The sequence below is a fragment of the Castanea sativa genome, chromosome 8 (genome assembly GCF_040712315.1).
Source record: "Castanea sativa cultivar Marrone di Chiusa Pesio chromosome 8, ASM4071231v1".
Lineage (NCBI taxonomy): Eukaryota > Viridiplantae > Streptophyta > Magnoliopsida > Fagales > Fagaceae > Castanea > Castanea sativa.
This window is the reverse complement of record NC_134020.1, coordinates 1,801,793-1,873,881: the sequence shown is the minus strand read 5'-3', so window position 1 is coordinate 1,873,881 and position 72,089 is coordinate 1,801,793. Positions and strand designations below refer to the sequence as shown.

Sequence of the window (72,089 nt, the reverse complement as noted above, 5' to 3'; positions counted from 1 at the left end):
TGGGAAGGATCATATCTTATCACCTTGGTAGCTGGTATAGGTGCATACTTCCTAGAAGATCTAGAAGAAAATTTTGTACCATGCTCCTGGAATATAAATAACCTATGAATGTATTATTATAAATGAAAGGCAACTCTGCCATGTTTTTATTTGTGATGTTATGTGTCATCTTGATTACTTATTTAAGTATTAAACAAAACCTGGTCATGCCTGGCTTCTCGAACCACATACCTTGGGTAAATTAATACTCTTCATTACTTGTTTGAATATTAAACAGAACCTCGGTTATGTCCGGCTCCTCGAACCACATACCTTGGGTAAATTAATATTTTTGGCTACTTGTCTGAATATTAAACAAAACCTTGGCCATGCCTGGCTCCTCGGACTACATACCTTGAGTAAATTAATATTCTTGATTACTTGTTTAAATATTAAATAGAACCTCGGTCATGCCTGGCTCCTCGGATCACATACCTTGGGTAAATTAATATTTTTGGCTACTTGTCTGAATATTAAATAGAACCTTAGTCATGCTTGGCTCTTCGGACCACATACCTTGGGTAAATTAATATTCTTGTTTACTTGTTTAAGTATTAAATAGAACCTCAGTAATGCCTGGCTCCTCGAACCACATACCTTGGGTAAATTAATACTCTTCATTACTTGTTTGAATATTAAACAGAACCTTGGTCATGTCAGGATCCTTGGACCACATACCTTGGGTAAGTTAATATTCTTGGCTACTTGTTTAAGTATTAAACAGAACCTTGATCATGCCTAGCTCCTCGGACCACATACCTTGGATAAATTAATATTCTTTATTATTTGTGTAAGTGTTAAACAGAACCTTGGTTATGTCTAGTTCCTTGGACCACATGCCTTGGGTAAATTAGCATTGCTAAGCATCTAACTAAGTCTTAAGCAGAACCATGGCCATTTCTGGTTCCTCATACCACATGCCTTGAGTAAATTAATATTTCTTTGATTATGAGAATACTAAACAAAACCTTGGCCATGTTAGGCTCCTTAAATCACATGCCTTGGGTAAATTAGTAACCAGCCTAGCTATGGTGAATAACCAAGACTCTCATTGTAATTGAAGGAAAAATTCTAGTTTTGCATCTCATGCAAAACCCACAGCGGAAGCGACGAACTAGGATCTATTTCATTCATGATTGATAACGTGCACTAAATAAATTTCAGAATTTAAGAACAAGATAGCGTACCTTGGTGTGGAGAAATTCAAAAAAAAGATTAGAAGCACTTGGGAACACTTTTAATCTTCACTCCAATTCCACTTTAGGCCCAAGATGTGTGGTCTCTCAATCAGTTTTTCAAAGGGAGAATGAAAGTGTGTCTCACACTCTCTCACACCGTTTCTTTTTCTTTTTTAATCTCATCTTATAAAAAATTTTGTATGTTTCTCTCTTTATAACTAACTGATTATCTAATTGGGCTGGCCTATTGGGCCTTTCCAATTGGGCTTTAGTGTGTGGCTTGGAGTGGGACCAAAAGGGACCAATAAGACACTAGCTCCAATGGGCCTTGGGCTTTTCCGTCAACTCTTGACAAGTCCAAAGTTACCATTAATTATATTTAATACCACTATATAAATATAATTGCACTCTAGGCCTTATTAATAAATTATATCCCAAGACTTTATTAAACACGTAACCCCTTCATAAAATATTCGTAGTAACACAAAGTCATAAACGTAGACTGCCACTTTGTAAATTACTACATCTTATCCTTGAGTACCTGGTTTAATTCTTTAAAGTTATTCATTATATATTTATGAAATCTAATTTCATAAATATATACTTTAGCAATTTCTTACTAAAGTGGTTAGGCCTAACTCTTTGAATAACTGAACCCATTAAACTTATCTCAAGGGAATATTTTATATCTCCATCAAGAGACTATGAATTCCATCTTGAGAATATATGTTCCATCAACACTAAATGTGGCTGCCCAACATACTGAGGTTTTGACCGTAACTTTAGATCTCACTCCTGATATATCAAAGCAACCTACACTTCATGATCAGGTCCATTATTCTCTCAGGATTAAGAGTTCATGCAAATAGAAGTTGTGAGATTTATTATTCATTTGACAGTCGTTAGAAAAATAATAAATCTCACAGCGGTCCTTTTCAATATATTTTAACTCTTAAAACATATCAACATATCAACTAGAAGTTTCCACTTCCATGATCAAGACAAATCATCTTAGTTGACACGTTATAGTCTTCGCAAATGAAATGCCCAATTTCATCACCGACTACGAACTATATATTCTGAGTTTACAAAGAACTTGTGATTTACATCTTCTGTGACTTTTCACATAAATCACATACAATGCATCTCATGGACTATATGATAATGTTCAATATTCATGTTACCATTATTTTAGATAATAATAAAATAACTTTATCAATCACAATATTAAGTCATACATCATGTCATACATAATGTCATACATAATATCATACATAGCATCATACAATAGGATTTAAGGGCACTAATCCTAACAGTAATAACTTAATTGAAAGGACACTCTTGAGCATCACTTAAAGCATTTGCAAGTATATCCATCATTTGTTCGTGAGCTAATTGTCACCTACAACTCCATAGATCTACTATTAAATGCAAGGTTATGTGGAGCCTTGAATGGATAGATGCTTCACCATTGTTTAAAGTTAAAGGAGAATCCAACAACGTACAAGATCCTTTGAGTTAACTATACTTAAGGTATGTATTGAAGTTTAATTACACTTTGTTGAACATCATGGGTTGGGAGAAATTAGCCCAAGGTGTTGCCATTTGCATAGGATGTAATAGCTAGACCCCTACTTGCTTAAGTAGCTGTTAAAATTAAGAGTGTAAAAACATTTCAAATCAGATTATGTTTAGACCATTTAAGCATTGAATAGAAGAGACATCATATGTAACTTTGCACAAACACAGTTAAGTATGAAAGAGTGTAATGTTTTTCATTAAAGTTCAATCTTGAAAAAGGCAAAGTAGATACATCTTAAGGAAGATAAACAACAAACTAAGTAGAAAGAAAAATACATTAAAAAAAGGGGAAACCCTAAGCTAGGTTTGGGCTGGAGGTGAAGGATCTTCTTTGCTAGCTAGCTAGGAAACAGAAGGATCAGTAGCCTTGCCCGAGGTAGCATACTTCTCTTGGGCTACAACTTGAGGCTTGACCGGCTCGGACTCCTTTGCCTTAGGAGCAACTCCCTTGCCTTGGTAAGCCTCTGAGCCTTTGGTCTTTGGCAGAGTTTCAGCTTCTTTGCCTTTGCCCTTATCCTCTAGCCAAGTTATGCCTTGGGCAGTCTTCTTGCCCTTGGCCACCTCTGTCCTTTGGCCTAGGTCACTAGCCTTGCCAGGCCCTTTGGAGGTCTTAGGGGGGGAAGAGGGGCTTAGGTGCTGGGAGGTTGCGCTAGTGCTGTTGTAGCAGGGGCAGCATCCGTCTCAAGGCTTGAGGCTGCTTTAGGAGCTTCTCAGAGGTCTTGTGGATAGTACACATTTTCAACCCTCCTCCACTCCGAGGTAGCAGGAACTCCAGCCAAGTTCAACGCCTCGGTCCATACCTCGAGGCAGTAGTCCCTGCAGACCCCAACCAACTCATTAGTCAGCCGAGCCTCAATCTCCTACACTCCAAGGTCATAGAATTTCTACCCTGAAGCATCTGCAGCCGCTTGAACCGCCTGAACCACCCGAGCAGCCTCCTTAGCCTTCCCCAGCTCTACCTTCAGATCCATAACATGCTGGTTGGCTGTGGCCAGCTCTATCTTCGCATAGTGGAGCTTTTTATGCTACTCCTCGGCTTGGGCCTAAGCATTCTTGAGGCTAGCCTCAGCACTTTTCCTTCCCCTATCCTCAGAAGCCAACTTCTGGGTAAGCTCCTTATTCTTCTGCTCGGTGGTGGCCAAAGACTTACTAGTCTCTGCCCGAAGATTGTCCAGGAGCCTAGCCTTAGACTAGGCAACTTTCACCCACTCTTTAGTCATGAAAACCTCCTGGATTGCCTGCACAAAAATGACAAAGGAATACCCCATCAGATAAGAAAAAGATACCCTATCATGAAGTTAGTAAGGTGCATCGAAAAACTTACCACGGCTAAGGACAAAAATAGATCCTGTTGCTTCACGTTTTTTAGAGCAGCCATATCCTTCAAACAAAAGGGGCTGCTCTAGTGCGTTGGCAAGATAATAGGCGTTCCCTCTCTGGAAGTCCTTAATGGTGGAGTTCCATGGTATAATGGCCTCGTCCAGCTCTAGCCAAGGATTCCACGCCGGGTTCGGAGGACGCATCTCAGCCACATGCTCAGCCTCCTTACTCTCGGCCAAGGAAGCCATATGCCTGTCCTTGGCTGTCTTGGGCATCTTCAGAGGAACCCCTTCAGTGGTAGGGACCAACTCCCCCTCCTTAATTACCACTTTGTCCTTCTTTCTCTTCTTCAGATTGATAGGCGCGAATGGGGAAACTAGAGGAAGAGGAAGAGAAGGAAGGGGAGGAGGAAGTTGGGAGCCCAAGGCATCCTTAGACGCTAGCCCCTTGGACTTGCCCGTGAGGACTTCGTAGAGCCTTGACCTTCTCTTCCTTTCCAATGACATTTCTTCTTCTTCCAAGCTACTGGTTATACGTGCAAGAAAAATTTTGGTAGAACAAACACCTGAAGATCTATAAAGCTCGTCTTCCAAATCCAAGACCTCAATCACGGGCTCCCCCTACTCCTCCCTCTCTTCCTTGAGCCGAAATTGGTCTATCTCCTCCTCGAGTGACAGGCGCGAATAAGTTGTTTCTTCTCTCGAAAACCTTCTTCACAGGGGGAACAATGGGAGGGTAACTCGACCTACATGGTACCTTCTCGGGCTAGGAATCCGGGCAATGAAATGTCAATCTAAGCCAGTTGACGATCACACGCTCTGATCACATTGCCCACATGCTGAAACTTGTTGAACAAGGGCTTGAAATCAAGGATGAGATGGACAGCTCTTAGTTGGCTATCCTTGCTCATAAACACCTTGGATCTTAGCACCCTGTTGAGATTTGGTATGTTGACAAAGTTAAGGTTGGGGGCCACGAATATTTTATCTGCAAAAATAGCCAAAAGGCAAAATCACAGTTAGAAAGGCGAATCATCAGTCAAAAAGAAACAAACTACTAAAGAAATGAAGAAAGAAGCAAACTACAAACTAATTCCCATGTTAAAGGACCAAAACCTTGGGTACCCTACCTGGCGCTCCCTCTTGGGTTGGGTAGTGAAGACCATCATGCCATTCACTCGAGACAATCAAAAAGTCATCTTTCATGCCCTTGTTTGATTTGGGGAGACACGAGATAAGCCTAAATTTGAAAGACCTAAACTTAAGATGGTAGCTAGAGTCTACAAGCAGATGGCACTCATACATCCAAACAATGTCATGCTAGGTGAGGCCTAACTCCATTTGCTCGTTAAGAGCGTCTTTTCTACCTATGACCCTAAACAGGTTGGGCCTACATTGATGATGGTAGATCCTATGGGCAATCAAATAGTCCCTGGTCACCGTACCCATGGGAAGCCTCATTCCCCCTTCTATGAAGGCGATCATGGGAATAACGACCTCCCCCTCTCTTTTGAAGGTATGCCACTCACCCAGAGGGCAATACCACAAAAAGACACCCCGGGGGATATGATAAAGGGCCCTAAACCCCTCTATACTTGCGGGGGTATCTACCAAGTGAACAAACCTACTCATTTAAACAAGCTAAGGTGAAGGGAAAGAAGTTTTTTGAAGAAAAAAAATTGAAAACAGAAGGCTGACGAGATTGGTCAAGGAGAAAAGAACTTAAGAGAATGGTTGGGATAAACAGGGAACTTACGAAAATAATGACTGAAGTCACCTCAAAAGCTTCTTGATAGTTTGAAGATTTGGAAAATGGGAGAAATGAGTCCCCCAAGCACCTTATATAGGAAGTATAATTGAGTGGGAGTTACCCCACCCAAATTTCGAGGAAAAATACTAGCTGTAGGATCTCCATCTCACCATAGGACGTGGGGGACAAGGCGCTGCATGGAGCATTTAATGAGATGTTGCAGACTCCAAAGCGTTAGGAACGGTTACAAAAAATTGGAGGCGACGTTCTCATGTTGGAAAATCAAAGAAGCGTGTGGAGTTAATCTCAGGATCAAAACCCCACTTTTCTCCTCGGACAAAGAGGGAAAAAATGGAGTTTTTAGGGACTATTGTGGGATACAAAAATTTAATAATGTAATAGTGGCACATGTCATATCCGATGCCGAAGAGGCCGATGCAGTTCCAAGAAGATCATACCCTCAGATGGCAAGGCCAAGGAGGTGAGCCATGGCCACCTTGAGGGCACATTGCCAGAGGAGGTCGCACTATCAAGAAAGAGCTTTAAAGAGGGGGTTGTCCTGGTGTGTTTGAAAGGATGGTAGATGCTACCATATTTATTTCACCCCACCAAACTCTCTGGCCGCATTTATGTGGAGAAGACCCCTGAACAGTGCTATTTTGGTTGCCGCAACTTACAGAAGATTTAAGAAGGCATCTGATGGGACAAGCACTTGAGTAGTGGCTTATATGATCAACAAATGGAGGGCCAAGATCAACTAAAAGGGGCTACATAATGTAAGAAATCCTCCAGGAGAAGGGAGAGGTTCATCAAAAGACTCTGTTCAGAGAATACTGTAGCAACAAGAACTGAAATTGTAACCAAGTTTAGAAAAGATATATACAAGAGCTATTTTCCTCGAACTTTGCCAAGGAAAAGTTATTTTGCATAAAACTTGTTTATCTTAGTTTTTCTTGTCATCTGGATCCACCAATAGTCGTTGTCCAACTTATTAAAGCCTAGTTTCCAACCCACTCTCTACAAATTCATTGTGTTAGGCTCGTTGGGCCTTACTCCCATTAACTTTTGGGCTTAGGATCCAACTCACGCCCTTACAGTATGCATTCTTTCTTCATTATTATTTTTTTCATTTTTTTAAGCTATTTTTCTTTAACTTCAAAAAAATTAATAAAAACTTCTCACATACATTTTAACCCAATTCATAATATTAAACTTTTGTACTCATTTATTCTCTTCTATAATAACTGGTTCAGGTTTTAGTTACATACTCACACTTTCATCTCTCAAAGTGATAGAGAAAATAAGCAGGTTAATTCTTTGTTCTTTTTCTAAATTTATATCTTAATTTATAAGTTGTCTTAAATTATTAATTTTAAATTACAAATAATTTTGATTATATTCTTTATATTGAATGTAAATTGTTGTTTATAGGTTTTTTTTGTGTTATATTCTTCGGAAAAAAAAATATAATAAAATAGTTTATATAAATTTGGAAACAAAGCTAAATAGATAAGCCTAAGAAGTGTTTACTAATAATAGCTTTATAAGTAAAATTTTATTAAAATGATTTAAAGAAAAATTGAATAGAGAGATAATTTATTAACTTGATTTGAACTCTACTAAATTTTTTTTAAGGGTTGGCTTAAAAAAATTTCAAAGTAATTTTCTAATTATTAATTACTATGCGCTAACTTCTAATTACCAAAACCCACTATTGAAATACTAATTTGTATGAGATACAATTTCCAAAGATTAATATCTTAACTATTATATATTAACGCTGACCTTATTATTATTATTATTTTTTTTATATAAAAGAAGGGTTTTCTCCCCCCTATAAAACAAAGGGATTATAACAAGAATTAGCCAGATAAGGGTAAGACTACACCGCCTCTTTTTCACAATAAATGTTAAATTCAGATCATTTTTTATGCATATACTCGCGCTACACGAAGAAATTATAACAATTAGCTAGACAGGGGTAAGGCTATACCACCTCTTTTCTGCAATAAATATTAAATTCAGATCATATTTCATGCATATACACACATATGTAGCGTGCCACGCACATGACTTAAAATTTAAGTTTAAACTTAAACTTAGTAGGGTGAAACTCACTCAAGTTTCAGTGCCTTCTTCCACGCTTTCAAGGACAAAAATTAAATTCTCATGTTAGTCTCTCTTTACTTCAAATTTTTAAATGTTTAATAATTTAGATTGTTCTTCATTATTGAATTGAGGTTTCACTTAAACATGATCTCAATTATTGTTTTGGATAGTTTTTAACTATTAAATTCAAGGGTTTTCCATTTAAATATATGTGATTAATTGAGCCTTAAAGTTCAATGTATTATTGAAAATCATTATGTATATGTATGTATGCATATATATATATATATGTATGTATGTATTTTATGATACCTTAGTTTCACACAACTTGCATTCATTATGTAATTTAAAAGTAAAAATATTCATTTATTTTTATTATTTATTTTAAGTAAATTAAAAAAAAATTATTTACATATAAATTTCAATTAAGCCGTGCATTGCACGGGCATAATGCTAGTTGTAAGGGCGCGATTTGAGTCCTAAGCCCAAAAGGTAAGAGGATTAAGCCCCAAAAAGCCCAACACAATGAATTTGTAGAGAATGAGCTAAAAACTAGGCTTTAATAAATTTAACAAGGCTTACAATGGACTAAAGCTAATAATGAAGCAAAGAAAAACAAGCTTTATGTAAAGCTTTCATTCCCCGGCAACGTCCGAGGAGAACAATTCTTGGATATATTTCTGTTAGACTTGATTACAGTTTCTGTTCTTGCTGCTACAGTGTTTTTTCTATTGACTCTTCGATTTGCCCCTCTAAAGGGCTTCTTTCTTTCTTATATTATCCTATTTCTTTCATCTCCACCCTCCACGTGTAAGTCGAGTTGCTGGCTTTCATCCTTGTCCCATCAGTACCTTCTTGAAGTCTCTAAGAGTAGCTGTAAGGCTGAATATCACTGTTCAGGTATCACCTCCACATTAATGCGGCTAGAGAGTTAGTTGCAGAGCATTCAATGCGGTGGTAGCAGCTTTCTTTTAGATATTTCTTAGCTTCCCTTTGTCCTATGATTTCCTGATGTTTATCCTTATTAATAGAATCCTCCAGAGAGTTGCTCTTGATGGCAGACCACACCTTCTGACATTTGCTTTGATTAGCTTAAGAGGCATTCCTCCTCAGACTACCTTCCTGGATTCTTATAATCATAACCTTTTCGTAACCCACTGATTCTTACCCCTTCACTAGCGTCTACTTGTCCTCGGACTACTAAGCAACCTCGGACAAGGCCCACGACCCAATACACATTTCTGGGCCTTTTATCATTACAATAGCCCCTCGAAATTCTCTTCTTTTGCTCCTCGGATAAAAAGGTATTTCAATATTACGATATTAATTCTTCTCTTCCCTTACATCATTTCTGTCTGTGTAGGCATCTTTTCAACTGCCTAGAAGCACGCTATAGACATTTTGGCATCCGGGACGCGCCTGCAATTAATTTCTGTGGCTCCATTTTCCCCACGTTCTATAGTATGATGGAGATCCAACGGCTGGGGATTTTATTGGAACTTGAGCGGGAATTTTCCCACTTGCTTTCCTCTTTCATATATATATATTGTTCAAAAGCTTCATCTACCTCACTTTTTGCACTCTCAAAAATCAAGTGCTAGTCCAAAGAGCCTTTATTCTCTCCCGTAAGTTGTCTTTAGCAATTTTTTCTTTCTTTCTCCTCTTCGATCCATTCTTTCTTTCTTTTTATTTAGATATCCCTCTTCCTCGGCCTATCTAATTTCACCTCGTCTCCTTAGTTTCCTTTAACTTTCTTTTCATATGGGGAGATTCACTTACCTAGTAAACATCCCAGAGGGTATAGAGAGCTTGAAGGCTCAATACCGAATCCCATTAGGGGTTTCTATTAGGTATTGCGAACAGGGGGAGTGGCACACCAAGAGGTATGAGGAAGAAGTAGTAATCCTAATGATTACCTTTATAGAAGGAGGGATGAGAATCCCCATGGGTAGAGTCACTAAGGATTACTTGATAGCTCATAGGCTTTCCCCTACCCAGAGTGCCCTTAATATGTTTAGGATTCTAGGTAGTGTCGAAGGCCTTAATGAGAAGATGGGCTTGAACCTCACCCACTAGGATGTCAATTGGATTTACAACCTTGACCATTTAAAAGGGAAGGGGTACTACCTAAAGACTAGGGTTCCTGAGGTCAGGCTCATTTTGTGCCTCCCTGAGTCCAACAAAGGCATGAACAAGGATTTTCTAATTGTCTCAGGGGAGTGGCACAATGGCCTTCACTGTCCGACGAGAGATAGGATACCAGGTGGGGTTCTTAGGTCTAGGTTTATTGCATTCATAATTGAATTTTTTTTTATGTTGTTTTTCTGATAGTGTTTTTTATTTACAAATAAGTATGCTACTGTTCCGAACCTAAACCTTCTCAACCAATCAGACTTGGACAAAATATTCAAGGCCGAGGTCTTTGTTTACAAGGATAGACAACTAAAAGCAACTCATCTCACCCTCAGTTACAATCCGCTATAGTCTAGCTTTCAGGTGCCCAAGCGCATGATTAAAGGCAAAGACAAGTGTCTGCCCCTAATCAACGTTGCAGTCTCGGACTTCCTTAATCTAGGCCTTGCTCTAGAAGGTGTTCAATAGATAAAACTGAAGGAAAAATTCTGGTTTTGCATCTCATGCAAAACCCACAGCGGAAGCGACGAACAAGGATCTATTTCATTCATGATTAATAACATGCACTATGTAAATTTCAGAATTTAAGAACAAGATGGCGTACCTTGGTGTGGGGAAATTCAAAACAAAGATTAGAAGCACTTGGGAACACTTTTAATCTTCACTCCAATTCCACTTTACGCCCAAGATGTGTGGTCTCTCAATCAGTTTTTCAAAGGGAGAATGAAAGTGTGTCTCACACTCTCTCACACACCGTTTCTTTTTCTTTTCTAATCTCTTCTAATAAAAATTATGTATGTTTCTTCCTTTATAACTAACTGATTATCTAATTGGGTTGGCCTATTGGGCCTTTCCAATTGGGCTTTAGTGTGTGGCTTGGAGTGGGACCAATAAGACACTAGCTCCAATGGGCCTTGGGCTTTTCCGTCAACTCTTGACAAGTCCAAACTTACCATTAATTATATTTAATACCACTATATAAATATAATTGCACTCTAGGCCTTATTAATAAATTATATCCCAAGACTTTATTATACACGTAGCCCCTTCATAAAATATTCGTAGTAACACAAAGTCATAAATGTAGACTGCCACTTTGTAAATTACTACATCTTATCCTTGACTACCCGGTTTAATTCTTTAAAGTTATTCATTATATATTTATGAAATCCAATTTCATAAATATATACTTTAGTAATTTCTTACTAAAGTGGTTAGGCCTAACTCTCTGAATAACTGAAACCATTAAACTTATCTCAAGGAAATATTTTATATCTCTATCAAGAGACTATGAATTCCATCTTGAGAATATATGTTCTATCAACACTAAATGTGGCTGCCCAACATACTGAGGTTTTGGACCGTCACTTCGCATCTCACTCACGATATATCAAAGCAACCTACACTTCATGATCGAGTCCATTATTCTCTCAAGATTAAGAGTTCATGCAAATAGAAGTCGTGAGATTTATTATTCATTTGACGGTCGTTAGAAGAATAATAAATCCGACAGCATGTCCGATTCAATATGTTTCAACTCTTAAAACATATCAACTAGAAGTTTCCACTTCCATGATTAAGACAAATCATCTTAGTTGACATGTTATAGTCTTCGCAGATGAAATGCCCAATTTCATCACCGACTACGAACTATAAATTCTGAGTTTACAAAGAACTTGTGATTTACATCTTCTGTGACTTTTCACATAAATCACATACAATGCATCTCATGGACTATATGATAATGTCCCATATTCATGTTACCACTATTTTAGATAATAATAAAACAACTTTATCAATCACAATATTAAGTCATACATCATGTCATACATAATGTCATACATAATATCATACATAGCATCATACAATAGGATTTAAGGGCACTAATCCTAACAATCTCCCACTTGCCCTAAAGACTATTGTGCATTAATCTAACTCCCATTCCCTCCAAATGTGACTCGAAAGTCCTTTGAGGTAAGGCTTTGGTAAAAGGATCTGCTAGATTATTTGCACTTTCAATCTTTGCTACCACAACTTCTCCACGAGCAACAATGTCTCGAATGATGTGGTACTTCCTCTCAATGTGCTTTCCTTTCTTGTGATTTCTTGGATCTTTGGATTGTGCAATCGCTCCACTATTGTCGCAAAACAATGTGATGGGAACTTGCTCCATTCTCACTACACCAAGATCGTAAAGGAATTTCTTGAGCCAACAACGGCCTCTCCTTGCTTCACAAGCGGCAACGTACTCGACTTCCATGGTGGAGTCCGCAATACAAGATTGCTTGACACTCCTCCAACTTATGGCTCCACCTCCCAAGGTGAAAACACATCCCGAAGTGGATTTTCCGAAATCTAGACCGGACCGAAAGTCCGAATCGTATAGACAATGGGAATCAAATCCTCACTATGGTAAACAAGCATATAATCTCTCGTTCTCCTAAGTTATTTGAGAATATGCTTTACAAACTTTGCCAATGTTTTGGTCCCGGATTTGATTGATATCGGTACGACCATGCCAACCGAATAACAAATATCTGGTCTAGTACAAAGCATGGCATACATGAGACTTCCCACTGCAGAAGCATAAGGAACTTGTCTCATCATATTTTCTTCCTCTTGAGTCTTAGGCCTTTGGTCATCAGACGGAGGAACTCCATGTCTAAAAGGAAGCAATCATTTCTTGGAGTTTTGCATGCTAAACCGTTCTAGAACCTTATCTATATATCCAGTTTGTGATAAGCCTAACATCTTATTCTTGCGATCTCGCCAAAGCTTGATCCCTAGAATAAAGTTAGCCTCACCCAAGTCCTTCATATCAAATTGGCTTGACAACCAAACTTTAACCGATGACATTACCCCTACATCATTCCCAATGAGTAGAATATCATCAACATAAAGCACTAGGAACATTACTACTTTGTCTCGATGTCTTTTGTACACACATGGTTCATCAAGATTTTGTTCAAAACCAAATGACTTGATTGCTTGATCAAATCTGATGTTCCATGACCTAGATGCTTGTTTAAGTCCATAAATGGACCTATTCAACTTGCATACCATATGCTCTTGGTTCTTTGCTATGAAACCTTCTGGTTGCAACATGTGTATTTCTTCTTCAAGATTGCCATTAAGAAATGTAGTCTTGACATCCATTTGCCAAATCTCATAATCATAATGAGCAGCAATGGATAAGAGAATTCTGATAGATTTAAGCATGGCTACTGGCGAAAAAGTTTCATCATAATCAATACCTTCTTTTTGTGTATACCCTTTCGCCACTAGTCTTGCTTTAAAGGTTTCAACCTTTCCATCTATCCCTCTCTTTCTCTTGTAAACCCATTTGCAACCAACAGGTTTAATGTCGTTAGGCGCCTTTACAAGATCCCATACATGATTAGAATCCATAGAATCCAAAGAATCCAATTCAGATTTCATAGCTTGGACCCAATGATGTGCATCTATATCATTCATTGCTTCATCATAAGTGTAAGGATCCGATTCAGCCTCTTCTGAGATAGCCTCATAAGTTTCTCCCAAACCTATGAATCTTATAGGAGGCCGAACAATTCTCCCACTACGACGAGGCACCTGTGTACTAGACATCTCATGAGTAGTATCTTGTGATGTATCTAATAAAGTCACATCATCTCTAATTTCATCCATTGGTTGTTCAACTACAGGTTCATTCATTTCAGCCAAGACAACTCTACTTCTAGGAGTAAAATTATTCATATAGTCATTTTCCAAGAATTTGACATTTGTGCTAACAAACACTTTATTATCCTTATGACTATAGAATAAACCTCCAACTGTTCCTTTTGGATACCCTACAAAAAATACCACTTCGTTTTAGATCGTAACTTGTCGACTTTCCTTTCAACACATGTGCCTTGGACAACCCCAAATGTGGAGATGTCTCATACTAGGCTTACGCCCATTCCACAACTCTACGGGTGTTTTAGGAATAGACTTCGAAGGTACTAAATTCAGAAGATACATTGCAAAGATTTAAGGCATATCCCCAAAAAGAAATTGGTAGAGTCGAATAACTCAACATGGACCTAACCATATCTAAAAGAGTCTTATTCCTTCTTTCTACTACACCATTTTGTTGTGGAGTTCCAAGTGTGCACCAACTGGATATAATCCCATTTTCATCAAGTAATCCTTAAAATCACCAAGAAGGTATTCGCCACCTCGATCAGTATCGAATGGCCTTTATGTGTTTACCCAATTGATTTTCAACTTCAGCCCTAAACTCTTTGAACTTTTCAAAGGCTTCGACTTCCGTTTCATTAGGTACACATAACCAAATCTAGAGTAGTCATCGCAAAAAGTAATGAAATACTCATAGCCACCTCTTGCTTGGATTGACATAGGACCACATACATCTGAATGTACTAGTTCTAGCAAATCTTGGGTTCTTCTACCCTTTGCATTAAAAGGTTGTTTGGTCATCTTACCTTCCAAACAAGATTCGCAAGCTGGAAAACCATCAAAATCCATGGGCCGTAAAGTCCATCTTTGATGAGTCTTTGAATCCTACTTGAATTAATATGACCTAAATGCAAGTGCCATAGATATGCATCACTAGTAGAAGGAAACTTTCTCTTTAATGATTTCACATGAGAGTTACTATCTAATTCAGAATTGTATAATTCATGCTTATCGTGAGTTAAAATATAAAGACCATCTACAATATTGCTCGAACGGATAAACACTTTATCCTTCTTTATTACAACATTGTCTTTCAGATAACACAATATCCATGTTTACCTAAGTAAGTTGCAGAAATTAAATTCCTACGAACATTAGGTACATACAAACAAATCTTCTAATATAAAAACTCTAGACTTAAAACACAAATTAAACACTCCAACTACTTCAACCTAATCTTGCTCCCATCAATCAAAGTAAGAAATAGTTCTCCTTCATTCAACTTTCTCCGGTCTCCGGAACCCCTGCAAAGAATTGCGAGATATGATTAGTACAACCCCTGAATCCACACACCAGAATCTGTTGGATTCGTACCAAACATATTTCAAGAAGAAATGAACTTTTCATACCTTTATTCTTGGCAGCCTTGAATGTTGGACAATTCCTCTTCCAATGTCCTTTCTCACCACAATGGAAACACTTTCCTTTGGTTTTCTTTCCTTTGTTGGCAACCCCTAAGGCAATTTGTTTACTATCTTTCTTAGTGAAGTCCTTCTTCTTCTTCTTCTTCTTACCCTTGCCTTTCGACTTAGGTTGAGAAGTAGAAGCTTCACCCACATTGGCTTCAACACTAGAAGTACCAAGGATGCCTTCCGCCGCCACTAACTCATTCATTAATTCAGACAAAGAATAAATCTTTTTGTTCATATTATAATTGAGTCTGAATTCCTTGAATGATTCTAGTAGTGACTAGAGTATCATATCCACTTGGGATTCTCCATCAATGTCGGCACCTAAAACTTCTAATGTGTTCAGATTAGCAATCATCCTAAGACAATGCTCCCTCACAGAACTTCCTGCAGCCATTTTGGTATTATAAATTTGTCTCATGGTTTCTTGCCTTGCAGAACGGCCTTGCTCACCAAACATCTCCTTTAGACTATGCATTATGTCCGAAGCAAGTTCTACATCCTACATTTGATGCTGTAGAACATTTGAGATAGATGCTAGGATGTAGCACTTGGCCATCTCATTAGATTTCTGCCAACGATCATATCGCTGTTTTTTCTCAAGAGGAGCATCTAATGAAGGAAAGTTAGGACATGGTTGAGTAAGCACATATTTGTGCTCTTCAGCAGTAAGAACAATGTCCAAATTTCTTTTCCAATCAACATAGTTGGATCCAAATTTCGGTTGTTTTGGTTAAGAATAGAAACAAGTGGGCTAAATGATGCCATGACAAAATCTGAAAATAATAAACATGAATATAATAAGTAAATTGAACATTATCAATTTAGCATAAAAGCATATAATATGGAACCTTAATAAAACCATAAAATAATATATGCAACGACAACCCAATCTCATATTCAATATCCCTCAAAGATAGAGTGAACATAAAATACTATGATTGATTGAGAACTATTCTCATTATTAGTGCTATCATGATAACTCTTATCAAACACTAATAATATGCCGTTTGATATTTAACCTCTAAGTAATAATAGTAAGAACTCAGCATAGAGGATACTAAAATACTTAGTCTAGTGTATACCATTTTCTAGAATCATGTGTAACCACATCTCATCCCTTTAACAGGCTTATTTTGTAGTACCATGATAAAACACCCTCCGCATGGAATGCAAAGCTCGAAGCTAAGACAAGGTGTTTATCAAACCACTATAAACCAAGAAATTCAATCTTGTAGGACCATGAAATAAATACTCTCCGCATGGAATGCTAAGCTCGAGGCAAAGACAAAGTATATATTTCACACTACTATGAACCAACAATGGAGGCCGTGAGATCCAACCCTTGAATCTCTCTCCCACTAGATATTTTAAAATAAAGATTTTTAAGATTAAGTACCATAATAATGCTAGACACGTTGAAAAAATAATCCTAATCTAATTAGGAATAAATTTCATTAAACTAGCATTAACGTATATAAATATATATATATATATATATATATATATATATATATAACATAATAAAAACCCTTATTACATATAAAAATTCATATTATATTATATATAATATAATATACCAATTAATATATGTAATATATATTTAATTACATTATATTATATATATATATATATATATAACGTAATAAAAAACTCATATATTATAAAACAATATTATATTATATATATAATATAATATAATATATAATATATGATTATTATATTATATTATATATATACAACAATGGTACTATTAGATGGTGGAATCCTACATACACGGATCCCATATTTCACCATGGCATAAAAGACAAAAGATGCAAGCCATGCATTTATTGCCAAAAGACAAACTCATGTACAAGGCAAAACTAACATGTGAATTCAAAAGCCATGCATACAAGAAAGTGATATCTGACAACAATTACACCATTCGGTCTAATGTAAATGACAAGGATTCAAAAGAATCCTTATATTACTTCCTTAAAGATCATTAATGTAACCGTGGGCCATGAAATAGAAACAAAAATGTCAAACCCGAAACAGTACCATTACAACCAATTACATTCAATAACCGCCCCATTTCAATAACTACCCATTCGAATGAAGCATATATTGAATGTAATATGTAATAATCATATTGAAGGAACCAATTGAAGGACCATGCAATCCAAGTACTGTACGGATATATATCTATATATCCACCAAGTCAAGGCAATCCATCAATGCAATCTACAAACTATGATGACCAAGGATATATATATATATATCTACATATCGGCCGAGTCATATATATAGGGAAGTTAAGATACAATGCTTTATGTAGATGGCCATAAACATCTAGTTTTTCTTGCATGGTTCCAACAAAGAAACAATTCCTTTTTCAAATTCTAAAATTCAACCACACACTATACAATCATGATATGAAAACCTGGCTCTGATACCAATTGAAGGAAATTCTGGTTTTGCATCTCATGCAAAACCCACAGCGGAAGCGACGAACAAGGATCTATTTCATTCATGATTGATAACATGCACTATGTAAATTTCAGAATTTAAGAACAAGATGGCGTACCTTGGTGTGGGAAAATTCAAAACAAAGATTAAAAGCACTTGGGAACACTTTTAATCTTCACTCCAATTCCACTTTACGCCCAAGATGTGTGGTCTCTCAATCAGTTTTTTAAAGGGAGAATGAAAGTGTGTCTCACACTCTCTCACACACCGTTTCTTTTTCTTTTCTAATCTCTTCTAATAAAAATTCTGTATGTTTCTCCCTTTATAACTAACTGATTATCTAATTGGGTTGGCCTATTGGGCCTTTTCAATTGGGGTTTAGTGTGTGGCTTGGAGTGGGACCAAAAGGGACCAATAAGACACTAGCTCCAATGGGCCTTGGGCTTTTCCGTCAACTCTTGACAAGTCCAAAGTTACCATTAATTATATTTAATACCACTATATAAATGTAATTGCACTCTAGGCCTTATTAATAAATTATATCCCAAGACTTTATTATACACGTAACCCCTTCATAAAATATTCGTAGTAACACAAAGTCATAAATGTAGACTGCCACTTTGTAAATTACTACATTTTATCCTTGAGTACCCGGTTTAATTCTTTAAAGTTATTCATTATATATTTATGAAATCCAATTTCATAAATATATACTTTAGTAATTTCTTACTAAAGTGGTTAGGCCTAACTCTCTGAATAACTGAAACCATTAAACTTATCTCAAGGGAATATTTTATATCTCTATCAAGAAACTATGAATTCCATCTTGAGAATATATGTTCCATCAACACTAAATGTGGCTGCCCAACATACTGAGGTTTTGACCGTCACTTTAGATCTCACTCCTGATATATCAAAGCAACCTACACTTCATGATCAGGTCTATTATTCTCTCAGGATTAAGAGTTCATGCAAATAGAAGTCGTGAGATTTATTATTCATTTGACAGTCGTTAGAAGAATAATAAATCTGACAGCGGTCCAGTTCAATATGTTTCAACTCTTAAAAGATATCAACTAGAAGTTTCCACTTCCATGATTAAGACAAATCATCTTAGTTGACATGTTATAGTCTTCGCAGATGAAATGCCCAATTTCATCACCGACTACGAACTATAAATTCTGAGTTTACAAAGAACTTGTGATTTACATCTTCTGTGACTTTTCACATAAATCACATACAATGCATCTCATGGACTATATGATAATGTCCCATATTCATGTTACCACTATTTTAGATAATAATAAAACAACTTTATCAATCACAATATTAAGTCATACATCATGTCATACATAATGTCATACATAATATCATACATAGCATCATACAATAGGATTTAAGGGCACTAATCCTAACAAGAACTACCTTTCTGTTTCACAGCCGAAGAGGAAGCAACTCCCTCCTAACCAACAATCAAGGAAGATGAGGAAGTAGTAGAAGTTTCGGATTCTGAAGACGATTTCAAGGTCTTCAACCAACCCCAGTCCCTAGAAGCTCCAACTGAGGACTTTAGCAGCCTTCCTCCAACGCAAGTAAGCCAAACCCAAGAAGACCCCATTATTCCAAACACCATGGTGCTCTAGCGTAAGACTAGATCAAGCCTTCAGGACTTGATGGAGTCCCAAGTAGGAGGCAATGCACCAGAGAAGGACACCCACGCCAAGCCTCCCACCTCTCCGTCTACTCAATCTCTCCGACCTAACCCTACTGACCTCAGAAGGAAGAGGGATTAGAAAGGCAAGAAGGTGGTGGAAAGAGGAAAAGGCTCTTCCTCCAAAGAGGCCAAGCCCTAAAAGGAAGCTAAATAGGTAAGGGTAACGAAGGCCATGGTGGACAAGAGAAGTGATTCTTAAGTCAGGGTCCCAGCCTGGACTCCTGCCATAATATTGGATGAAGCTCCCTGTTAGGATTAGTGCCCTTAAATCCTATTGTATGATGCTATGTATGACATTATGTAAGACATGATGTATGACTTAATATTGTGATTGATAAAGTTATTTTATTATTATCTAAAATAATGGTAACATGAATATGGGACATTATCATATAGTCCATGAGATGCATTGTATGTGATTTATGTGAAAAGTCACAGAAGATGTAAATCACAAGTTCTTTGTAAACTCAGAATTTATAGTTCGTAGTCGGTGATGAAATTGGGCATTTCATCTACGAAGACTATAACGTGTCAACTACGATGATTTGTCTTGATCATGGAAGTGGAAACTTCTAGTTGATATGTTGATATTTTTTAAGAGTTAAAACATATTGAACAGGACCGCTGTGAGATTTATTATTTTTCTAACGACTGTCAAATGAATAATAAATCTCACGACTTCTATTTGCATGAACTCTTAATCCTGAGAGAATAATGGACCTGATCATGAAGTGTAGGTTGCTTTGATATATCATGAGTGAGATCTGAAGTGACGGTCAAAACCTCAGTATTTTGGGCAGTCACATTTAGTGTTGATGGAACATATATTCTCAAGATAGAATTCATAGTCTCTTGATAGAGATATAAAATATTCCCTTGAGATAAGTTTAATGGTTTCAGTTATTCAGAGAGTTAGGCCTAACCACTTTAGTAAGAAATTACTAAAGTATATATATTTATGAAATTGGATTTCATAAATATATAATGAATAACTTTAAAGAGTTAAACCGGGTACTCAAGGATAAGATGTAGTAATTTACAAAGTGGCAGTCTACATTTATGACTTTGTGTTACTACGAATATTTTATGAAGGGGTTACGTGTATAATAAAGTCTTGGGATATAATTTATTAATAAGGCCTAGAGTGCAATTATATTTATATAGTGGTATTAAATATAATTAATAGTAACTTTGGACTTGTCAAGAGTTGACGGAAAAGCCCAAGGCCCATTGGAGCTAGTGTCTTATTGGTCCCTTTTTGGTCCCACCCCAAGCCACACACTAAAGCCCAATTGGAAAGGCCCAATAGGCCAGCCCAATTATATAACCAGTTAGTTATAAAGGGAGAAACATACAGAATTTTTATTAGAAGAGATTAGAAAAGAAAAAGAAACGGTGTGTGAGAAAGTGTGAGACACACTTTCATTCTCCCTTGAAAACTGATTGAGAGACCACACATCTTGGGCGTAAAGTGGAATTGGAGTGAAGATTAAAAGTGTTCCCAAGTGCTTCTAATCTTTGTTTTGAATTTCTCCACACCAAGGTACGCCATCTTGTTCTTAAATTCTGAAATTTACATAGTGCACATTATCAATCATGAATGAAATAGATCCTTGTTCGTTGCTTCCGCTGTGGGTTTTGTATGAGATACAAAACCAGAATTTTTCCTTCACTCCCTTGCCTGTCGATGACTCCATATGTTGCCAACGTCGTGGAATAGGCTTAATTACTGCCTGGGGACATGGCCGACCTAAGGTCATTGAGGAAACATGAAGTGTTCCTCAGCTTGAAGAGGGACCTCACCCTGGTAAGTCCATTAATTAGCTCTTTCCTATTCAAAATCATAATTGTTTTGATTTTTTTTTTTGTTTTTGTGTGTTTTTTAACCATTGTACTTTTTTCTTGGAAAGGCTGTCCAAGCTGCCCATAGAGTTGAGGAGTTAGTGAACAGCTCCCACAAGCAAATGAAGGATGAAGAAGCAAGGCGTATTACTGTGGTGGACGCCTTCAAGGTGGCGGACAAGAAAATTTAGGAGCTAAATACCCAACTCACTAAGGTTGACCAAGGAAGGAAGAGTGCTGAAGCTGCTCTGCAGGGGGCGGAGAAGCAAGTAGAGACTCAACGCAAGCAACTCTGCTTGGCCGAGGATGAGTTGACTGCATCCAAGGAACATGTAAAGGTCCTAAAGAAAAAGCTAAAAGAGGCAGAGAAAGCCATGGACAGAGCTGAATAGGACGGCTATGAGGTGGGAGTGGCAGAGACTGAGGAGGCCCTCAGGGCCGAGGTCTCGGAGGTATGTAGGCTCTATTGCCTCCAAGTGTGGAATGAGGCCCTCAACCAAGCTGGGGTTGAGGCCTCCTCTGCCCTTAGGAGATCAAAGTGTGTATACTATCCTCTCGCCATCTGTGCCTCAAGCTCCTTGAGCTCCAAGGCTAAACCTGCCTCCAAGGAGGTAGATACTAGCAAGGACAGCCCAGTCAAGGCCCTTCCCTCTTCTGACCATCCCTCCAAAGAGGTAGAGCAGCTTGAGGTTGCTGAAAAGGAAGTAGACACAACCATGGGAGTGGCCCCTAATGCCACCAAGCCTCCAACTGCCCCCAAGGACCCGTCCAAATAGAAAGAGGCCTCCCACAACATGGAGATTGTCCTGGCTACTCTTCTTGTGCCTGCCAAGAAGGACCTCAGAGGTAAAGGCCCAGCATCCTCAACAGCAGCCCCTGCCAGTCTGCCAAGGCCCTAGCAAAAGACGAGCTTGTACTAAAACTCAAGTAGTTCTTAGAATAGTTTTTTTTTTTTTTTTTTTTTTGTCTTTGTTTCCAAAATTTGTAATCAATTTGACTTTTTTAAGGCTTAGCTTAATGATAATTATGAGCTTTTCTTTTACGCTTGTGATATTTATGCGAATCCTAACATAGTTTTTGCTTTATTTCACACTTAATCAATATGAGAATGAGATCTAGCTTCATTTAATTATCTGCATAAGTGATAGCATGGTTTTTACATCCCACATAATCAACAATGGAACAGGCTAAACCTTCCAAGTTTACAATCTTAACAAAGTATATCATTAATTTCAAAAACATACCTTAAGCGTAATTAACTCAAAGGGCCCTGCAAATCACTGGTCTTTCTATTAATCTCAAAGAATGGTGGAACATCTACCAACTAGGGTTCCACATAACCATTCACTTAATAGTAGATTCAAGGAGTTGTAGATGATAATTAGCTCATGAACTGATCATGGACATACTTGCAAATGCTTTAAGTAAGGCTCAGGTGAACCCTTTCAATTGAGTTACCACAATGAGGATTTTGATTATCCACCATAGTCAGACTGGTCACTAATTTGCCCAAGGCATGTGGGACTTGACATGGCCGAGGTTCTGTTTAGTATTTTCATAACCAATGAAATGTTAATTTTACCCAAGGCAGGTGGTCCAAAGAACCAGACATAGCCGAGGTTTTGTTTAACACTTAAACAAATAATGAAGAGTATTAATTTATCCAAGGTATGTGGTCCGAGGAGCCAGACATGACCAAGGTTCTATTTAATACTTAAACAAATGATTAAGAGTACTAATTTACCCAAGGTATGTGGTCTGAGGAGCCAAGCATGGCCAAGGTTTTGTTTAATACTTTAACAAATAATGAAGAGTATTAATTTACCCAAGGTATGTGGTCCGAGGAGCCAGGCATGACCAAGGTTCCGTTTAATACTTAAACAAATAATGAAGAGTATTAATTTACCCAAGGTTTGTGGTCCAGAGAGCCAGGCATGACCAAGGTTCTGTTTAATACTTAAATAAAAAATGAAAAGTATTAATTTACCTAAGGTATGTGATCTGAGGAGCTAGGTATGACCAAGGTTTTGTTTAATACTTAGATAATAATGAACATAGCATATAATATCAAAATAAAAACATGGCAGAGCTGCCTTTCATTAACAATAGTACCTTCACAGGTTATTTACATTTCTAGGACGTGGTATAGCATTTTTTTTCTAAATCCTCCAGGAAATAAGCACCTATATTAGCTATTGAAGTAATATGGTATGGCCCTTTCCAATTGGGCTCCAACTTTCCCCATGTTGGGTTTTTTGCAATACCCACAACTTTTCTTAACACTAAGTCTCCAGGTGCTAATGGTCTCAATCTTACACTTGAGTCATACCCCTGTTTGAGCTTTTGTCAATAATATGCTAACTGAACCATAGGTCATCATTGGCCATCATTACTGTTTGGAGTGAACAAGCTTGACCTTAGCGTTGGGAATCTAGTTTCTAGAGGAGTCACAGCCTCAGCTCCACAAGTCATTGAAAAGGGTGTTTCCACTTTTGACCTACAAGGAGTAGTCTGATATGTCTAGAGCACATGTGTCAGCTCATTTACCCATTTGCCCTTTGCATCATCCAACCTCTTCTTGAGCCTACTTACTATGACCTTATTGACAACCTCAGTCTATCCATTCCCCTGGGATAAGCCAAAGTTGAATACCTGTTCTTAATACCCATTTCAAAACAATACCTCCTGAAAGCCTTGCTATTAAATTGAAGCCCGTTGTCCGAGATGAAGGTATGAGGAATCCCAAACCGAGTGACAATATTTTTCCACGCAAACCTCTTAGCATCCACATCTTTGATATTTGCCAGTGGCTTAGCTTCAACCCATTTGGTGAAGTAAACAATGTCGACTAGAAGCCACCTTCTATTTTCTGCTACTTTAAGGAAAGGCCCCACAATATCCAAACCCCACTAAGCAAAAGGGCAGGGACTGGACAGTGGATTGAGGACACCCCCTGGCTGATGAATGTTTGGAGTGAATCTCTAACATTGGTCACACTTCTTCACATATGCTTGTGCTTCCTTTTGCATACATGACCACCAATATCCTTAAGTAAGGGCCCTGTGAGATAGTGATCAGCCCTCTGTATGACTTCCACAAATCCCTTCATGTAACTCTTCTAAGAGGGGTTCTACTACCTCAGGATGGACACACAGCAGATATTGCTTAGAAAAGGAGCGCTTGTACAATTTTCGATCCTTAAACAACCAAAAACGAGGAGCTTTCCTTCACACTTTATCAGCCTCCCCCTTCTCCTCGGGCAAGATGTCACTCTTAAGGAACAGGACTATAGGATCCATCCAACTTGGTCCTACTCTAATTTGATGAATTGGCACCTTCTCACTTTTCTTCTCAGTAGGTTTACATAAATCCTCAACCAGGATGACCCGAGGTAAATTTTGTGCCAAGGATGTTGCAAGCGTGGCAAGAGAATCAGCATGCATATTTCTGCTTCTAGGGATTTGTTGTAAGATGAAGGACTCGAACCCTGATTGCAAGTGCCTAACTTGATTTAAGTATTCTTGCATTCTCAGATCTCTAGCTTCTAACTCTCCCTTTACCTGTCTGACAACTAACCTTAAATCTGAAAAACACTTCCACTACCTTTCCTCCCATTTTCTAAATCATAGCCATCTTTACCAGCAAAGCTTCATACTCGCCTTGTTGTTCATGGCCGAGAAACCCCACCTCAAGGATTTATCAATAACAATTATTTCAAGAGATACCACAACTAGCCCCACCCCAAATCCTCTTTAATTAGCAGCACCATCAACATACACCCTCCAGAATAAAGGCTCTTGTAAGGAAACCATTCCAACCAATTTTTCATCCATGTTCAGCTTTTCTCTTTCCTCTTCCAAAGGGGATTCAGCAAACTCAACCACTAAGTCTACAAGGACCTGGCCCTTAATAGAGGTATGAGGCATATACTTGATATCAAAAGCCCTTAAGATCATACCCTACTTGGCAATTCTTCCTGTGTAGTCAGACTTTCGAAGTAGTGATTGAAGAGGAAGTTAGGTCAAGGCCACAACTCTATGAGCCTAAAAGTAGTGAGGGAGCTTACGTGTAGCATGTACCACTACCGTGATGGCCTTTTCCAGTGGTAAATAATGAACCTCTGCTTCATGCAACAACCTGCTAACATAAAAAATTGGTCTCTGCACTCCATCATCAACTCATATCAGCACTAAGCTTACCGCATAGGAAGCTACAACAATGTAAGCAAACAAAACCTTATCGTCCTCAGGCTTAGACATAATGGGTGACCAAGAAAGGTATTCCTTCAGCTGCTGGAAGCCCAGGACACATTCCTCGGTTCATTCAAACCCCTTCCACATATTCAACAACTAGGAGAAAGGTCTGTACCTATCGGCTGATAGAAAGGTGAATCGGTTTAGGGCGGTAGTCATTCCCATTAACCTTTGGACTTATTTGGGGTTCCAAGGAGGTTGCAAGTTGTTAATTGCCTTAATCTAATCAGGGTTGACTTCGATTCCACGATGAGTGACCATGTAACCCAAGAATTTACCTGAACTAACACCAAAAGAACACTTGGAAGCATTAAGGCATAGTTTATGCCTTAATATTTCAAAGATATTTTCAAGGTCACCAACATGCTCGGATTCTACCTTACTCTTCACCACCATATCATCTATATAAACCTTAATATTTTTTTCCTAATTGTGGCTCGAACATCCTATATTCTTTAAACCAAAAGACATCACTTTATAATGGTAATTTCCAGTATGCATAATGAAAGCTATCTTCTCCTGATCATTCAAAGCTAAGGGTATCTGATTGTATCCTTGGAAGACATCTAAAAAGCTCATCCGAGGATAGCCTATAGTTGCATCCACTAACTGATCTATTTGAGGCATGGGAAAGGGGTCCTTGGGGCAAGCTTTGTTCAAATTCGTGAAATATACACATACTCGCCACTTCCCATTTTTCTTCTTCACCACCACTATATTGGCCAGCCACTAAGGGTAAAACACCTCCTTAATAGCCTTAGCCTGCTTAAGCTTAATCACCTCTTCCTTGACAGCATCAGAATACTCTTTAGATGAGCGCCGAGGTGGTTTCTTTTTAGGGATGACAGCTAGGTTGACATTTAAATGATGGTAAATGAAGTTTGGGTCCACCCAGGAGCTTCATAAGCACACCATGCAAACACATCAATATTCTTCCTGAGGAACACTATCAACTCTTCCTTTTATTGAGGAGGCAACTGAGCTCTGACCTGAAAAAACTTTTCCTTATCATCACCTATAACAACCTTTTCTAATTCCTTACACTTTATTCCTTCTAGTTGATCTGTGGATGACACTGGCTTCCTTGATTTCTATAAGCCCCACTTAGTAGAGGCCGAGGACTCACCTTCAGCCTAATGCCTAATTGTAGACCAAGCACTACCTAGCCATAGACTGGCTCCCCAACAACTCCTCCACTTGGTCTCTGGATGGATACTTCACCTTCAAGTGTAGAGTGGAAGAAACAGCCCCCACAGTATGAAGCCAGGGTCTTGCCACAATGGCAATGTAAGGAGAGTAAGCATCCATTACAATAAAGTCCACCTCCACCACTTCTGAACCTACTTATATTAGTAGTCTAATCTGGCCCCTTGGAATAACAACTTTCCCATCAAAACCAACCAAAGGTGAATCATAACATGCCAAATCCTCAAGTTTCAACTTTAGCCCCTTATACAAATCAGGGTACATGATCTTTGCCCCGTTGCCCTGATCTACCAACACCTGCATCAGATCATAACCCTTATCCTGAGGATGACTACTAGGGCATCATCTTATGGCTGCAAGGTTCCAACCTTGTCCTCATTAGAAAAGCTCAATGCTGGTTGAACCTCCATCCTAATCCTTTACAGCTTAAGAGATGAGTCCTTTGCGATGGCCAAGATATGGACATCACCCTAGAATAACACTGATTGTGCCTAAAGGTGGCCTTGAATAGGCATCTCTCTGGGCTCCCGACCCTATCTGGCCTTCTTGCCCATTGGGCTGAAATAGAAATTGCTTTAGCTTTCCACTACTGGCTATATGCTCTAGATGACTCCATAGAGTCCTGCAATCTTCTGTGATGTGTCCTCGCTCTTGGTGGTACTGACAATGAAGGCTCTAGTTGCGTTTCGTGGGATCTCCCATCTTATTCGGCCATTTAAAGTATGGCTCGTTCTTAATTTTTTCTAGGATTTAATGCACTGGTTCTCAGAGCACCATGTTAACCACCTGAGTAATGGTAGATCTAGATTGCCCAGAAAAATCCCTCCAAGGACTGTTATTATTGTATCTTTCTGACCTAAAATCCCTTCTATCCTAAGGGATCACCTTAGCCTTCCCCTTCCCTTGTTTTTGGTCCTCCTCGACTCCCTTATACTTGTCAATACAGTCCATGAGCTGACACACACTCTTAACAGGCTTCCTAGTCAAGGATTTTCTCATACCATGCTTGACAAGTAGGCAGACCCTGAATGTCCTTCTAGCCACATCATCAAAATCCCCATCAATTTCATTAAACATCTCCCAGTATCTATTAGAATACGTCTTCAGGGTTTCCCCTTCTTTGATAGTCATAGACAACAGGGAGTCTAAAGGTCGAGAAATTCTGCTACAAGTTACAAACCAAGAACCAAAGGCCCTTGTAAGCTCCTTAAAGGAGTTAATAGAACCTTCCTTCAGAACATCGAACCACCTCATTGCTACGGACCCCAAATTGGATGGAAACACCTTGCACATTAAGGTCTCATTCTTCGAGTGAACTGACATTCTTTTGTTGAAGTGGCTCACAAGCTCCATAGGGTCTGTTCTGCCATTATACATGGTGAATTTTGGCTGAGTAAACTGCCGAGGAAGTTTTCCTCTCTCAATTCTTTGGGTAAAAGGTGACTTGGAAATTTGATTCAGAGCCCTACTCATAGCATCGTTGCCCAAGCCTTTGTGAGACAGCCTTTTCCCCTTTCGCCTATCATGGCGCTACTTATCAAACGAAAAAAACTCACTGGGAGGAGTCCTTGACCTAGGCTGATAGATATTGTCACTATCACCATCAAAGGAATGGTCAAAACTTGAAGGAGTTCCTCTACGTCACTCGCGGCGTAACCTCCATCACAAACAATCAATCTCTAGTTGCATGCTTCTAGTATTTTCTTCATGGGAGATGTGACTCCCACTCCAAAATTGGTTCCTACTGGTGTGTATGGTGTGCACACTAACCTCTCGGTTCCTTCTTCGCTCAAGATTGAGAAAATGATCTTGACATTGGGACCCAACAGATTCTTCTCGGTTTTTCCTTGAGCCCACCATGATTGAACATTGATCTCACTAAAGCTCAAGTAACTCCCACAGATGGCGCCAATTGTAAGGGCACGATTTGAGTCTTAAGCCCAAGAGGTAAGAGGATTAAGGCCCAAAAAGCCCAACACAATGAATTTGTAGAGAATGGGCTAAAAACTAGGCTTTAATGAATTGAACAAAGCTTACAATGGACTAAAGCTGATAATGAGGCAAAGAAAAACAAGCTTTATGTAAAGCTTTCCTTCCTCGACAATGTCCGAGAAGAATAGTTCTTGAATATATTTCTATTAGACTTGATTACAGTTTTTGTTCTTGTTGCTACAATGTTTTTTATATTGATTCTTCAATCCCCCCCCTCTAAAGGGCTTCTTTCTCTTTTATATTATCCTATTTCTTTCATCTCCACCCTCCACGTGTAGGTCAAGTTGTTGGCTTTGATCCTTATCCCATCAGCACCTTTCTAAAGTCTTTAGGAGTGGCTGTAGGGTTGAATATCACTATTCAGGTATCACTTCCACATTAATGCGGCCAGAGAGTTACCTGCAGAGCATTCAATGCGGTGGTAGCAGTTTTCTCTTAGATATTTCTTAGCTTCCCTTTGTCCTATGCCTTCCTGATGTTTATCCTTATCAATAGAATCCATCGGAATGTTGCACTGATGGCAGACCACACCTTCTGACCTCTACTTTGATTAGCTGAGGAGGTATTCCACCTCGGACTACCTTCCCCGATTCTTATAATCATAACCTTTTCGTAATCCACTGATTCTTACCCCTTCACTAATATCTACTTGTCTTCGGACTGCTAAGTGTCCTTGGATAAGGCTCACGACCCAATATACATTTTTGGGCCTTTTATCCCTACACTAGTGTGTGTGTGTGTGTGTGTGTGTGTGTGTAACTAAAGCCTTTGAAACTTCCACAATTTTCCACGTCAGCACAATATTTAAAAAAAATTATCATTTTATTTAAATAAAATTATTTTTATTTAGTCCAAACTTAACATGGAGTGAAACTCTATTTTTCTAACAAAGTCCAACTCAAACTCATCATTATCATTTTTTTTAAAGAAAATTGTTATTTTTTAATCAAAACTTAATATATATGTATATACACACACCAAAGCCTTTGAAGCTCCCACGGTTTTCCACGCCAACACAATATTTAAATAAAATTATCATTTTAATTAAATAAAATTATTTTTGTTTAGTCCAAACTTAACAAGGAGTGAAACCCTATTTTTCTAATAAGTCCAACTTAAATTCAAACTAACCATTATCATTTTTTTAAACAAAATTATTTTTTTTAATCCAAATTTAACAAGGAATGAAACTCTATCTCTCTAACAAGTCTATCCTAAACTCAAACTCAAACTTAAACCGAAACTTTTGACTTTTTGTTAACCTCTCTAGAACTTGCCACATCATTATTATTTTTTTGTTAAAAGAAAATTATTTAAATTTTTTATACGTCATTATAATTTATTTTATTTTTTAATTTCTTCAATTAGATTGAAAAAAAAAAGTAACAACTTAAAAATACAAACATAAATTGTATCAATCCAAAGTAGAGTTCTAAAGAACACAAAATTTCAATGAAAAAAAAAATTACACCAACTAACCGTGTATATATATATATACATTCTCCACTTAAAATGAGTCTAAGTAAAAATCAAATACCTTAAAATTCTTGAACTCTACGCTAATACCATGTGTATATTAAACGTTTTTTTTTTTAAATTTTTGGAGGGGGATATATACAAACGAAGAATGTATACGATCAGGTCTTTTTTTTCTAAAGATGTAATTAAAAACTGGATGCTACTTCGAAACCCACTTTTTTGAAACCCTAAGATTGAAAGGATAAAAACAAACTGTAGGGGCAAGATGGTCTGAATACGCCTTTGGGCCTTGGGCCTGCTTTAGGGGCATGTATCTGTCCGAGCAGAGCTTTGAAGCCTGCCAGTAAACTATTGCTAGAAAGGTTGATAGGGGTTGTCCGAGGAGGGGCCTCTCCTCGGCTAAGTCAAGTAAAGATCGTACGGTATGTCATAGTGTTTGGATAGAGAATTCTGGAAGGTCTGTTGGGTAAAAATACGTTCCACACAATTATAAAGAGTAAGAACGTATGAGAAGTATCAGGGGAAAAAGCTACTATCACCGCATTAAAGACTTTGCACCTATCCCACTGGCCGCATTAATGGGAAAATGACCTCTGAACAGCAGTGATCAGCCTCACAACTATTATTTGAAGACTTTAAGAGGGTGGTGGATGTGACAAGTATCTGAATTGGTGATTTGTGTCACATGTGGAAGGTGGAGGAAAGCGGAAAGGAGATATAAAAGGAAAAGATAGGTACTTAATATGAAAAAGGAGGAGAAGGGAGACATTGGATATATTATCTTCAACTGTATTCTATTGTAGGGGGAAGGAAGAAAGAAAAGGACTTTGTACACACCATTTTTAACTAGAATTTATTATTGAGAGAACAAAGAGCAAGACAAGTCATCCTCGGCTTACGTCCGAGGAGAGTTTTTGTCATATAATCGCATCATTGCACATGTATTGGCGATCTAGCTCATCATATTTGTTATCCAATATTCTCAAAACCTAGGTTTCAAGCCCACGCTCTACAAATTTCATTGTATAAGGCTTTTTGGGCCTGAACCCATCACTCGGTTGGGTCTAGGTACAAATTATGTACTTACACAAACCAACATCACAATCTGAATTATATTATTAAACAGATTGAAAGAGTTTTTATTTTAATTATATATATATAATAATAATTGAACTCTTTGAATACTAAAAGATCATGATATATTAGAACTTTGGGAGACTAACTGCTTGGTGGAAAAATTATTGGCACGAGCATAAATGGCTCTCAGTGGTGACGGCTTGATTGGTGAAGAAGAAAAAGAAGTCGCATCATATATATATATATAATTTCAATCTCAAGTCTCAACAACAAGCTATTATTCTAGGGTGAACTTGGCACTAGGTTTAACCCACCAATAGATTGTTTCATCTAAATGATTCTATTGTGTTTTAACTACTGACTTTTAGGTTAATTTTTTGTAACATTTAAAATTTTCTTGTAGATTTTTAACAATTATAGCAAAAGATTATTCTTTTGAGGGTAGAATATCTTTCTTTTATATTTCTCTATGTGTAATTACTTTCTTTTCCAATAGTTTGTAGGCACCGAATATTCTAATTCTTTAGTTTCATCTGAATTTTTGGGTTTTTTTTTTTTTTGCATTATATGAAACCGTTTGGCATATTTCAATGACATCTTTCTCTTATATTTCTCTTTTGTGTGTAATTACTGTAGTCATATATATATATATATATATATATATATATATATATATATATATATATATATATTTTTTTTCTGTTGTTTCAATAATTCTAGGTTTAGAATGTTCTAATTTTTTAAAATTATGTTTTTGGCATTTTAGAAGTTTTAACGTCTAACTTTTTGCTTTAATTTTAGAAATATCTGATCATGTTTGATTGATTTCAACAACTATACCATGGGTAATTCTTTTTCATCAAATTGTAACACAAATTCAAGTCAGATAGGAGCAATTTATGCAATTGTATAGTTCCATAATCAATTTAAGTTCTCGTGCATTGCACGGGTTAGTGGATAGTAAATCATATAGCCAAACAAATTGTAACTAGCATTTTTGTTAGTGAAAACAAAATAATAATGGAAATAATACAAAGAAAAACTGAATAATACTTTTGAATATTATTAATTTTAAGAGAAAAATGACACAAAGTGTACACTTCTACTCTTCACCTCTCCCTTGCGTATGTATCTAGCCCAATATTTGAGTCAGTTCATATTAGCCCATTAATCACCACAATTAAAAAGAATAAAATAGTCTCTCTCTTTTTTAATATGGGATTAAACAATTTTACTAACTCCTCATCTTCCATATTTACTCCCACATCTTTATATTTATATTGTAATATTTATTCATTTCAATTAATTAATATTAAAATACTCCAACAATTTTCATTAATATATATATCACACGTGTTTTCCTTGCCAAACTACCCAACCAAATGGAACTTCGATGAATGTTGATTCTTCAAACTGGTTTGAAAGAAAACAATGTTCATAATAAAACCAGAGTTTATACTTTATGGATAACAATGCCAATCAAACCATAACTATGTTGGTTCGTAACCTCTGAAGAAAATAAAAGTTATTGAAACTTAAAGCTTGGGATTTTTTTTTTTTTTTTGTTGACAAACAAGGACCTTGACAGCTTGGGATGTTGTTTCTACTAATACTTGGGATCTATTCCCACACATTATGATTATATCCCCTGCTTAATTAGATCTCTTCATCTGATGGGAATGGGCTGGATTGGTTCAGGTCCTCAACCGGCTGATGAATCCGTTAGTAAATTAGAATGTTCCATATGCTTGTTATTATACAATTTCCTCCACCTAACGCACCGACATATATAAGAAATTTTATATATTCTATTATTCAATTTAATATATTGCATATATATACATATATGTTTCACTAAATTTGAGCTATATTTTTTTATAATAAACACGTTCCTACCCGTTCTCTTAAAGTTCTATATTCTGTTTTTTAATGCAATTGCGTGGTCAATGCATAATAGCCTAAGTCCTAACTCCTAATGAAAAGTAAACAACTAAACATTGGTTGTTAAGGTGTCCCTGCATGACTAGGGTGGAATACTCAACCTGTACACAGTACACCACTTAAATCATAATTTTTATTTATTTATTAATTTATTTTGTTTATCAGGGTACACAAGAAATCATTAATTAAGCATCAAGATTTAAGACATGATTTATGGAATCACGCACTCTTTTTTTTTCTTTTTTTTTTTTGAGAATCCGTTCCAATGTCTTATTATTAATCAAGAAATATGTTTATCTGCTGAAACAAAAGTACTGATATCTAGAGGAACAGACTCCATTGAAACAGTTAAAGAAGAACAAAATCTAGCTCTCTTTGCCAAGATATCATCAACAAAATTACCTTGCCTATAGGTATAAGAAAAACTAAAACTCCCTAGAGATTTTGCATACAACAAAGTGTCTTGAATAAGATGGCCAAAAGCAAATTGAAACATATCACCTTTCTAAAGAGATTTGATGATAGTTTCCGAGTCTCCTCCCAATATAGAATCACGAAAACCTACTTCATGGACAAAAATTGCAACTCACCTAGCTGCTAATAATTCCAAAAGAGTAACCAAAGAGGGCTGTGGTATTTTTTCCGACAAAGCTGCGATCACTTCACCTTCATGGTTTTGAATCACAATACCCAAACCAGCTTCACCCGTATCATGGAACATGGCACCATCGAAGTTTGTTTTGTACCCAATCCGGTTTGGTAGTCTCCATTTCATTCCTGCAGACCTGGACAGCTGCAACTTTGTCATCCTAACAAGTTTGTGAAGAGATAAATATCTCTTTGCCTCGAACACAACCCGATTCAAGGGGAGGACATCTTGCTTCAATCTAACTTTGTTTCCCCGAGACCATAAGAACCAGGTGATGACTGCAAACAATTCTAGCATATGAGGCTTTTCAAGAACTAAATCCAGCAGGTTCTCAAAAGTACCATTCGAAGCTAAATGCCGATTAATCCAATGGAAATCTGCAACCCAAACCTGTCGAATTGATGCACAATCCCAGAGAGCATGAAGACTTGATTTGGGCTGAGTAGAACATTGGTGGCACATATCTTCGTCAATGATTTTTCTTTTCTTCAGATTCTCCTTCGTCAGCAAGGCATTAGTACAGGCTTTCTGCATGAAATGCTTTATTTTTCCCCAACACATTTGATTTCCAAATTTTTTTCTATTAGAAATTGGGCTGGTTTTGACCCAACCCATAAACAATGGCCTATGGATCGTCCATATGGGTTATCTGATAAGTAAGTTTAAATTTAAACTAACTGATATTGATATGAGTTATCAATATCAATAGTAGGGTAATTTACACTTAACAAATATTGATATGAGTTATCAATATCAGTAGTGGAGTAATTTAAATTTAACAGATGAGATCTTTTAGGGATCACATATATCTGATAGTAAGTGAATCTCTACTAGTATTTAAAATACTCCTATATCAGTTAGAAAACAGATGATAGACACAATGAGTGAACATACGTATAGTTTTGAGTGCTCTCTCAAAATAAGCCATCTCTCTAGGACACCATCAATTGGTCCCTAGAATTTGGAGCGTGGAAATTAGGAGACTCTAGTAGCCTCTCCAGTGACTTGGAGGTGTTCCACAAAGGAGATTGTGAGGAGTTCGTAAAGCAAGCAAAGGACAAGATTGTTGAGCTTTGTGGAGCCTAGTTTATGTTTGATCCGGTTGACGACCCGACCCGAATAATGTTGCGTGGTTTTTAATGGAAGATTTTTCTGAGGCTCAATCCATGGAGCGGAGGCTTGGGCCGATAGGCCCAATAAAATGCAGTTTTTTGTGATTAGGGTTTGTGTAGACGGTTTTGAGAGAGAAAAAAAGGACTGTAGCTGCACTTTGTATTTTTCCCTAGTAATAGTGAAATCCCTGCAACTCCGTGGACGTAGGCAAATTGCCGAACCACGTAAATACTGTCTTGTGCGTGTGATTATTTTTCTTTGGTGTATGTTTTCTCTATTTTTTTGTTTCTCACAGGTTTAGGAATTCGTGGAAATTCCCTACACAATCAAGTTTCTTTGATCCCTCATGAGTTCAAAAACTCAAAGCAACACTTGATCCTATACCATATAATATGCTCATGATTATGTTGAAAAACAAATTCCTCATAATTGCCCGGGCTATGAGCCATAAAATAAATGGTGTGTTCTAAATAATCTTCCCCAGACACTTATGTCAATTCATTCACACTTGACCACTTTCCTAGACATGCTTCCCAAGACCGTATATATGATGGCCCTGAGATGACATGCTAAAGTAGCAACATTAAGCATTCACTTCATGACATAGTTCTAGGTCGAAAAAAGGGCACAGAATGGACCATATAATGGTCGACTAGGGCTCACATAGTGACAGAGTAGGGATCTATCCAATCACTCCTTAATTGGTCGGCTATAGCACATACAGTATAATTTGTATGCTACGGTGGAGCTCCCACTCAACTAGGCCTGTCACACTTAAACACCGTACAAATCTTAGTCCAATTTCCATGAAAGCAACCAACCTGAGTTTCTCAGCACAATTACACATCAAGTTCCTGTCCAAGATCTCACATTTGGCTTTATCCAGGCTTCATGAAGTTGTGGATACACTTCAAGTGCGACTTCCATAAGTCTCATCTTAGCCTAGCTAAGGCAACATTCATTATATTATCTTGCATGCCTCCCTAAGCGCCAAGATGATCACTTACTTGATTTACAAAAAAACAAAGTGATCACTATATCTCATCCTGCACGCTACTCAAGCGCTAGGGTGATCGTCTATGTGAGTAGACCAATCTAAGCCTAGTGACATATTCTCAAATAATGTGTGCTCAGTATACAATATCAATCACATCACAAGATGAATCAAAATGAATAACATCATTATTGCATAAAGTATGAATAAACATAAATGTCCATAAGGTATCCAAAAACATATCCAATCCTACAAAGTCCCAAACTCCTAACATGAGCTTGAAAGGCATCTCTAGCAATGGCTTTAGTAAGTGGATCAGCCACCATCCTGCTAGTGGAGATATGTTGGAGGATCACCTCTCCTTGTGTAATAGCAAGACGAATGTAGTTATAACGAGTTTGTATGTGTTTGCTTTTGCTATGATACTTGGGATCTTTAGCATGAGCCAAGGCTGCCATACTATCACAATACATCTTTACAACTTCATCTGCAAGAGATGTCACCTTTAGGCTTTGGAATAATCTCTTTAACCAAACAGCTTCTTGTGTTGTTGCTGAACAAGCAACATACTCAGACTCCATTGTGGATAAAGCAATGCAAGACCGTTTCTTACTGCACTAAGAGATGGCTGCACCACTAAGTAGAAATGCATAACCTGTAGTGGACTTGCGCTCATCTCTATCACTGGCCCAGTCAACATCAGAATAACCTCTCAATCTCAAATCTCCACCCTAATAGCAAAGAATGAGATCCAATGTCCCACAAAGGTAGTGAAAAATCCTCTTAACTGCTTGCCAATGAACAGGTCTTGGATTACTTTGATAACGACTAACCATACCAACTACAAAAAAGATTTCTGGTCAAGTACACAACACAGCATACATCAAACTTCCAATTGCACTTACATAGGGAACTCTTGCCATTTCTCTCTTTTCCTTTTCTGATTTAGGGAAATTTTCAAGGCTTAATGTATGTCCCTTCTCAACTGGAGTGTCTATGGGTTTGGAATTATGCATACGAAATTGCTCTAAGATCATCTTTATGTAAGTTTCTTGAGACAAAGCAAGAAGCTTCTTTGAGCGATCCTTGAAGATCTTAACTCCAAGCACATAATTTGCCTCACCCATGTCCTTCATTTCAAAAATAGAGGACAACCACCTTTTGGTGGTGACAATCATCTCCATATCATTTCCAGCCAACAAATTGTCGTCCACATACAAAGACAGGATAAGTAAACTCTTTCCTGATCGTTTGACATACACACAATGGTCTTCTTCCATCATTTCGAAACCAATCGAAATAATGGCTTTATGAAATTTGAAATACCATTGTCTAGACGCTTGCTTTAGGCCATAAATGGAACGCTTAAGGCGGCACACTTTGAGCCCTTGTTCCTTGACCTCAAAGCCAATAGGTTGATCCATATAGATCTCCTCGTCTAGTTCTCCATTGAGAAATGTAGTCTTCACATCCATTTGGAAGAGTTCCAAATCCAAATGTGCAATAATAGCTAGAATAAGGCGAATAGAGACAAATCTCACTACTGGAGAGAAAGTCTCTTCATAGTCTATCCCTTCTCTTTGGGTATAGCCTTTCGCCACGAGACGAGCCTTATATTTGTCAATTGATCCATCTGCCGTGCACTTTATTTTTAAGACGCACTTGTTTCCAATGGTATTAAGCCTAGGCGGAAGGTCAACCAACTCCCAAACTTGATTCTTTGCCATAGAATCCATCTTATCCCTCATAACAATTATCCATTCATATGAAGCAGGTGAAGCTAATGCTTCCTCATAGGAAGCAGGCTCATCAGGGTCTAGTGAATCACATATAAAAAATTCCCCCTCAATCTCAAAGTGACGACAGGGAATAGTTCCACGTTCACTTCTACGTACCTTGAATCCTTGTGTGTCACTATCTAGCGATTTGCTTCCACTAAGAGCCAAATCACTCCCACTATCTTTGGTGATTTTCGGATGAAGTTGTGATTCTCCACCCTCGCCCAAAGATGGTATGACACCTTCAATTTCTTGCAGCTCATAAAGCTGAAGATCTTGTTTTGCTTCATTGATGCTTGGAAAATCATTTTCGATGAAGTTGACATCACGAGACTCTATCTCAATCATTCCACTATCAGAATGTTCACCATACATTACATACCCCTTTGAGCTTTCTGAATATCTTATAAAGATTTTCTTACTTGCTCTAAGGCCCAATTTCCCATACTTATGGGAAGTATTGTGAATAAAACCTGCACAACCCCAAGGCCGCAAGTTTTCCAAATTGGGTTTTGCACCAGTCCATAACTCATATGGTGTTGTAGGAATAGACTTAGAAGGCACACGGTTAAGGATGTAGGTAGCAGTCAACAATGCATCCCCCCAAAACGAAATTGGAAGGTTAGCTTGGGCCATCATCGATCTAACCATCTCTAATAGAGTACAATTCCTTCTCTTTGCAACACCATTTTGTTGTAGAGTGTCAGGAATCGTTAATTGCCTGCGTATCCCTTTTTCCTCACATAGTTCCTGAAACTGTTTAGACAAATATTCACGACCCCTATCAATTCGAAAAACCTTTAGGTTCCTTTCTTTCTAATTCTCAACCTTTGCCACAAAGTGCTAAAAGCAATATAATGCTTCAAAGCGATGGGAGATCAGATAGACATAACTAAAACGTGAATAGTCATCTATAAATGTGAGAAAATAAGAGGCGCCATGGCGTGCCTTAACATTCATAGGTCCACATATGTCCAAATGGACTAATTCCAAAGGATGAGTTGCCCTTGGAGCCTTACCAAAAGGCTTCCTACAGGGCTTTCCAGCTAGACAAGGTTCACACATAGGTAGGCTTACATTAATGATAGACCCCAATAGGCATTCTCTAGCTAGTATAGCCAATCTATCTTTTCTTATGTGTCCAAGTCTAGCATGCCACGTTACAGAATCAGAAACATCATCATTATGAGCAATAAAAGAAAAAGAGGAATGATCTAAATCAAACATAAAGAAATTATTAGATAAATAACCATGTCCATACAAGGTTTTATTTAAATAAAAATCCAACTGAGGACCATCGAAATGGAAACTAAATCCAAGTCTAAGCATAGTAAGTACTGAAAATAGATTACATTGGACACCAGGTGCATAAAGTACATCATGAAGAAGTAACGTACGTCCCAGACGCAATTTAAGCTAGTAGGTTCCAACTCCTATTACTTCTTCTTGAGCCCCGTTACCCAAAATAACGTACTGTGTGCCTGTTGGTATCTTTTTGTAATCTACACACCCAACTTTATCTCTAGCTATATGTTTGGTTGCTCCTGAATCTACAATCCACCCAGGAATAGTATGAGCAACAAAAACATGTGTACAAACATAAGTAATAGCAGAGTTGTTAAGAGAGGCTACCTTCTTCGACTCAGTGCACTCATGAGCGAAGTGACCCTTCTTACCACAGTTGTAGCACTTGATCTTTGCCTTGTCCTTCTTAGCACGTTTGCCCTTTTAGCACTTTGCTATCTTGCCTTTTTTAGGCCCAAGGTTACTAGCTCCTTTGGCATTCCTCCCTTGTCCTTTGCGCTTAGGCCTGAATGCCTTCCGCTACCCAGATTGGGCGACAAGGAGGGTGTTTTGATGTGCCCGTATGCGCTCTGCCTCAAGCTCAAGATGACAAGAAATATCAACAAAAGTCTTGATATTCTCACTATGTGTCAAATCAAGCTTCATTTGCCCTTAAGTAGGTTCAGGCAGTGAACGTATCACTGCTGTGACCTGTTGTTCATCAGAGAGATTATTGCCAGCAGCCTTTAGGTCATGGATCAATGCTGACATTGTCCTTAGATGTTCAGCTATGCTATGTTTGGAATCCATAACATATTGCTCAAAGTTCAAAGTAAGAGCTCGCAACCTAGTTGCAGAAGTCCCTCCATAGGCAATCTTAAGCTAGTTCCACATCTCTTGGGCATTTGGGTAGTTCTCAAACTCCCCAATAAGATCATTGTGCATGCTACTCAACATAGTGAAGTGTGCACAACGATCTTTCTTAACCCAAGACTCATAGGCCTCTAAGTCACGGCGATGTTGGGTAGTATTCCCATTTTCAGGTCACATCATTAGATTGGTTAGGGTTTCAAGGACCTCTCGTTCATTAAGCAGATATTGAATTTTTCTATGCCACATATCATAGTTGGTTCCATCTAGTTTTTCTCCCTTAGTTAGATCAGCAACTACATTCTTAGTGGCCATGTTCACTATATTCATTACACAAGTTGACATTAGCACATACATTTTTAAATTTTATTTCCAAAAATCCAACTAGACCATGATATTCCTTTCTACATAGTGAGATTGAAAATTTCGCTAAGCTCATAATCATCTCTCACTATGTAAATTGGAATAACACATCTAATTGATTTTTAAATAAAATTTTGTGAAGAATAAAACATCACACCATCCACATAAATTATACATATAACATGTGTCCATACATCTTTGTGCACAATACGTTGTGCATGGGCTCCACTATAAACCCAATTGGTAATTTCATATAACATGCTAAGACAAAATTTGAAAATTATTGGTAACCATGAAACACATCCCCTTACATGGCTTCCAAAATTAAATTACATAGCCTTAAATTACATTGCCAAAAAAAATGGCCCGAAAAATTGCCAAAAATTTACATATTTAAGTACCCTACTACAAAGATTCTATTTGTAATTAAAAATTTGGGGATGCCATGTTACCAAATAATTTCAAAAATTGTCTTATCCATCCACAATAACAATAAATAAAAATATACTTGTTGCATAAATTACCAATATAATATCTAACTATAGAGATGAGCCAAAAAGTCTCACAAACCGTTTGGACACATATTCATCAATGCATTCATATAATATCAATTCAATCATATCACAATATGTTAAAAAGATATCATAAATTAATTCAAAAATTAAAACCATGCATAATTATAGAGAAAATTAGAAAACTAATCTCACAATTTTCTCATACTACCACAATTCTATTTTAACATCACAATAAAAATGCCACTACAATTTACATATATGTCATATTAGAAAAAAAAATGTGGTCTAAACAAAATTAAGAATATATAGTGTTTTACTATAAATTAAAATAAATAATAAGAAAACCCACTATACATGTTATAACATTTGACTTTGATATAATTTTCTATATTGTTATAACCCAATTCCTTTGTAAACTATGTTACAAATTCACACAGCATTTGTAAATAATATTACAAATCCACACAGGCCACTTGCGTGTGGCTTATCACTTGCACACACAAGTGCAGCACAATTTCCTTATCAAAACAAATCCACACAGGCCACGCAGCACAATTTCCTTATCAAAAGTGTAACTAATACACTAACGTGGGCCCTTTTATTTGTGTGTAACTGTAAACAAGGAAAAAGAAGATGTGTTCAAGTGTAATACATCAACGTGGGCTCTATTATTTTATAATTATTTTTAGATGACCACTTAACCAATTAGTGCTTACATGGGGCTCTCTAGGACTCCGAAAATTATATCCTATACCCGGCATATATGCCGGGTACAGGATATACCGGCTCCTAGGACTCATGGCCAAAGCAACTTTTGGCTGGCCCTTGAATAGTGAATACACAGTTATTCACTTGGTCCTCTATGTAGCCAAAGCAACAGTATGTGGCTTACAAATCTTATGGTGTTCCATTTTAATCACAACTTTATCATTTAAAGTCTAAATTAAGCATGTAAACAATCAAAAAAAAAAAAATTACAGCTTTTTATTTTTCTCTTTACATGCCAGAACATGCTTCTAAAAATTACAAATTTGAAAATTAAAAATTACTTAAACTTTTAATTTTTTTAAGCATGCATATAAGATTACATATATTAGAGATCATGACATTATTCAAGAGTGAAAACAAACATAAAATAGCTCTGATACCAATGTTGAATAATTATATATTTTACTAGAGGTCATATAGACACATACGTTTGGTGGAATAGATCACCAAATTCCCGGATCTTTGTAGGTAATTTTCACGAATTCCTAAACCTGTGAGAAACAAAAAAATAGAGAAAACACACACCAAAGAAAAATAATCACACGCACAAGACAGTATGTACGTGGTTTGGTAATTTGCCTTCGTCCACGAAGTTGTAGGGATTTCACTATTATCAGAGAAAAATACAAAGTTTGGCTCCATGGACTAAGCCTTAGAAAAATCTCCCATTAAAAACCACGCAACATTATTTGGGTCGAGTTAGGTCGTCAACCGGATCAAACATAAACTAGGCTTCACAAAGCCCAACAAATCTCCCACTTGGAGACTAGTTCTATCACCAACATCAGCCGCTATCTTCCAAACACAATCCCTCATCCCTGCAACTCATCCTCCTGTCCTCAAGCTAGAAGGCCAACTGAAGCTGCACACAGCTTCAGCTTCTCAATAGTAACACCCTTAGTCAGCATGTCTGTCGGGTTCTTAGATCCACAAATCTTCTCAAGTATTACCAGCTTATCTTCAACAAAGTACCGGATAAAATGGTATTTTGTCTATATATGCTTCGACTTTGAATGCAAAGCTGAATTCTTAGCAAGAAAAATTGCACTCTGACTGTCACTATGTAGAATGCCCATCTCTTGCCTCTTACCCAATTCATCTAAGAAGCCATGTAGCCAAATCATCTCCTTTCTAGCTTCAGTTGCTGCAACATACTCAGCTTCTCTAGTAGATAGAGTAACAATCTTTTGCAAATTTGAGGCCCAAGATATAGCTGTACCACCCAGAGTAAATACAAACCCAGGAATGCTCTTTCTACTATCAATATCACCAGCAAAATCAACATCTACGTAACCCTGCAGTTTCAAATTTGCACCTGTGAAGCAAAGACATGTATCTGATGAACTCCTCAGATATCTTAGAATCCACTTGACTGCCTCCCAATGCTGGTTTCTTGGCCTACTCATGAATCTGCTCACAACTCCCACTGCATGTGCAATGTCTGACCTTGTACACACCATAGCATACATCAAGCTGCCAATAGCTAAGGCATAGGGCACCTTGCTCATATGGTCCCTTTCTTCTTCTGTCTTTGGTGACTGTTCCTTGCTAAGTTTAAAATGACTACCCAAGGGTGTGCTCACTGGTTTAGCTTCATTCATGTTGAATCTGCTAAGAACTTTCTTCACATACTCTAATTATGAAAGCTTCAATGTACCATTAGCCTTGTCTCTAATGATTCTTATACCAAGGATTTGCTTTGCAGCTCCCAAATCCTTCATTGCAAACTGTTTTGACAATTGCTTCTTCAGATTATTAATCTCCTCGATGCTAGACCTTGCAATGAGCATACCATCCACATACAACAGTAAAATGATGTAAGAATTGTCAAAAAACTTAACATAACAACAATGATTAGCTTCACATCTCTTGAATCCAATTCTATGCATAAAACTATCAAACTTCTTGTACCACTGTCTAGGAGCTTGTTTTAGGCCATACAAGCTCTTTTTGAGTTTGCAGACTAGATTCTCCTATCCCTAAACAATTAACCCTTCTGGCTGAATCATGTAAATGTCTTCCCCCAAGTCACCATGAAGGAAAGCTGTCTTCACATCTAACTACACAAGATGTAAATTTTCTGCAGCCACTATTCCCAGTACCAGTCTAATTGTTGACATCTTCACAACTGTAGAAAATATCTCTGTATAATCAATGCCCTGCTTCTGCTAGAACCCTTAACAACTAATCTGGCCTTGTAACGTTTGCTACTATCATGCTCGTTCTTTATTCTGTATACCCACTTGTTGTGCAAAGCCTTCTTTCCTGTTGGCAGTTTAGTTAGTTCCCATGTCTGATTCCCCAACAAGGAATCCATTTCATCCTTCATGGCTAACTCCCACTTGCTTGAATTCTCATCTTGCAAGGCTTCATCATAGCATTCTAGCACATCACCATCAGTCAACAGGAGATAATTTAGAGCGGGTGAATAACGCTGTGGAGGTCTAATGGTCCTGGAAGATCTGCGGACTTTAGCTACAAGTGTACTTTGATCTACCTGTGAATCTACATTCTCCTTATCTTCTTGACCCATTTTCTGGACAGTGCTTTCATTAAATTCATCTAAATTGACAAACTCAGATTTATCTTGATCTATCCCTGTAACATCTGGCACTACAGTTGACATGTCCTTAGACATAACCTGTTCATTAAATATCACATTTTTACTTCTGATGATTTTCCTGTTTTGTTCATCCCAAAACCTATAGCCAAATTTCTCATTACCATAGTCAATGAAAAAGCATATTTTAGACTTTGCATCAAGTTTACTACGAGCATCAAAATCAACATGAACATAAGAAACACAACCAAAAACTTTTAAGTGGGAAAACTTTACCACTTTACCGCTCCAAACCTCCTCAAGAAGTGTGAACTTCATAGGAACTGATGGTTATCGGTTTATCAAGTAAGCTGTAGTGCTAACAGCATCAGCCCAGAAAGTTTTTGGTAGTCCAACATGCAACCTCATACTCCTAGCACGCTCATTAAGAGTTCTGTTCATAGACTTAGCCACACCATTCTGCTGTGGTGTCCCAAGAATAGTCTTCTCCATCCTAATTCCTTATGCAGCACAATATTCACTGAACCCTCCATCTATGTACTCTCCTCCATTATCTAATCTTAAACATTTTACTTTCAAACCTGTTTCTGTCTCAACCATAGCCTTCCACTTCTTAAAAGTTTCAAATACATCAGATTTATTTTTCAGAAAATAAACCCATAACTTTCTGCTTGAGTCATCAATGAAAGTGATGTAGTACCTTGAACCTCCAAGGGATGCAACCGGAGAAGGCCCCCACAAATCAGTGTGTACTAACTCCAATTTCTCAGCCTTCGGTGTCCTACTAGTTTTCAAAAAGCTCACCTTTTTCTGCTTTCCTAAGATGCAGCTTTCACATATGTCAAAATCAATGGATTTCAATTCTGGTAGTTTTCCTTTTGACAGCAGCATCTTCACCCCTTTCTCACTCATGTGACCAAGTCTGCGGTGCCATAGGCTTGTATTAGTACTTGCTTCAGCAACTGCTACTGTGTCTCTTGGACTTGAGGTCATATAGAGAGTACCAGTTTTCCTTACACGAGCCAATACTCTAGCTCCCTTTGTAACCTTCCAAGTACCACCAACAAATAGTACTGCATGCCCTTCATCATCATGTTGTCCAATAGAAATCAGATTCCTCCTTAGGTCAGGAATATGTCAAACCTTCTCCAGTAACCAAATAGACCCATTGGGCAACAACATCCGGACGTCTCCCATACCCACAACATCCAAGACTGAACCATCAGCCAAATACACCTTACCAAAATCACCTGCAACATCATTCTGTATGATTTCTCGGTGTGGAGTGGTATGAAATGAAGCTTTTGAGTCCAGAACCCAATCATCAAGTCGACTGTTTACTACAAGAAGTAATGCATCTTGTACCTCTTTTATTACAGCATTAGCAAAGTCATCTTCATTCTTTTTCTTAGGATTTTTGCATTGCCTCCTAAAATGACCTGTTTTCCCACAGTTCCAACATTGTACTTGTTGGCCTGATCTAGATTTACTTCTGTTCCAGTTAGAATTTTTGGATTTTGATCTACCCTGCTTTGAATTTCTATTATTACCTCTGCCTCTTGTCTCAAGGTTTAGGGCAGAACCAGATCTTGAGGTTTCACCTACATCTCTTGTGCAAACCTCCTCAGCCAGAATTAAATCCCGTATGTCGTTGTACTTCAGCTTTTCTTTTCCTGTGGAATTGCTTACTGCCATCCTCATTGCCTCTCAACTGTTTGGCAAAGAAGCCAAAACGATCAGTGCACGGATCTCATCATCGAAATCAATTTCTACAGATGACAATTGATTTATGATAGTATTGATTTGTGATAGTATTGAGTTCATTCAAATGTTGAACAATTTCTTCATCAAATGCATCATGTTGTTTGCTGACAGCTTTTCATACATACCGGACAAAGCCTTCATCAAATCTACTGTAGTCTTCTCCTTTACAACATTGTGTGCAACTGACCTAGACAGCGTTAACCTGATAACTCCCAGTACCTGTCTGTCAAGAAGAGCCCATTCCTCATCCTTCATAGTCGCAGGTTTTGTCCCCAAAAGAGGTAGATGCAATTTTCTCTCATAGAGATAATCTTCAACCTGTATCCTCCAATACACAAAATCTGTGTCATCAAACTTTTCTATTCCAGACGCCTTTCCTGCTTCCTCTGCCATTGCTCCCACTCAAACCTAACCCTAGGCTCTAATACCAGTTGTAGGGAATTTCCATGAATTCCTAAACCTATGAGAAACAAAAAAAAATAGAGAAAACACACGCCAAAGAAAAATAATCACACGCATAAGACAGTATTTACGTGGTTCGGCAATTTGCCTACGTCCACGGAGTTGCAGGGATTTCACTATTATCAGGGAAAAATCCAAAGTGCGGTTACAATCCTTTTTTTCTCTCTCATAACTGACTACACAAGCCTCCGAAAAATCTCCCATTCAAAACCATGCAACATTATTCGGGTTGGGACGTCAACCGGATCAAACATAAACTAGGCTCCACAAAGCCCAATAGATTGGGTGTGATTAAACAATCTGGGGCATAGACGAGATATTATGAGTAGGAGATGTTAGAAATTGGGTTGGTTTTGACCCAACCCATAAACAATGGCCCATGGATTGTCCACATGGGTTATCTGATAAGTAAGTTTAAATTTAAACTAACTAATATTGATATGAGTTATCAATACCAGTAGTGGGTTAATTTAAACTTAACAGATAATGATATGAGTTATCAATATCAATAGTGGAGTAATTTAAATTTAACAGATGAGATCTTTTAGGGATCACATATATCTGATAGTAAGTGAATCTCTACTAGTATTTAAAATACTCCTATATCAGTTAGAAAAGAGATGACAAACACAGTGAGTGAACATACGTATAGTTTTGAGTGCTCTCTCAAAATAAGCCATCTCTCTAGGACACCATCAATTGTTCACTAGAATTTGGAGCGTGGAAATTAGGAGAGACTCTAGTAGCCTCTCTTGCAACTTGGAGGTGTTTCACAAAGGAGATCGTGAGGAGTTCGTAAAGCAAGCAAATGACAAGATCCGGGAATTTGGTGATCTATTCCACCAAAGGTATGTGTCTATATGACCTCTAGTAAAATATATAATTATTCAACATTTTTCAAAAACCTCGAATACTCTCTGGATTCGATAATGTTGTTGTCTCAATTTTTTCCTCACCACAGAGCCATTGGTAACTAGTGCTTACCACATAGGAACCATCTTTACTCTGGGCCAAAACATACAATCAGGTTGCTTGGTAGTGCACAGCGGGATAGCTCTAATTTTTGAGCTTTGAAGGGCAGACAAACACTGTGAATAATACGGCCATTCCACCCATTTGTGAGTGGATCAATTAGAGTCGGGACAGTTGCATTTCTGGAAGCAGGGGAGGGGGTGATAGGACTCGGTCTTATGACTCCCCTGGCAACCAGTTTGACTCATAAATTTGGATTTATGTATTGTCACCTACCTCCATTATACACCCCGTGAGATGATTTTCCTAGCATGGAAAATACTTTTCCAAGCAAACAAGCTCGAGGAAACCTTTGCATCAAACACAAACCCATTTGGAAAATATTTTGCTTTGAACACCTTTTAGAAAAGTGATTTAGTATTATGAACTAGTCTCCAAACTTGTTGGGCTAACATAGTTTCATTAAACTTACATAAATCTTTAAAACTCATACCTCCCTCAATTTTTGGCTTGCACAAAGTTTCCTAATTTTTCCAATGCACTTTCCCTTGTTCACCATGTTGTCCTCACCAAAATTTTCAAATCATCATCTCAATGTCTTTACAAAGGCCCATAGGTAAGTAAAAACAACTCATAGCAAAAGTGGGAATTGCTTGTACTACTACCTAAGAAGAACTTTCTGCCCCGCTTGTGACAACATTTTTTCCTTCCGCCTTGAATTTTTCCCCACACCCTCTCCTAAATAAAGTTTAGGCTTGCACTTCTGTTCCTACCCATCATTGCTGGAAGACCCAAATATTTTTCATATTCTTTTATCTCTAGAACCCCAAGATAATTTTTTATGGAATTTTTAACCTCCAAAGAGACAGATTTACTAAAGAATATAGTTATTTTTTCCTTGTTGATCTGCTACCTTGAGGCTTTCTCATATAAATCCAAAATTCCTTGGATAGTCTGGATATCACTAATTTGAGCATGACAAAAAAGGAGACTATCATCAACAAAAAATAAGTGAGAGATTTTGGGCCCATACTAATAAAGGGAGTAACCTCTGATCTTGTCTTCATTCACTGCTTGTTGGATTAGGGCAGTAAGACCCTCGGAGCAAAGGAGGAAGAGGTAAGGTGACAATGGGTCACCTTGTCTAATACCTCTTGTAGGAAAAATATTACCCTTTGGTTCACCATTTACTAATATGAAATAGGAGACTATGCTAATACACTCCGAAATCGAATTTATCCACTTGTTATCTAATGCCATTTTTTCTATCAACTTCAACAAGAAAGCCCACTTCACTCTATCATAGGCCTTACTCATGTCAAGCTTAAGTGTCATAGAGCCTAATTTTTCAGATTTCTTTTCTTTCATGTGGTGGAGAGTTTCAAAAGCAACAAGTATATTATTTGAAATTGCTTTGTTAGACTGAAATGCATTTAGAGATTCAGATATAATATCAAGTAATATCACTTTTAATCTATTCACCAGGACCTTGGAAATAAGTTTGTACAAATATTACAAAAGGCTATAGGTCGAAATTGACTTACCTGTTTCGGGCTTTTCAGCTTTGGGACAAGAGTTATATATGTGTGATTTATACCTACTAGAATTTGACTTGAATTTTAGCAGGAGAGAATTGCAATAGCTACATCACCACCAATTTCCCCCCAATAATGCTGGAAAAAAGTTGGGGGCATCCCATCGAGGCCCGAGGCTTTCAAAGGGGCCATTTGAGAGAAAGTTACATCAACCTCTTCCTTGTTAAACTCTCGGCCAAGAAAGGCATTCATCTCATTTGTAACTGATCTCAAAACAAGTAGCAAAATTGTGTCAATCGCACAAGGATTTGATGAAGTGAACAAATCAGTATAGTATTCCACCATAAGGGCACTACAGCAAAATGTATTTTTAGTGACGAATTTTAGTGAGGAAAATTTTTTCGTCACAAAAAGGTACCATATAGTGACAAAATTTATATTTCATCACTATTTATAAAAAAAATTAGTCACTTTTAGCGACGAAAATTAGATTTCGTCGCTATATGTTGTGTTGAACTAAAGGCGCCAAACAAAAATGTAGGCGCCAAACAAAAATGTAGGCGCCAAACTAAATTTATCTACAGCGACAAATTATTTCGTTGCCAAAAGTTTAAGTCTTTTGCGACAAAAACTTTCATCACTAAAGGTGTTGCTAGGATTACTATTAGTGACGAAACTCATTTTGTCGCTAAATGTGACAAATAGTGACAAAAATAAGTCATCGCTAAAAATAGGAACATAAAATCAGATGGGAATATAAGCAACGAATCCAAATTTCTGTCACTAAAGGTAGCCTATAGTGACAACATACAAGTCGTCACTAAAAGTTTAATACTAAAACACTTCAGCCCCCCCTTTTTTTTTCACTTTTCGCACTTTATTTTCCCTCCCTCACCTGATTCTCTCTTTCCCTCACTCTATCCCTCATAGCCGCGTCACCCCAGCTTGCCGCCACCGCTGATCGAGCTCACCGTGCCGCCGATCCAGCTCACTACTGTTCGCAAAGGTTCAGCTTGTCAATCATTCGCAACGCTTCAGCTCGCCAACCGTTCGTGACACTTCATCCTTCACACCATCCAGAAACACTTCTGGCAACACTTCAATCCTTCCCACCTAGCCGGCGACCCTTCACCTCCCACCCAGTCGGCAACCTTCACCTCCCACAACAACCGGCAACCCTTCGTGTAATGAGTATTTTTTTATTTTAAGTTAATTGTTTTGTTAATTTTTATTTGATGATTCTAGTTCCTTTGGGTTGATTATATATGATCCAAATTTGAGTTTGTTTTTCCATGTTGGAAATATATAATGTTGTTACTTTAATTTTTTTTTTTTTTGTTCTAGTTGAAACAGCAATGGGTGATTACTTATGTGTTTGCTCCAAAATAAGGGAAAGATTACTTATTTGTTTTTGTTGTGTTGCTTGATTGATTTAATTGAAAATGTTAAACAATTGCTTGCTTTTTAGTAGAAACTTAAGGTAGTGTTTTATAGGATTTGGATTCATTCTGGACTCTATGATATAATAATAATAAAGTGTGTTACTCTTTTGCAAGTTTTAGTGATATAAATGTGGGATTTTTGGTGAAGGCTTTTGTATTAATAGTTGGTATGTTGATAATGGTTGTTGAATAGGGGGAAATCTCCGGTTAAACAGTGCTAGTTGCACCATCTTTATGTTGGTGTTGAATTGGGTAAATCTTCACAATTAGGTGAATTGTTGGTGTTGTTTCTCTAAAGAGTTGTTCAATTGAATGGTTGATTTTTGAATCTGATTTTTCCATTATAGTACAAGTAGTGTTGTTTCTAGATTGTGGCTTTTGTTTGCTAGTTTTCATGTGGGGTAGTGATTTTAAAGAATTAGATATTTGTGCTGACATTTGGTTGTTTACAAGCTTTTCATTCCCCTGTAAATATCTTTCTCCTTTGGCGGTTCTAATTATTGTCTTATTTGCTTGTTTAACTTTTCTTTAACTTGTGTACTTATAAATTTAACTTTTCTTTTGCAGACTAATTACACATTGTTTGCAATAACTTTGGATTTTTTTTTTTTTTTTCTGAAAGTTGTAAACTTAGCTTGAGCAAAGTAAGTAAATTCTAGTTAAAAACTTATAAAACTCTATACTTGTGATGTTGGAAATTGGATTTGTGGTGGTATGTTGTGTTGGAGCAATTGGGTGACTTGTATGGTGTTATAAGGTGGTTTAAATACATATTGGAAGTGTTTTTCAATTCTTGCAAATGTGAATGAGTATTGTTAATTAGATGTGATGATTAGTATTTTATTTGATTTAAATACTTGTAAAACTCTATACTTGTGATGTTGGAATTGGTTTTGTGGTGGGTTGTTGGGTTGGAGCAAGCGGATGGCTTGCATGGTATTATAAGGTGGTTTAAACTAATATTGGAATTGTTTTTCATTTCTTGCAAATGTGAATGAGTATTGTTGATTAGATGTAATGAATAGTATTTTATTTGATTTCAATACTTGTAAAAATTTATACTTGTGATGTTGGAAATTGGATTTGTGGTGGTATGTTGTGTTGGAGCAATTGGGTGGCTTGTATAGTGTTATAAGGTGGTTTAAATACATATTGGGATTGTTTTTCAATTCTTGCAAATGTGAATGAGTATTGTTGATTAGATGTAATAAATAGTATTTTATTTGATTTCAATACTTGTAAAACTCTATACTTATGATGTTGGAAATTGGTTTTATGGTGGTATGTTGTGTTAGAGCAACCGGATGACTTGCATGGTCTTATAAGGTAAGTTAAACTAATATTGGGAGTGTTTTTCATTTCTTGAAAATGTTAATGAGTATTGTTGATTAGATGTGATGAATAGTATTTTATTTGATTTAAATACTTATAAAACTTTATGCTTGTGATGTTAGAAATTGGATTTGTGGTGCTATGTTGTGTTGGAGCAAGCGGGTGGCTTGCACGGTATTACAAGGTGGTTTAAATACATATTCAGAATGTTTTTCATTTATTGCAAATGTGAATGAGTATTGTTGATTAGATGTGAAAAATAGTATTTTCTTTGATTTAAATACTTGTAAAACTCTATACTTGTGATGTTGGAAATTGGATTTGTGGTGGTATGTTGTGTTGGAGCAAGCGGGTGGCTTGCATGGTGTTATAAGGTTGTTTAAATACATATTGAGAGTGTTTTTCAATTCTTACAAATGTGAATAAGTATTGTTAATTAGATGTCATGAATAATATTTTATTTGATTTAAATACTTGTAAAACTCTATACTTGTGATTTTGGAAATTGGTTTTGTGGTGGTATCTTGTGTAGGAGCAAGCGAGTGGCTTGCATGGTGTTATAAGGTTGTTTAAATACATATTGAGAGTTTTTTTCAATTCTTACAAATGTGAATGAGTATTGTTGATTAGATGTCATGAATAATATTTTATTTGATTTAAATACTTGTAAAACTCTATACTTGTGATGTCGGAAATTGGTTTTGTGGTGGTATGTTGTGTTGGAGCAAGTGGGTGGCTTGCGTGGTGTTATAAAGTGTGTTAAACTAATATTGGGAGTGTTTTCCATTTCTTGCAAATGTTAGTGAGTATTGTTGATTAGATGTGATGAATAGTATTTTATTTAATTTAAATACTTGTAAAACCTTATACTTGTGATGTTTGTGATTAGTTTTGTGGTGGGTTGTTGTGTTAGAGTAAGCGGATGGCTTGCGTGGTGTTATAAAGTGGTTTAAACTAATATTGAGAGTGTTTAAGTATTAATATAAACTTGTGCATTCATGAATGGGATAAAACTTTATCGAAGTAGCTTATATACTTAGATGTTAGAATACATTATGCATGAGTTGTCCTTATTTTACTAAAATTGCATTCACCTTGCAATTGTAGTTAAATTTTGCACTTGTGAATTGCTTGATATGGATAATGGTGTGGACTATGATGTTAAGTTAGTAGCAACTGTACTTATCTTTCATGTCAATATATTGTTTTAATTGGATACTTGTTTTACTTTTTACTTGTGGAATGCATGGATCGATGTTTTATAAATATGTTATTCAAATGTGAATTTTTAATAATGTAATGACAGGTTACAGGTTAATATCAAAGCCATGAAAAAAATACAAACGGAAAATAAGTTTTAGCGACGAATTTTTCCGTCACAAATATAGCAGCAAAAAATTGTTTTAAGGACGAAATATTTCGTCGCTAAATGTAGTAGAATTTTGTAAGAAATGGTTTTAGGGATGAAAATTTTCGTCGCTATATGTGCCTAAATTTTCTTAAAAATAGTTTTAGTGACGAACTTTTTCGTCACTATATGTACCCGAAAATAGTTTTGGTGACAAAATTGTTCGTCACTAAATATGATTTAATAAACTAAAATGGTTTTAGTGACGAAATATTTTCGTCGTTGAATAGTGTTTTTAGTGAGAAAAACATTTAGTGGCAAAATGTTTTCGTCGCTAAAAGTTTTTTTTATTTTAAACAAATCGGACTTTTAGTGACGAAATGAGTTTCGTCGCTAATTAGTAGATTTCGTTGCTAAAGGTTCTTAGCGACGAAAAACTAGGCTTTTAGTGGTGAATTATTTCGTCACTAAAAATACATTTTCTTGTAGTAGGACTACCACCTTCTCATCCCCAGTACACATCTCTCCCATCGAATTTCGAACCCATGGATAGTATTGCAACGAAATCTACGAGAAGCTTTATTATGGAAATAACTTGTATTCTTGTCTCTTGATTTTATCCAATGAGATTGAGATCTTTGGTGCCAAAGTTTCTCTTCCGCTATTAGTAAACCATTTATCTCATGCTTTAGTTGCTGGACACAGTCTAGATTACATCCCTGTAAAGCCAAGATTTTTTCTTGCTTCAAAATATTTTTTTTTCCATTAGTTGCCTTGTGATTTTCCCAAAAGTCTTCCTACTCCACCATTTATGACTAGTTTGAAATTTGTCAATTTTTCCAACAACGTTTCTCATCGAAGAGTTCCCATAATTATTCCTCCAAGCCAAGTTTACAATTTCATGGCAACCTCCGTCTTCCAACCACACCTATTCAAACCTCCATGGTTGATTTCTAGACTGGAATTCCCTTTGAGTGAATAATGATGGGTTTATGATCCGAAGTGCCACACTCAAGAATAATCACCTTGGTTGCTAGGAATAAATTCAACCAATCTTGTGTACTAACAGCCTTGTCCAATCTTTCCCATATAGTAATCCCATTTGGAAAACTCTTGTACCAAGTGAATTTGTTTCCCACAAAGTCGAAATCGATGAAACCACACTCATCAAGAAAATCTTGGAAGTCCTGCATTTGTAGGTTTGGTCTAAGTCTACCACCCAATTTTTCATGAGATTTTGTGATCTCATTAAAATTGCCAGCATATAACCAAGGTAGAGAGAATTTTTTTCTGAAACATCGCAGTTTGTTCCATGATTCAGCATGGTTTTGAGTTTTCAGGAAGCCATAGAAGCCCGTAAACCTCCAGCTGCCCTCTTTCCCTTTATTTATAATAGCATCAATATAATTTAGTGAAATATTTTCCACCAATAAGTCAACATCCTTGTTTTTCCAAAACATTTCTAGTCTACCTCCTCTCGTGATTATGGAAACACTGAAAGTACCACCAAACCTCATTTTATCTCATAAACCGATCAGCCTAGCTTCATCCAGCCATGTTTCGGCTAAGAACATGACTGCAGGATCTTGCGCCCGGACTAGATCACCCAACTCTTAAATTGTCTACAGGTTCCCAAGGCAACAACAATTCCAATAAAGTAGACTTATTGTCCTTGGTGGGGCTGTGAAGCATCCACCGCCAATCTAGATTCTACCACCTTGATGATGCCGAAAAATCACCAATGAGCTGCACGCTCTCTCAGATTGGAACAATACCTACAAAACAAAAAGAGATGACCTAACAGAGGGCACCGGTGTGGTGCCGGCCACAAACCCTCCGAAGGTCAAGTTAGAACTTTTTTTTTTTACAAGCCTAGAGTGCCAGAGTTGAGTAAATAATGCGTACCTTGACTTATGAGGGTTTTGGGGTATTTATAGTAGTGTAGGGTTAACATCCATGCCTTAGCCATGAATTCCTTTCCTTCTGGGATAGAACCTCTTCGACTTTGCATGTCCCCTAGAGTTCTTTTCCTTATTGGAGTTTCTTGATTAGTGTTAAGCGTGTGACGCAAGAACTCTCTTTATACACGCTTGCGTCGGGATTAAGCTAAGCCACATCAAACCTAACGTGAGACGCAAGTCAATTTCATTTAGGAATCCTTTGAGGCCAAATCCAAAAAGATGATTGCTACGTGTTGCTTGCGTTTGTCCACTATGGGTTAGATTTCCTTGGATCTGTCGTCCTTATACCATCATATCTGTTCAAATAGACCCGTCACATTCATTTTTATTCCCCTTCAATTGCCCCCTCATTCCATGAGTTCGTCACCTATCCTCTACGAGCTCATAGAATGATGGTTAGTTTTGATCCTTGATAGGTGTGTCGTGATTGACAGGTTGGAGCAGAGTCATAAATGCACAAGGGACACGTGGTGGAACCTGATTGATGGCTCGTCAGAATCGAGGCGTCCCTTCGTCTTCTGTGCCATTCCTTCTATATATGCTATCCATCCCTTTCATTTTCACGTTTTGGAAAAAAATTCAATTCATCAGAGCGCAACCGTCCACTTCGCGTGGTTTGACGCCTTGAGAAGCTGCTTCTTATCGTCCTTTCAGTTCATCCGTCACTTCATTCGTACCATCCAGCCATAAGTACCTTCTCTGCTTATTAATTTCTGTTTATTTCACATGTTGGTCTGTCATCAGTATAGATCTAGAGTCTTAGGTTTCCTTTACCCATCATCTGTAGGTGTCAGATGTCTGGTGAGGCGTCAAGTGGTCAGTCTTATGTCTATGAGGGAGCGGGCTACAAAGAGGTGTTCCCGTCAGGTCAAGCAGACCCGGACACCTCTAGCGAAGAAAGGGAACCATCAGCCATCTCTCCTTCCAATGTGGAAGATGAAGGGCAGGATGAGGACAGGTCAGAGTATGACTCAAACAATGACTTAGACGGTATAGATTCACTGATCTAGTCTGTCATAGGCCATGACAGTTTCAGGAAATTTGTCATGCTTCCTTTGTGGATGATGAACGATTTTATCTCCGGCATCAAGCAGCCACACTTCAATACGCTTAGGCAGAAATATCAGATACCTGATAACATCCCCATCCGTCTACCTTTCAAGTCCAAGAGTGCTATTACAAGGGTCTTGAAGACATTGGTGTGTATGAGCAGATGCTCAAAGCGGGACTGCGATTCCCATTAAGTGCTTTGCACCATCGTCTCCTCCAGTACTTCGGTTTGGCCGTCAGCCAAATCTCACCAAACGCTTGGAGGGTTTTTCTAAGTGTTGAGGTCTTGTATGGCGTGATTTCGGATGGGGCAAGACGGTTAACAGTGGAAGAGTTCTTTCACTGTTACTGTCCATCTAAAATTACCAAATCGAAGGGCATGTATAGCTTTATGCCGAGGAGTCCGGTGCTTAGGCTAGTGTCCGAGACCCCAGACTCCAATCGCAACTGGAAGGGTCGATACTTCTTCCTTTAGGGGGACAACTGAATGTGTCGTCCTGACGACCATGAGTTCATGCCAGTAGATAAGACTTGGGGGATAATGCCTCCATCTAGTATGAGCCTATCTTACTTACTAGTTTTTGTTAACCATTAAAGTTATCTTAACCGTTCATAATTTTGCAGCGAAGGACCGTCCACCTGTTACCACAGAACAATTTGGTTTCTTAGAGAGAGTCTTCCAAACCACCAAGTTGTCGGATAGAACGTGGATCAAGTGGGTCACGTTGGATACTCTACACTAGTACTACGACGGTCCTGAACCTTCAATTGCTACCTATCAATACGACACAGGAATACACAAACGTAAGTTTCTAAACCTACCACCATTGCTCTAATGTAGACCATTGTTTTCATTCGTCTACTTCTATGTAGAAATGGATGATGTCAGGAGAGGGGCCCTTATCAAGCAGGCGATCTTCCTCCTAAGACAAGTTCATCACATCCGTCTTTAAAGAGACCTCTGTCTGATAAAGCTGACCGTCATAGCCAAAAACAAAAATTGGTGACAGGATTACTTGCTGGCCAAAGATCCGGCAATGTGAAGTTGCCACCTAAGTTAGGCATAGGCAAGGGCAAGGGTCTAACGACCAATCCTGACCCCGTCAAGTAGAAACCTCCCATCTTGCTCTGAGAAGATCCTCAAAATGCACTGACTCAGGTGACCTCCATTATCACAGAGAAGGACTACGAGGATCTGGGTAATCACGCGACGGAAACTATGGGGGAGACAGCTCTGTACAGTCTTACTCAGGTTAGTACCCGTCGTGTACTTGTTTTGTCCTACTATTAATACTTTTACTTAATCATTGTTATCGGTGTAAACAGTCTTAATGGCTAAAGGGTTAATGGACCGTTGCCTTGCTTAAGAGAAGACGATGGAGCGTGTCCGTACGAAGTCAAAGGCGACAGTGGAAGAGCTTGACGAGCTTAAGCTTTGGAGGATCCGTCACAAAGAGAAGCTTAAACTGTCCGAGTAGGCTCGTGAGAATCTAGAAAAAGAAGTAGAATTGCTGAGGGAGACTCTGAAGGCTAAAGAAGACAGTCTCCGTCACGCAAAAGTTGTGGCCGTCAAAGAGTATTGAGATTCCGAGGCTCTCTTGGGTGAATTGGGTACCTCCTTTGCCGAAGGATTTGATGACTGTCTTCGTCAAGTGAAGGCATCGTTCCCTGACCTGAACCTTGCACATATCAACATCGACACTGAAGGTCAGACCCTTGCTCGGCCGTCGACTCTGAAGGAATGGACGAGCTTTTTGGCGAAGGTCTTGGTGACGATGAAGCCCATAAGGTTGTTGAGAGGGTATCCGTCGTTGATGATGTTCGTCAACCCTCACCCAAAGGCCCTGATAACCAGGAAGATACCGTTGTAGTCCAAGAGTAACATGTAACTTATTTATGTTTAGAACGTATGGGAAAACAATATATTGGACACATTTTGGTCCGTTGTCTTATGTTGGTTTTGTAATTGTACTTTTGATCAAATTTTTAAAGCATTTCTTTTGTATGCTCTTTGTGGTCTTTACTTGTTATTCGTAGTTTATTATGTTGGCCAAGACATGCTTTGCTAAAATTGATTCGTTTGTTTGAATAACTTTCATTCTTCGCAGGAGGATCTGTCCACTTTAAGGACTAATTTCATGCTTTGTAGGATGATCCGTCCTCTTTATGGATTTAAATGAATTTCATCCTTACAGAATAATCTATACACTTTATGGACTTAAATAAACTTTATCCTTGGTAGGATGATCCGTCCACTTTGTGGTCTTAATGGATTCATCCTTCATTGGATTGTCTGTCCACTATGTGGATATCTTAAATTTTTATCCTACTTGAGATGATCCGTCCACTGTGTGGACATGTTAGGTTTTCATCCTCCTTGGGATGTCCGTCCACTATGTGGACTTGACAGATTTTCATCCTCCTTGGGATGATCCGTCCACTATGTGGAGTAGATAGATTTTCATCCTTCTTGGGATGATCTGTCCAATATGTGGATATGTTAAATTTTTATCCTACTTGGGATGATCCATCCACTGTGTGGACATGTTAGGTTTTCATCCTCCTTAGGATGATCCGTCCACTATGTGGACTTAACAGATTTTCATCCTCCAGGGATGATCCGTCCACTATGTGGAGCAAATAAGTTTTCATCCTCCTTGGGATGATCCGTCCACTATGTGGACTTGATAGAATTTGAGCAAACTACATTCCATATGTTCTGAATAAACTCCTCTTATTATAATGAATAGGTAGAATGTTCATAAAAAATAAGAAAACCGTTGTTTTAGGCTCTTAAAGTTCTTATAGGAAATTAAAACTATAACTATCTGCTGGAAAAGATAAACTGAAAATGAAGAGGGTGATGCTGCTGTCGTCTTCATTCTTTGTCTATTGATAGTACTTCTTCAGCTGCTCCGTGTTCCATAAGTGACTCAACTTTTTCCCGTCTAGTGTCTCTAGGTAGTACGTTCCCTCCCTATGCCATGAAATGATCATGTATGGTCCTTCCCAATTAGGTCCTAGCTTCCCCTGGGAGGCATCTTTTGTGGCGTCGAGTACTCTTCTTAAGACAAGATCTCCAATTTGGAAGTCCTTGTACCTGACCTTGGAGTTATAATGCTTCGCCATCAGGTCCTAGTATCGTGCTAGTCTCTGCTCTGCTATCGCCCTGACTTCGTCCACAAGATCGAGCTGCAAACGCATGGCTTCGTCATTTTTGTTCTCGTCGTAGTTCCCAACCTAGTAGCTTGTTAGCCCCACTTCTGCCGGTATGACGGCGTCACTACCATATGCCAATCGGAACGGTGTTTCTCGTGTCAGTGTTCTTACCATTGTCCTATATGCCCATAAAACACTTGGTAATTCATCCGGCCATATGCCTTTTGCCCCCTCGAGCCAGGTCTTGATAATCTTGAGCAAGGACCGGTTTGTGACTTCAACTTGTCCATTGGCCTGTGGATGGGCGGGTGACGAGTAGTGGTTCTTGATCCCTAGCTCGGAACAAAAATTTCTGAATGCATCGTTGACGAACTATTTTCCATTGTCTAAAACTAGCACCCTCAGAATACCATACCTGCAAATAATATGCCTCCATACAAACCTTCGGATATTCTTCTCCGTGATAATGGTCAGAGCCTCTGCTTCCACCCATTTAGTGAAGTAGTTAATGCCAACTACTAAGAACTTCAGCTACCTTATCGCTGTTGGGAACAGGCCCATGATGTCTAGTTCCCATTGTGCAAATGGTCATAGGGCCGTCATAGGGGTAAGCTCTTCCGTTGGTTGTTTTGTGAAATTTTGAAATTGTTGGCACTTGTCGCAGGCTCTAACATATGTGTCAGCATCCTTCTGCATTGTTAGCCAGTAGTATCCTGCACGGAGTAGCTTATGCACTAAAGACCTAGATCCAGAATGGTTGTCGTAAACTCCTTCACGGACCTCCCTCATGATGTAGTCTGCCTCTTCGTGGTCGAGGCATCTCAGGTAAGGTCGAGAGAATCTTCTTTTGTTTAGGACATCTTTAATCAAAACAAACCGGGCAGTTTTAACCTTCAACTTTCTTACGGCGTCTTTGTCGTCTAGCAGTTTGCTGTCTTTTAGATATGCGGCGATTGGAGTCATCCAACAATGCTCATTGCTTACCTCCTGCACGCCAGTGACATCTATCAGAGATGAAGGTTGAACGAAGGACAATACCTGGTCAGGGACGATCATTTGTTCTGCGAAAGCTGCTTTTGCTAATCGGTTGGCATCTTGGTTCTCTTCCCTTGGGATTTGAACTATCTTGATCTGGAGGTAACTTGTTCGACCCTTCACTTCTTTGAGATACCTCTTCATCCTTTCATTCTTGCAGTTGTAGCTTTTATTAACCTAACTAATCACGATTTAAGAATTGGAGTATACAACCACACTCTTAGCTCCTGCAGCTATTGCGAGGTCTTGTCCTGTTATTAAGGCTTCGTATTTCGCTTCGTTATTGGTGGCATGGAAGTCCAGATGGATCATGCATTCGATCTTATCTCCTTCTGGGGTGTAGAGTACTACTCTTGCCCCTCTAGCATGTATATTGGGAGATCCGTCCATGTGGATTCTCCACACGGGAGTCTCCTCTGTCCCCTGGTCTTTCTTGATAGTGAACTCAGCGATGAAGTCTGCTAATATCTGTCCCTTCATAGCCGCTCGTGGTTGGTACCGAATATCGAACTCACTCAGCTCGACCACCCATAATGCCATCCGCCCGGCAGTTTCAGGACTACTCATTGCTCTTTGTAAGGTTTTATCTATTAGGACATTTATGGTATGTGCTTGAAAGTATGGTTTGAGTTTCCGTGCCGCAGTCACTAATGCGAAGGCAAGCTTTTCCATCTGAGGGTACCTCTCTTCTGCTCCCCTCAGTGCTCGGCTTATAAAATACACGGGCCTTTGTACCTTATCTTCCTCTCTAATAAGAGCCGCACTGACGGCTGCTGAGGAGACGGCAAGGTATAGGAACAATTCTTCCCCTGGCGTGGATAGGCTGGGTAACGATGGAGCTAAGAGATATGCCTTTAAATCTTCAAATGCCTTTTGGCACTCATCCGTCCATTCAAATGATCTTCTCAGCGTACGAAAGAAAGGGAGACATTTGTCTGTTGCTCTTGATACGAATCTATCCAAGGCTGCTATCTTGCCATAAAGACTTTACACTTCCTTTATCGTCTTTGGAGCAACTAGTTCTATTATCGCCTTCACCTTCTCTGGGTTGACCTCGATGCCCCTTTGGGACACCATAAATCCCAAGAACTTTCCTGCGATTACCTCGAACGCACACTTGCTCGGATTCAGCTTCATTTTGTATGACCAAAGAGTGTCGAAAGTCTCCTGGAGGTCGCTCATGTGATCGAACTCCCGAATGCTTTTCACCAGCACGTCGTCTACGTAAACCTGTATGTTTCTCCCAATCTGGTGTTCGAACATCTTGTTCATCAATCTCTGATATGTGGCTCCTACATTCTTAAGTCCGAAGGGCATTACTTTATAGCAGAAAAGCCCCTGACTTGTTACGAATGAGGTTTTCTCTTGATCAACTTCGTCCAATTTAATCTGGTTATAGCTGAAGAATGCATCCATGAAGCTCAAGAGTTCATGTCTTGCCATGGAATCAACCAAGGTATCAATACGCGGGAGTGGGTAACTATCCTTAGGGCAAGCCCTATTCAAATCCATGAAGTCAACACACATTCTCCACTTCCCATTGACCTTCTTAACCATTACCATGTTGGCCAACCAATTCGGGTAGTACACTTCACGTATGAAGTCTGCTTCCTATAACTTCTGTACTTCCTCGGCTATGGCTCGATCTCATTTAGTGGCGAACACTCACTTCTTCTGTTGGACAGGAGAGAATGAGGGTGATACGTTCAACTTGTGGGTCATGACTGACCCGATCCCTGGCATGTCCTTGTGAATCCATGCAAAAACATCTTGGTTTTTCTTAAGGAACTTTGCAAGTGCTTGCCGGACTGCTTTACTGGCCAAGGTACTGATTCCTGTGGTTCTTTTGGGCCTAGAGTCATTGAGGTGTACTTCTTCTAACTCTTCCTCCAATTCTGCTACCGTCCGCTACTCCTCGATGTTCATCCTTGGTAGGTGGTCATCCGTCTCCATCATGGCCACGTAGCATTCTCGCGCGGCTACCTGATTTCAGTGCAGCTCTCCAATTTCGTATTCAGTAGGGAACTTGACCATCAAATGGTAGGTCGAGGTTACAGTCTTCCACGCGTTGAGGGTAGGTCGTCCGAGGATAGCGTTGTAGGCAGATGAGCAGTCGACCACAAGAAAAATCACATCCTTGGTGATCTGCTGGGGGTAATCTCCCACCGTCACAGACAATGTAACGATGCCTAAAAGGTAGACCCTTCTCCCTCCGAAGCCAACGAGTGGTGCATTTGTTGGAACCAGTCATTCTCTATTAATCCCCATTTGCTGGAATGCGGGGTAGTAAAGGATATCAGTCGAGCTTCCTTTGTCAACCAAAACTCGATGCATATTGTAGTCCCCTGTCCGTATGCTGACGACAAGTGCGTCGTCATGTGGGTGGTGAAGGCGTCATGCATCCTTTTCCGAGAACCTAATGCTAGGGTTATCAATTCACGCCATTTTTTGTGAGAAGCTTGTCAACTAGATGCTTTGAACCATCCGTAAATATGTTTTGTGGGCCTTTCTAGATGACCCTGCTGATGCGGTGCCCCCTACAATCATCCTTATGTCTCCTATTGGTGGTCTGGGACGTTCGTTCCCTCGTCAAGGGGCCTGTTCCTATAGTTGATCAGTCCTTTCCTTGCTAATGAACCCCTGTAGCCTTCCCTGCCTAATAAGAGCTTCTATCTACTGCTTTAAGTCATAGTAGTCCGCAGTATCGTGGCCATGATCATGATGAAAACGGCAATACTTGTCATTTGGCCTTTTGTTAGGATCTCCTTTCAGTTTTTCTGGAAACGTCAGGGCTCCTTCATCCTTGATCTGCATCAATACTTGGTCGATCGGGGATATAAGGGGGGTGAAGTTTGTGAATCTTCCTGCGAGTGGTTTGGATCTCCACTCTTCCTGTCGTTCTCCTGTTCTAGCCATCTTCCGTCCTCTATCCGATTACACGTCTTCCTATATTTCCCTTTTTCTTAGCTTTTCTTCTCGGACTAGTAGCGCATCTTCCGCGTTCATGTACTTGGTCACCCTGTAAAGCACATCCAACATGGTCTCGGGTCATTCTTATATAAGGAAAATAAGAACTTACCCTTTCGTAGCCCGTTTGTGAACGTAGCCATTAGTATCTTGTCGTTCGCCTCGTCTATCGAGAGAGCCTCCTTTTTGAAGCGAGATATGTATGACCTTAGCATCTCGTCTTCTCATTGCTTAATGCTCATCAAACAGGCTATGGATTTCTTGTATCGGTGACCCCCGATAAAGTGTGACATGAATTGAGCGCCTAACTCCTTGAAAGTGCTAATCAAATTGGGCGTTAGTCTACTATACCATATCCTCGCAGGTCCCTTCATCGTGGTGGGGAAGGCCCTACACATGATCTCATCCGGCACGCCCTGGAGGTGCATTATGGTCTTGAAAGATTCTAGGTGGTCTAAAGGGTCCTTGGACTCATCATAACTCTCCACCTGAGGCATGCGAAACTTTGGGGGAAAGGGGAATGAACTAACGAGTGCTATGAAAGGTGAATCAGTTCGCTGGATACTCATCCTCTGAGGTCATTCATCATCACATCCATCCGTTCCCTCATCATCTGCATCTCCGCGGCTATGTGAGGAGGGAGAGTATCCGAGACAGATGGTTGGTTGGTTTCCTGCCTCTCCGGTCTGCTCGGGGCTTAGGTACCCTTGAGTCCTTCCTGATTCCTCCTCTTAGCACTTGTCCCATCCTGGTCTTCCTCCTGTGTGCCAAGGTGCGCATTCCTTTGCCGCAACTGCTCCTCCAAATCATGATTTTGCTTGGTCAGGCGTTCGACCGCTGCTGCGAGCATTTGGACTTGCCTCTCCAAGGCCATGGTGTGCGGTTTGTCGCCCTGATTGTTGGTTGTTGCCATCGATCAAGTGAGTACCATGCAGCTCTTTGTCTCAAGGATAAAACAAAGGCTGATTACTCACTGTTCCCATAAATGGCGCCAACTGATGATGCCAAAAAATTACCAATAAGCTACATGCTCTCTCAGATCGGAACAATACCTACAAAACGAAAAGAGATGACCTAACAGAGAGCACCGGTGTGGTGCCGACCACAAACCCTTCGAAGGTCAAGTTAGAACTTTTTTTTTTTACAAACCTAGAGTGCCAGAGTTGAGTAAATAATGCGAACCTTGACTTGTGAGGGTCTTGGGGTATTTATAGTAGTGTAGGGTTAACATCCATGCCTTGGCCATGAATTCCTTTCCTTCTGGGATAGAACCTCTTTGACTTTGCATGTCCCCTAGAGTTCTTTTCCTTATTGTAGTCTCTTGATTAAGTTTAAGCGTGTGACGCAAGAACTCTCTTTATACACACTTGTGTGGGGATTAAGCAAAGCCACATCAGACCTAACGTGAGACGCAAGTCAATTTCATTTAGGAATCCTTTGGGGCCAAATCTGGAAAGATGACTTCTACGTGCCCTGCTTGCGTTCGTCCACTGTGGGTTAGTGTTCCTTGGATACGACATCCTTATACCGTCACATCTGTTCAAATAGATCCTTCACATTCATTTTTATTCCCCTTCACACCTGATCATATTGAACAACCACTCTTTTTTTTCCTTGGTATGTCAAAGCAATCATCTACAGCAAAGGGCCATTTCAGAGGCAGAGGAACACTCAGCACATCCTCACCCTCTTTTGTCGAACTTGTGATTCTTTTCCATGTTCTGGCTATTTGGTCACAGGTTTTTGTTACCGAACCACGGATACTCCAGGTAGTAGCAGGGCTATAAAGGGAAGCGTGCTGGTGTACATGCCCACTTAAAACCGAGGGTTGGAGAGATGAGGCAGGATTCTCATTAATCACTTCCAAGTCAGAGTCTACATTCTTTGCCCTAACATTTAAAATTCCCCCTCCGTGATTTTTGCCTGCCTCGCTGTCAAACTTTTGTTACTCCATATCAATATCCCGTTATGTATCATTAAAATCCTTCCCAAAAATTTTGCTACCCATAACTCCCCAACTGCACTAGATTTGTTCTGTTTCGCCTTTCATTATTACTACCCGTAAAATCTGTTGCTTCAGTATCCTTCTCATGATTTGTCGAAGCTGAGTCCATTGGAGTTTCAGTAATCATCGTCCTAGGAACGTTTGTGGAGTCTTTTGGGTAAATATTACAAAAAATGGAGTTTTTTGTGATTATAGGCACTGTTCTAAGTTATTTCGAGGAATGAGGAGAGAGAGTGAATTTCGGCAACACCGTTGCCGAAATTCTAAGAAAAGTATGAGAGAGAAAAGGAAAAAGTAGGAGAGAGAAATTTTGGAATTTCGGCAACACTGTTACCGAAATTCCTTCTGCCCAGCCTCTACCCGAGTGAATGAGTGCCCAATGCCCGTGCGCAAGTGCCAAAAAAAAAAAAGTTTTGTGGCAATCCCATTGCCGAAAATGGAGGGAAAAAGTTAAAAGAGAGAGAGAGAGAGAGAGAGAGAGAGAGAGAGAGAGAGAGAGAGAGAGAGAGAATTATGGCAATGGTATTGCCGAAATAGGGAAAAAAAAAGAAAAGATAATTGTGGCAATGGTATTGCCGAAATAGGGGGAAAAGAAAAAAAAAATTGTGGCAATATATAGGGGGGAAAAAAGAGAGAGAGAGAATTGTGCAATGGTATTGCCAAAATAGGGTGAAAGAGAAAAAAAAAATTTGTGGCAATGGTATTGCCGAAATAGGCCGAAATAGGGGGAAAGAGAAAAAAAAATTGTGGTAATGCCATTACCGAAAATGGGAAAAAATTAAAAAAAGGAAAATCAATTGTGGCAATGGCATTACCGAAATAGAGGGAAAAAATGACAAACTCAAGTACGCTGAGTGTTTGATTCTTATCCGTCTGTCTGAAACAAATTCAAGTACCATTTGATTCTTATTCAAAGTACATAAATTCTAAAACTTACATGAAAGAAAGTTATAGAAGAAAAAAAATGATTGATGTGTACCGTAAATAAAAAAAATTAAAAAAAAAACTGAGATTTTTGTAGAGATTCTTTGAAGAAAAAAAAACGTCCACAACATTTTTATTTTTACAATAAATCATAGGTGGTTAGTTGTTACTGGTTCAAATTTGAACCTAACGCTAAGATACTTGCCCTAACACTAACAACTAGTAACAACCTGCCACTTATAATTTGTTGCGAAAATATTCACCTCTTCCTCCCATGCTTATTTTTTGCCTGAAATGATTCCATTCATCCTTCCCAATAAAACCATATCACGCCTAAAATTTGGTTTCAGATATTCTTTTTACTTTTTATCCCTCCTCCCCGTGACAAGTGATTGTTTTTTGTCTTTTTATTTCTCCTCTTTCTAATAAAAGGCAAGTGCCCTGCCTGAAATCTCCTCACAAAGTTGATCTTTTTGGCGTTTTGTTTTTTTGCAGACTCTGTTGTATTTGGTATATTTTTATTAGTACAGTTTAAAGTACATAGATGTTCTTATTCAGATTCTTATCCATGCATGGGAGAAATTTATGGAAGAAAAAATGATTGATGTGCACAGTGTAAACAAAAACAAAAAAAAAAACTGAGGATTTTGCAAAGATTCTTTGCAGGATTTGCAAAGATTTATAAATGATTGATGTGTACTGTAAACAAAAAAAAAAAAACAAAGACACTTTGAGATTTTTTGCAAATATGATCCTTGTTGTATTTGGTCAATTTCTATTAGTACAGTTTAAAATCTAAGAATTTAACTTATACGAAACTTGCATCTTATTTAAACAGCACCAATATTACTTTAGTTTCCACATTTCTTATTTTCCACTCTTTTCCCCCTAAAAATTCTATCAGCCTTCTTCTTCACTCTTATTCCCCTCATAATTTTATCAACCATTTTGAATTCATGCGTGCCATACATTCTACAAACAACTATAAGGAACAACACTTGCAAATACCTATCCGTGTTTATCATTTTACAAGGTGAGTTACATCTCTTTAAGTAGTTAATTTTCTTTTTATAATATTCATGTTGATATGTTTTAGGGGCATAGCTAAGCATGAAAATTTTGTTTTTGTTAAATTATTTGTTCATGAAAATCTTGTTTTTGTATTATGTGTTTTGCAACAAGAACTGATTTGTATGATATATTTTAAATTATGGGTCTTGCCTAAAATTTCATATAGCAAAAATAAATTTCAAAATTGACATAAATTTTTCTTAAAGAAATTCTTACTTTGTTAGCCTAAAATATACATGTATGCTATAAGAAAACCAAAAAAAAAAAAAGTTAGTATATGTCCCTAAATCAAAAATCTAAGTTTTAGTTATAATAATAATAACAAAAATTATACGATATTAGAAATATTTATCTATTATCGTAATAATGCATGAGAAATATAGTCTGTCTTATTTTAGAAGAAGCAAAATGAAGAGCTACATAAAATAATTTACGTAACCATAACAGATCATTCTAAATAATTTTAACTACTATGATGGACAATAATAAATTATCAATGAACCAATCCTCTTTAATAGAATTCTCTTAACTCTAGCTATTTAAACATTGAATATTTTTAATAGATTACCTTCTTGTATTGCATTTTAATGGTTGTGCAGTGTTAATATATTAATACTACTTTTATGTTTTAGTGTGAATTGTAGAAAAGTTGTTCATTTTTCTCATCCATTCCGATGGAATAATTAAACATGGAGAAAATGGGGTTTATTACCAAGGCCCACCTCCTTCTATGCTTCCATTAAGCAGGGGTGTGACATTTGAAGATCTATGTGATAGAGTAGCATCCACGCTTCATATAAACAGAGAAGATTCAAAACTTACTATTTGGTAAAAATTTCCTTTTCAATGTCATCCACATCCTGTGAATTACCAACAAGTTTTGGTAGAAGATGATAATGGTGTCAATGCAATATTCGATATGTTACTGCCAATATGGTTTTGTAGGTGCAGAGTTGTACGTGGGTGTAAAGCCCATAAGAAGCCACCGAGATGTTTTTCCCATTCGATATGCCAACGAAGGATTGAGTGCACCATTTAGTTATTCACATGGCGGGCACTTTCATGATCCATATGCCACTCATATTGGTCATTATTCTGAAGATTTGGTTCGTTCCCCAATCAACATTGGTGGTGCTGACTATCATGCTTCATATACCCATGTTGCAACTGAGGACCAACATGCTCCTTATCGGCCAATGAACACCAATGATGTTGACTATGATAACCTAACTGAGCATATTGCACCAGAGTTTGAAGCTCAATATGACCAAACCGCCATTTAATGAGCTGCTAATGATCCCAATGATACACACCGCATAGCTGCTACTACTGAAAATGCAGTCCATACATTATCAAAAAGGATACGGGCCATAGATAGTAATGAACAACTTGATAACGACAAGGTCCTTGATGATGTTGGAGATGAACAGGAGCTTCCCAATGAACCTAATCATGAAAGCAGTCCAGCAATGGCGTTCCATCAACCTTCATCACTAAGCTTTTCATAGAACACGTGGGATAATATGATTGATCCAACCCCACCATTTGAAAAGCCCATTCAGAGTACTTGGGACCCTACCTAAGAGTTTTATGTGGGATTGATTTCTGCTGATAAGGATGAACTACAAGCTGCTGTTAAACAATATCACATCAAGAGGAACCAAACATTTAGTGTAAAAAAGTCAGATCGAGCATGTTGGTCTGTACGTTGCAAAAATTGTTCTTAGCATCTTCGAGCATGCTTCCGGGCTACGCATGGGTTCTTTGAGGTTAGGAAATACAATGGTCCACACACATGTACGGAGTCCACGCTCACACAAGATCACGAGCAATTAGACATCCATATTATTGAGAAAGAGTTGAGGGATATTGTCAAAGATGATCCAAACATAAGGATTTCTTCGCTTCAACAGAGTCTTTACAATAAGTACGAATACCGGCCTTCTTATTTTAAGGTGTGGGAGGCGAAACAGAAGGCAATTGGTAGAGCATTTGGTGATTGGGACAAATTTTACCAATTATTGCCAAAATGGTTGAAAGCTTTGACTGATTCAAACCCGGGTAGCAAGGTTATTTGGAGAACGGTACCTGCTACTATGTCAGGCTGTGCCATATTCGAGAGAGTGTTCTGGGTTTTTGGACCATCAATTGATGGTTTTCAACATATTAGGCCAGTGATTAGTATAGATGGAACTTTCCTATATGGTAAGTACAGAGGTAAGTTATTGATTGCATCAACTTGGGATGGTGACAATAGACTTGTTCCACTTGCTTTTGCCATTGTGGAGGAGGAATCTGATGATAGCTGGTATTGGTTTTTTAGTTGTATTTAGAATAATGTCACTAATCGAGATGAGTTATGTGTCAAATCTGATCGCCACCCTGGTATAATGTCAGCGATACGGGTTATATGTGAATCGGCACGTTGGCATCATCGTTTTTACCTTCACCATGTCGCTAGCAATTTCAATCAAAAAATTGGGAATAAAAACTTGAAGGCTATGGTAATGTGGGCAGGCATGGAGAATCAGCTACGAAAGTATCAAATAACAAGGGATAGAATTACTCAATTAAATGCAGATGGTGATGTTAGGATTTGTGCCCTTAAATCCTATTGTATGATATTATGTATGACATTGTGTATGACTTAATATTGTGATTAATAAAGTTGTTTTATTATTATCTAAAATAATGGTAACATGAATATTGAGACATTATCATATAGTCCATGAGATGCATAGTATGTGATTTATGTGATTTAGTCACAGAAGATATAAGTCACAAGTTCTTTGTACACTAAGAATTTTATAGTTCGTAGTCGGTGATGAAATTGGGCATTTCATTTGTGAAGACTATAACATATCAACTAAGATGATTTGTCTTGATCATAGAAGTTGAGACTTCTAGTTGATATGTTGATATGTTTTAAAAGTTAAGACATATTGAACTGGACCGCTGTGTGAAGGAAAAATTCTGGTTTTGCATCTCATGCAAAACCCATAGCGGAAGCGACGAACAAGGGTCTATTTCATTCATGATTGATAACGTGCACAATGTAAATTTCAAAATTTAAGAACAAGATGGCGTACCTTGGTGTGGAGAAATTCAAAACAAAGATTAGAAGCACTTGGGAACACTTTTAATCTTCACTCCAATTCCACTTTACGCCCAAGATGTGTGGTCTCTCAATCAGTTTTCAAGGGAGAATGAAAGTGTGTCTTACACTCTCTCACACACCGTTTCTTTTTCTTTTCTAATCTCTTCTAATTAAAAATTCTGTATGTTTCTCCCTTTATAACTAACTGATTATCTAATTGGGTTGGCCTATTGGGCCTTTCCAATTGGGCTTTAGTGTGTGGCTTAGAGTGGGACCAAAAGGGACCAATAAGACACTAGCTCCAATGGACCTTGGGCTTTTCCGTCAACTCTTGACAAGTCCAAAGTTACCATTAATTATATTTAATACCACTATATAAATATAATTACACTCTAGGCCTTATTAATTAATTATATCCCAAGACTTTATTAAACACGTAACCCCTTCATAAAATATTCGTAGTAACACAAAGTCATAAACGTAGACTGCCACTTTGTAAATTACTACATCTTATCCTTGAGTACCCGGTTTAATTCTTTAAAGTTATTCATTATATATTTATGAAATCCAATTTCACAAATATATACTTTAGTAATTTCTTACTAAAGTGGTTAGGCCTAACTCTCTGAATAACTGAAACCATTAAACTTATCTCAAGGGAATATTTTATATCTCCATCAAGAGACTATGAATTCCATATTAAGAATATATGTTCCATCAACACTAAATGTGGCTGCCCAACATACTGAGGTTTTGACCGTCACTTCAAGTCTCACTCCTGATATATCAAAGCAACCTACACTTCATGATCAGGTCCATTATTCTCTCAGGATTAAGAGTTCATGCAAATAGAAGTCGTGAGATTTATTATTCATTTGACAGTCGTTAGGAGAATAATAAACCTCACAATGTCCGATTCAATATGTTTTAACTCTTAAAACATATCAACATATCAACTAGAAGTTTCCACTTCCATGATCAAGACAAATCATCTTAGTTGACACGTTATAGTCTTCGCAGATGAAATGCTCAATTTCATCACCGACTACGAACTATAAATTCTGAGTTTACAAAGAACTTGTGATTTACATCTTCTGTGACTTTTCACATAAATCACATACAATGCATCTCATGGACTATATGATAATGTCCCATATTCATGTTACTATTATTTTAGATAATAATAAAATAACTTTATCAAACACAATATTAAGTCATACATCATGTCATACAATACACAATGTCATACATAATATCATACATAGCATCATACAATAGGATTTAAGGGCACTAATCCTAACAATCTCCCACTTGCCCTAAAGACTATTGTACACTAATCTAACTCCCATTCCCTCCAAATGTGACTCAAAAGTCCTTTGAGGCAAGGCTTTGGTAAAGGGATCTGCTAGATTATTTGCACTTTCAATCTTTGCTACCACAACATCTCCACGAGCAACAATGTCTCGAATGATGTGGTACTTCCTCTCAATGTGCTTTCCTTTCTTGTGATTCCTTGGATCTTTGGATTGTGCAACCGCTTCACTATTGTCGCAAAACAATGTGATGGGAAGTTGCTCCATTCTTACAACACCAAGATCAGAAAGGAATTTCTTGAGCCAAACAGCCTCTTTTGCTGCTTCACAAGCAGCAACGTACTCGGCTTCCATGGTGGAGTTCGCAATACATGATTGCTTAACGGTCCTCCAACTTATGGCTCCACCTCCCAAGGTGAAAACACATCCTGAAGTGGATTTTCTGAAATCTAGATCTGACTGAAAGTCTGAATCTGTATAGCCAATGGGAATCAAATCCTCACTATGGTAAACAAGCATATAATCTCTCGTTCTCCTAAGATACTTGAGAATATGCTTTACAGCT

General features: G+C 38.1%; 2 protein-coding genes across 2 annotated transcripts; both read right to left on the bottom strand.

Moving 5' to 3' along the window:
- Positions 1–33,473: 33,473 nt before the first annotated feature.
- LOC142607624 (uncharacterized) lies at positions 33,474–34,403 on the bottom strand. Its single transcript, XM_075779181.1, has 2 exons — positions 33,784–34,403; positions 33,474–33,600 (listed from the first exon to the last, which is right to left on the bottom strand). The coding sequence occupies exons 1-2, from the start codon at positions 34,401–34,403 to the stop codon at positions 33,474–33,476; spliced, it is 747 nt and encodes a 248-aa protein (XP_075635296.1).
- A 25,936-nt stretch (positions 34,404–60,339) lies between these two features.
- On the bottom strand, positions 60,340–64,027 carry LOC142607615 (uncharacterized). Its single transcript, XM_075779165.1, has 2 exons — positions 63,820–64,027; positions 60,340–60,986 (listed from the first exon to the last, which is right to left on the bottom strand). The coding sequence occupies exons 1-2, from the start codon at positions 64,025–64,027 to the stop codon at positions 60,340–60,342; spliced, it is 855 nt and encodes a 284-aa protein (XP_075635280.1).
- Between the last annotated feature and the right edge of the window lie 8,062 nt (positions 64,028–72,089).

Bases quoted from the DNA above. Each gene is read 5' to 3' on its own strand.
- LOC142607624 (XM_075779181.1), bottom strand. From the start codon at position 34,403: ATGTGTTGGGGAAAAATAAAGCATTTCATGCAGAAAGCCTGTACTAAT. The intron at 33,601-33,783 runs GTGAGTTGCAAT...TTATACCTATAG, and splicing joins TTGGAATTATTAGCAGCTAG to GCAAGGTAATTTTGTTGATG.
- LOC142607615 (XM_075779165.1), bottom strand. From the start codon at position 64,027: ATGGCAACAACCAACAATCAGGGCGACAAACCGCACACCATGGCCTTG. The intron at 60,987-63,819 runs GTACCTAAGCCC...CATATCTCTTAG, and splicing joins GAATCAGGAAGGACTCAAGG to CTCCATCGTTACCCAGCCTA.